The sequence below is a fragment of the Bombina bombina genome, chromosome 1 (assembly GCF_027579735.1).
Source record: "Bombina bombina isolate aBomBom1 chromosome 1, aBomBom1.pri, whole genome shotgun sequence".
Classification (NCBI taxonomy): Eukaryota; Metazoa; Chordata; class Amphibia; order Anura; family Bombinatoridae; genus Bombina; species Bombina bombina.
Genome location: NC_069499.1, coordinates 595,871,656 through 595,943,744, shown reverse-complemented (window position 1 = coordinate 595,943,744; position 72,089 = coordinate 595,871,656).

The following is a 72,089-nucleotide window of genomic DNA, read 5'->3' as shown; positions in this document are numbered from 1 at the left end:
AAGTCGGCATCCAAATATCAGCAAAAGGTATAGGCAAAAGACAGGGTCAGGCAAGCAGAAGTCGGCATCCAAGTATCAGCAAAAGGGTAATAGCTACAGGCAAGGTCAGGCAGGCAGAAGTCAATGTCCAAATATCAGCAAGTAGGTATTAGGCAAGAGGCTTGGTCAGGCAGGCAGAAGTCGGTACACAGAAGAACAAAACTGATATGGTACTCACAATCCAGGGAAACAAACAAACGGGCCCAGATTCAGATCTCCCGCCGAGATTTAAAGGGCAGGAGCGTAACCGTCATCAGAGGGTGTGAGAGGAAGCGTCATGTTGCTAAGCAACATGACGTCAGAGACACAGAGAAGTTCCGGGAGCCGCGGCGACACGGCGATGAACGGAAGCGTTCATGACAGAGGGAAAACAGTACACCTCTCTGAACAGTGTCTGGGAGGCTGTGGTTGCTGCTGCACGCAATGTTGATGGTGAACAGATCAAAACACTGACAGAATCCATGGATGGCAGGCTTTTGAGTGTCGTTGCAAAGAAAGGTGGCTATATTGGTCACTGATTTGTTTTTGTTTTGTTTTTGAATGTCAGAAATGTATATTTTTGAATGTTGAGATGTTATATTGGTTTCACTGGTAAAAATAAATAATTGAAATGGGTATATATTTGTTTTTTGTTAAGTTGCCTAATAATTATGCACAGTAATAGTCACCTGCACACACAGATATCCCCCTAAAATAGCTATAACTAAAAACAAACTAAAAACTACTTCCAAAACTATTCAGCTTTGATATTAATGAGTTTTTTGGGTTCATTGAGAACATGGTTGTTGTTCAATAATAAAATTAATCCTCAAAAATACAACTTGCCTAATAATTCTGTACTCCCTGTATATACGTAGATGAGAGGTTGGAAGATCTTCATTATTATTGTGATTTCAATGGGACACGGAAAATATTGAAATCTCGCAAATCACTTATATATATAATATTACAGATGTCAGCCGTTACTTTATCGTTTTGCAACAATATTGCAGCAACATTGATCAAACAGATTCTATGCCATGTCTATGCACACATTGTACACAAATATGCACTTTCAATCAAGTTTGCGTGGACTTGTGTTTTATAATATAAGATCGCGTTTACTAAGTATTTGTTACGCATATGAACAAACATTATGAAGATGCACTATATATGTTAGATTTTACACTTTAACACTTTCACATTATTTTTTATTGGGGGAAAATAAAGTTTCATCAAACAAAAAAAAAACACCCACTTTGAAAGCATTTGCGCCACTCAGATACAATTAAGTGTATACAATCAGCAATCATTACGAACACGCTACCATTGGACATTTTGCACTATAAATAACCCAAACACCATAGCCAAAGCGTCCCTTGTCGGCATTGTATTAAATCGCTTTTGTGTGCTTGCATACCTTGTTACTCCTTGTGTGTTTGCTCTGCTGTTTGGCTTTGTGCTGCTTGGCTTTGAAATATGGATAACCCCCAGTTAGCTTGTTTAGGTGCTGTTGGACAAGATTTTTACAACAGACGGGCTCTGTGTTTTCAAGAGAGGCGTGGGGAACGTCTGATTAGGGGTGAAGCATGAGCGAATTCGAGGTTTTCGACAAGTATAGGCTCAATCAACAGCAGCTCATGAGCCTTTACAATGTACTTAAACCTTACCTGGAGCCACGGAAATGTATGCGGACTGCAATCCCTGGCATGTCCAAGATGCTTTGCTGCATACATGTTCTGGCGTCTGGAAGCTTTCAATCCAGAGAGGGTACATTTCTGGGTTGTCCCAGGGTACCTTCTCTGTGGTTTTTGACAAGTTTCTGAATGCCATTATATGAATTAGTAGGCTTTCCTCAAAATGAGGACGATTGGAGGTGACTCAAGAGGGAATTCTATACAATAGCTGAAATGCCTAATGTTTTCGGAGCAATAGATTGCACCCATATTGCTCTGCGGGCTCCAGCAGAAGAGGGCCCTTACCGAAATCGCAAACAGTTTCATAGTTTGAACTTGCAGTTCATTTGTGATGCACGGATGAGGATTATGCAGGTGTGTGTGAATTTTGGGGGGCCAGTCATGATGCCCATATCCTAAGGCAGTCGTCATTCTGGCGGCAGTTTGAGGACAGACAGTTTTCCCATGGGTGGCTCGTTGGTGAGTGCTTGTGCACAGCATGGTTAGGAAGTTAGACAATTGCCACTGTAATGTTCACTAACAGTTGTTTGTGTAATGTGCAGATATAGGATGCACTTTAACCATTTATTTGTCTTTCAGCAAATGTCTAGTTTTAGCTTCAAACAGATATCTAGCAGGTCATAGCTTAAATGTGCAGATATAGGATACGATTTAACTATTTTTTGTCTCTTTCAGCAAATGTCTAGTTTTAGCGAAAAATAGATATGTAGCAGGTTATAGCTTAAATGTGCAGATATAGGATGTGCTTTAACCATTTATTTGTCTCTTTCAGCAAATGTTTAGTTTTAGCTCCAAACAGATATGTAGCAGGTCATAGCTTAAATGTGCAGATATAGGATGCGATTTAACCATTTATTTGTCTCTTTAGGCAAATGTCTAGTTTTAGCTCCAAACAGATACTGTATGTAGCAGGTCATAGCAGAAATGTGCAGGTATAGTATGCGCTTTAACAAATTTTTGTCTCTTTCAGCAAATGCCTAGTTTTAGCGAAAAACAGATATGTAGCAGGTCATAGCTTAAATGTGCAGATATTGTATGCACTTTAACAATTTTTTGTCTCTTTCAGCAAATGTCTAGTTTTAGCGAAAAACAGATTGTAGCAGGTCATACCTTTAATGTGCAGATACAGGATGCAATTTAACCATTTATTTGTCTTTTTCAGCAAATGTCTAGTTTTAGTGAAAAATAGATATGTAGCAGGTCATAGCTTAAATGTGCAGATATAGGCCTCTAGTTATCAAGCCGTCAACCGCAAATACGCTGGAATTCCGTAGCGTATTCGTGGCAAGGCTGATTCGCTGTAGTTATCAAGCCCTACAGCCCGGCAAAAGTACAATCTAGTGACGTAGCCTACGATCCGCTGGACTCAGTCCAACACAGATCGATGGTTACATCACTCCAGATGTTCCGAACGCAAGTTCGGCACAATCTGACTACTTTGCTAGCTATCAAAGAACTAGCAGGTACGCTTGCCACTATTCCGGGTCAGCGTACCTGGTTTTCAATCCGCTGCCCTGGAGGCGGCGGATCCCATAGGAATTAATGGGAGTCTGACAGCAGCGAGAGCTCATGTTTCCTGCTGCCCGATATCCCATTGATTCCTATGGGAAGTGTCTGCACCTAACACCCTAACATGTACCCCGAGTCTAAACACCCCTAATCTGCCCCCCCTACACCGCTGTCGCCTACTTTATACTTATTAAACCCTAAACCGCCGCTCCTGGACCCCTCCACAACTATAATAAATATATGAACGCCTAAACTGCCGCTCCCGGACCCCGCCACCACCTACATTATACCTATTAACCCCTAATCTGCCGCCCCCTATACCGCCGCCACCTACATAAAGTTATTAACCCCTATCCTGCCGATCCCGGACCCCGCCGCAAATAAATTAATTGTTTAACCCCTAAACTGCCGCACCCGGAGCCCTCCGCCACCTACATTACATTTATTAACCCCTATCCTTCCCCCCCTACACCGCTGCCACTTACCTTGATTAACCCTTAATCCACCCCCCCTACATCGCCGCCAGTATATTAAATGAATTAACGCCTAAACCTAAGTCTAACCCTAACACCCCCCTAACTTAAATATTATTTAAATTAATCTAAATAAATATTCCTATAATTAAATAAATTAATCCTATTTAAAACTAAATAATTACCTATAAAATAAACCCTAAGATAGCTAGAATATAATTAATAATTACATTGTAGTTATTTTAGGGTTTAATTTTATTTTACAGGCAACTTTGTAATTATTTTAACTAGGTACAATAGTTATTAAATAGTTATTAAATATTTAATAGCTACCTAGCTAAAATAACTACAAAAGTACCTGTAAAATAAATCCTAACCTAAGTTACAATTACACCTAACACTACACTGTCATTAAATAAATTAAATGAATTAACTACAATTACCTAACATTAAATAAAATTAACTTAAAATAACTAAAGTACAAAAATAAACCTCTAAATTACAGAAAATAAAAAATAAACTACAAGAATTTTAAACTAATTACACCTAATCTAAGCCCCCTAATAAAATAAAAAAGCCCCCCAAAATAATAAAATTCCCTACCCTAAATAAATTACAAATAGCCCTTAAAAGGGCATTTTGCGGGGCATTGTCCCAAAGTAATCAGCTCTTTTACCAGCCCTTAAAAGAGCTTTTTGCGGGGCATTGCCCCAAAGTAATCAGCTCTTTTACCTGTAAAAAAAGAAATACAATACCCCTCCAACATTACAACCCACCACCCACACACCCCTACTCTAAAACCCACCCAATCCCCCCTTAAAAAAACCTAACACTACCCCCTTGAAGATCACCCTACCTTGAGACATCTTCACCCATCTGGGCACAAGCGGTCATCTGATCCGTCCAGAAGTCTTCATCGAATCTGGGCAGAAGAGGTACTCCAAGATGCAGAAGTCTTCATCCCAGCTGCATCTTCTATCTTCAATCACCCGGAGCGGAGCAATCTTGAATCCAGCCGACGCTGAGCCATCCTCTTCCATCGACGTCCTAACACCAAATGTAGGTTCCTTTAAAAGACATCATCCAAGATGGCGTCCCTTGAATTTCGATTGGCTGATAGGATTCTATCAGCCAATCGGAATTAAGGTAGGAAAAATTTGATTGGCTGATGCAATATCAGTCAATCAGAATTAAGATAGGAAAAATCCGATTGGCTGTTCCAATCAGCCAATAGAATGTGAGCTCAATCCGATTGGCTGATTGGATCAGCCAATCGTATTGAACTTCAATCCGATTGGCTGATTGCATCAGCCAATCGGATTTTTCCTAACTTAATTCCAATTGGCTGATAGAATCCTATCAGCCAATCGGTATTCAAGGGACGCCATCTTGGATTACGTCATTTAAAGGAACCTTCATTCGGTGTTAGGAAGTCGATGGAAGAGGATGGCTCCGCGTCGGCTGGATTCAAGATTGCTCCGATTGGCTGATCCAATCAGCCAATCAGATTGAGCTCACATTCTATTGGCTGTTCCGATCAGCCAATAGAATGCAAGCTCAATCTGATTGGCTGATTGGATCAGCCAATCGGATTGAACTTGAATCTGATTGGCTGATTCCATCAGCCAATCAGAATTTTCCTACCTTAATTCCGATTGGCTGATAGAATCCAATCAGCCAATCGGAATTCGAGGGCCGCCATCTTGGATGACGTCCCTTAAAGGAACCGTCATTCGTCGGGAAGACGTCGGTGAAGATGGATGTTCCGTGTCAGCGGGATGAACATGGATCCGGAAGAAAGAAGATTGAAGATGCTGCTTGATAGAAGACTTCAGCCGGATCATGGACCTCTTCAGCTCCCGCTTGGATGAAGACTTCAGTCGGATCATGGACCTCTTCAGCCACCCGCTTGGGCTTGGATGAAGACTTCGGAGGCTCCTCAGGACCGATCGATGAACCCGGTGTGGTGAAGACAAGGTAGAGAGATCTTCAGGGGCTTAGTGTTAGGTTTATTTAAGGGGGGTTTGGGTTAGATTAGGGGTATGTGGGTGGTGGGTTGTAATGTTGGGGGGGGGGTATTGTATGGTTTTTTTTTTACAGGTAAAAGAGCTGAATTCTTTGGGGCATGCCCCGCAAAAGGCCCTTTTCAGGGCTGGTAAGGTAAAAGAGCTTTTCTATTTTAATTTTAGAATAGGGTAGGTCATTTTTTTATTTTGGGGGTCTTTGTTATTTTATTAGGGGGCTTAGAGTAGGTGTAATTAGTTTAAAATTGTTGTAATATTTTTCTAATGTTTGTAAATATTTTTTTATTTTTTGTAACTTAGTTCTTTTTTATTTTTTGTACTTTAGTTAGTGTATTTATTTGTATTTATTTGTAGGTATTGTATTTAATTAATTTATTGATAGTGTAGTGTTAGGTTTAATTGTAGATACTTGTAGGTATTTTATTTAATTTATTTATTGATAGTGTAGTGTTAGGTTTAATTGTAACTTAGGTTAGGATTTATTTTACAGGTAATTTTGTAATTATTTTAACTAGGTAACTATTAAATAGTTATTAACTATTTAATAGCTATTGTACCTGGTTAAAATAAATACAAAGTTGCCTGTAAAATAAATATTAATCCTAAAATAGCTACAATATAATTATAATTTATATTGTAGAAATATTAGGGTTTATTTTAAAGGTAAGTATTTAGCTTTAAATAGGATTAATTTATTTAATAAGAGTTAATTTATTTTGTTAGATTTAAATTACATTTAACTTAGGGGGGTGTTAGTGTTAGGGTTAGACTTAGCTTTAGGGGTTAATACATTTATTAGAGTAGCGGTGAGGTCCGGTCGGCAGATTAGGGGTTAATAATTGTAGGTAGCTGGCGGCGACGTTGTGGGGGGTAGATTAGGGGTTAATAAATATAATATAGGGGTCGGTGGTGTTAGGGGCAGCAGATTAGGGGTACATAGGTATAATGTAGGTTGCGGCGGTGTACGGAGCGGCAGATTAGAGGTTAAAAAAAATATGCAGGTGTCAGCGATAGCGGGGGCGGCAGATTAGGGGTTAATAAGTGTAAGGTTAGGGGTGTTTAGACTCGGGGTACATGTTAGGGTGTTAGGTGCAGACATAGGAAGTGTTTCCTCATAGGAAACAATGGGGCTGCGTTAGGAGCTGAACGCTGCTTTTTTGCAGGTGTTTGTTTTTTTTTCAGTGCCAAAATGCCCCATTGTTTTTTATGGGGGAATTGTGCACAAGCACGTTTTTGAAGCTGGCCGCGTCCGTAAGCACCGCTGGTATTGAGAGTTGCAGTGGCGGTAAATTATGCTCTTCGCTCCTTTTTTGGAGCCTAGCGCAGCCATTCTGTGAACTCTAAATACCAGCGGTATTTAAAAGGTGCGGGAGAAAAAAAGACAGCGTTAGCTACGCGGGTCGTTACCGACAAAACTCTAAATCTAGGCGTTAGGGTTTATTTTATAGGTAAGGATTTAGTTTTAAATAGGAATTATTTATTTAATTATAGGAATATTTATTTAGATTAATTGACATAATATTTAAGTTAGGGGGGTGTTAGGGTTAGGGTTAGACTTAGGTTTAGGGGTTAATTCATTTAATATAGTGGCGGCGGTGTAGGGGGGGTAGATTAGGGGTTAATCAATGTAATGTAGGTGGCGGCGGTGTAGGGGGGGCAGGATAGGGGTTAATAAATGTAATGTAGGTGGCGGCGGGCTCCAGGTGTGGCAGTTTAGGGGTTAAACAATTAATTTATTTGCGGCGGGGTGTGGGATCGGCAGGATAGGGGTTAATAACTTTATGAAGGTGGCGGTGGTATAGGGGGCAGCAGATTAGGGGTTAATAGGTATAATGTAGGCGGCGGCAGGGTCCAGGAGCGGCGGTTTATGGGTTCATATATTTATTATAGTGGCGCCGGGTCCGGGAGCGGCGGTTTAGGGGTTAATATATTTATTATAGTTGCGAAGGGGTCCAGGAGCGGCGGTTTAGGGGTTAATAACTTTATTCAGTTGCTGGGGGCTCCGTGAGCTGTGGTTTAGGGGGTAAAACAGTATATTAAAGTGTGGGTGCTTAGTGACAGGCTAGCAAGAAATCTGTGAAGAAGCCGATGAGCAGCGAGATCAATGACTGTCAGTTAACAACAATCCTCTACTCATCGCTCCGTACTTGGTGCACAGCTTCTTGACAGCTTTCTTGATAACTTTGGCAAACGTATTCAGGTCTGCGGCGGCGATGTTAGGCGAGCTTAGGCGAGCATATTGGGCCGGCGAATACCGGTAAATACGGAGCTTATCATAACTAGAGGCCATAGGATGCAATTTAACCATTTATTTGTCTCTTTCAGCAAATGTCTAGTTTTAGAAACAAGCAGATATGTAGCAGGCCATAGCTTAAATTTGCATATATAGGATGTGATTTAACAATTTATTTGTCTCTTTCTGCAAATGTCTAGTTTTAGCTCCAAACAGATATGCAGCATGTCATAGCTTAAATTTAAATGCAGATATAGGCCTCTATTTATCATGGTCTGTCGGACCTCGCTGAATATGGCGAGCAATACACTCGCAGTATTCACAAGAGCTGCTGGTGCAACGCCTCCCCCTGCAGACCCGCGGCCAATGGGCTGCCAGCAGGGGGTGTCAATCAACCCGATCGTACTCGATTGGGTTGATTTCCGGCGATGTCTGTCCGCCTGTTCAGAGCAGGCAGACAGGTTATGGAGCAGCGGTCTTTGTGACCACTGCTTCATAACTGCTGTTTCTGGTGAGCCTGCAGGCTCGCCAGAAACACGGGGCATCAAGCTGCATTCGGAGCTTGATAAATATGCCCCATAGGATGCAATTTAACCATTTATTTGTCTCTTTCAGCGGATGTTTGTGCTCCTCAAAATGTGGTTAAGATGGCTAGACAGTTCTGGAGGAGCTCTCCAATACAGCCCTAGTAAGTTTGCGAAGATCGTTATAGCCTGCAGCGTCCTTCATAACATAGCTCAGCAGGCTGGGATGCTACAGGCTGTCCAGGCCCCCCCGAGACCTCCTCCAAGATGAGGAGGACGACCCAGTTCTAGAGGGGCCATTCCGAGAGGAGGGGGTCAATGGCAGAGCCAACATCATCAACCGCCACTTCAGACAGTAAATAATATACGTTATATAGGAGCATTGCGAATATGTGAGACTTTTAGTAAAATGAAAGTATAATTGTGCGAACATGTTAGGATTGTTCAAGAAATAATTATAGCAAAATCTAAAATAAATGTTTTTATCATAGGTAATATATACATCATATGATTCTGGCATTGGCCCCTGTAATGACTTTGTCACCTGATTTTTAAATACAACATCAGATGGTAAGTATACACAATGTATGGACCGAGACTGGGGGGGGGGGGATTTTGCCCAAAGATCAATCATATGGCATACAATTAGTTTACATGTAGTATTCAGTTTAGACATTATTAGATTTTAGATATTCTGAAAGGGATAAATGCCACATATAGCAGATAAAGAGATACGCTGAAGCTCATTAGAATTGACTAAGTCATACATCAGAGTTTAAGTATGGACAATGTATGTGACTCTGCTTCACAATTTATTGTTATAACATAACACAAAAGAGGCTACATACACTTAGTTAGCTATGGATATAAATATTTTAGGAAATAGTGTGAGTGGGAGGGATGTAGAACTATGTACCATTTTATTAGAGATTTGATCTACACTTTATTTTCCATTAGGGAGATTGACTTCATCTATAGACTGAAAGTGAAGAATACCAGACTGAAAGTGAAGAATACCTATGTGATCATGTCTGTGGCCTTGTCTTTCAACTGTGCTAACTTTGAAAACCATACAAAGACATGTTCACATGGTAAGTGTACACAATTGTCTGGAACAAAACTGGGGGGAAGCAGGATACATCCTTTGGGAAACACTTATGTTTCCTCATTTCTTTTAGATGGTATTTCACAATCCTCTATTTGGAAAGTGATGAATGTGACACATAATGAAGTAAAACTGATATTTTGAATAGAATCAACTTTTAAAGATCATACATCCAGGTTAGTTTGCACAATGCATGCTATTGGTAAGAATTATAGGAGGAATAATGTGAAAATAGTTCATAATATATTAAGTGTGTCTAACAATTTTCACGGTGCTAACGAGCCTTTTTTTTTTACCGCTCCCTTTAAACAACGCTGGTATTACGAGTTTTCTTTAACCCGGTGTTAGCCTCAGAAAAGTGAGCGTTGAGCAAAATTTAGCTCCACATCTCACCTCGATACCAGCGTTGCTTACGGTAGCGGTAAGCAGTCAAAACAATGGGGCTGAGATGTGTGAAAAAAAACCTAACACCTGCAAAAAAGCAGCGTTCAGCTCTTAACGCAGCCCCATTGTTTCCTATGGAAAAATAAAAGTTATGTCTGCACCTAACACCCTAACATGAACCCCGAGTCTAAACATCCCTAATCTTACACTTATTAACCCCTAATCTGCCGCCCCCGACATCGCCGACACCTGCATTATGCTATTAACCCCTAATCTGCCGCTCCGGACTCCGCCGCCACCTAATTATATGTATAAACCCCTAATCTGCTGCCCCCAACATCGCAAACACCTACATTATATTTATGAACCCCTAATCTGCTGCCCCTAACATCGCCGAACCCTACATTATATTTATTAACAAGATGAGGAAAAAGGAAGGCTGAGTCCAAGTGTCAGTAAAAAGGTTTATTGCAGAGTAGGCTTTCTGGATGCATGGTAAGCTCCAATCTTACGCGTTTCATCAGAGATATTTATTAACCCCTAATCTCCCCCCCCCAACATTGCCGCAACTATATTAAATTTATTAACCCCTAATCTGCCGCCACTATAATAACGTTATTAACCCCTAAACCTAAGTCTAACCCTAACCCCCCCTAACTTAAATATCATTTAAATTAAACTAAATTATATTAACATAATTAAATAAATTCATCCTATTTAAAACTAAATACAGGTAGCCCTCAGTTTACGCCGGGGTTAGGTTCCAGAAGGAATGGTTGTAAATCGAAACCGTTGTAAATTGAAACCCAGTTTATAATGTAAGTTAATGGGAAGTGAGGGAGATAGGTTCCAGGTTCCTCTCAAAATTGTCATAAGTAGCACCTAATACATTATTTTTAAAGCTTTGAAATGAAGACTTTAAATGCTAAACAGCATTATAAACCTAATAAAATAATCACACAACACAGAATATATAATTAAACTAAGTTAAATGAACAAAAATTTTTGCTAAACAGCATTATAAACCTAATAAAATAATCACAGAACACAGACTTCACTTGCATTTTTCTGCAAACAGTTCTTTCTATGCATTCCAATCTGGACTGATTTATAGACAGGAAGATCTTGTTCCTTTGAAATCTGCTTGATAGCTCAGGTCTGGTTAAACTGATTAATTTCAGCTTGCTTGGCTTTGCTGCAACACAAGCGGACAGCTACTGTCCACCTACTGGCTATTTTAATAAATGCACTGCTTCTCAATGCTTTTCAATAGCAGTCACATGACTGGAAAAAAAGGTTGTTATTCTGAAACGGTGTAAATTGAACCGTTGTAAAACGAGGGCCACCTGTACTTACCTATAAGATAAACCTTATGATAGCTACAATATAACTAATAGTTACATTGTAGCTAGCTTAGGATTTATATTTATTTTACAGGCAACTTTGTATTTATTTTAACTAGGTACAATAGTTATTAAATAGTTATTAACTATTTAATAACTACCTAGCTAAAATAAGTACAAAATTACCTGTAAAATAAATCCTAACCTAAGTTACAATTACACCTAACACTACACTATCATTAAATTAATTCACTAAACTACCTACAATTAATTACAATTAAATTCAATAAACTAAATTACAAAAAAAACAAACACTAAATTACAGGGAAAAAAAAAGAATTACAAGAATTTTAAACTAATTACACCTAATCTTATCCCCTAATAAAATAAAAAGCCCCCCGAAATAATAAAATTTCCCTACCCTATACTAAATTACAAATAGCCCTTAAAAGGGCCTTTTGCGGGGCATTGCCCCAAAGTAATCAGCTCTTTTACCTGTAAAAAAAAGAATACAATAACCCCCCCAGCATTACAACTCACCACCCACACACCCCTACTCTAAAACCCACCCAATCCCCCCTTAAAAAAACCCTAACACTAACCCCCTGAAAATCACCATACCTTGAGCCGTCTTCACCCAGCCGGGCACAAGTGGTCCTCCAGAGGGTCCGAAGTCTTCATCCGATCGGGGCAGAAGAGGTCCTCCAGACGGCAGAAGGATTCATCCAGGCGGCATCTTGTATCTTCATCCTTCCGGAGTGGAGCGGGTCCATCTTCAATCCAGCCGACACAGAGCCATCCTCTTCAAACCAAGTCCTAAAGAAGAATGAAGGTTACTTTAAATAACGTCATCCAAGATGGCATCCCTTGAAATCTGATTGGCTGATAGAATCCTATCAGCCAATCGGAATTAAGGTAGGAAAAATTCTATTGGTTGGTGTAATCAGCCAATAGGATTGACCTCACATTCTATTGGCTGATTGGAACAACCAATAGAATGCGAGGTCAATCCGATTGGCTGATTACATCAGCCAAAAGGATTTTTCCTACCTTAATGACAATTGGCTGATAGGATCAGAATTCAAGGTACGCCATCTTGGATGACATCATTTAAAGGAACCTTCATTCTTCGTTAGGACTTCATTTGAAGAGGATGGCTCCGTGTCGGCTGGATTGAAGATGGACCCGCTCCGCTCCGGAAGGATGAAGATACAAGATACCACCTGGATGAAGCCTTCTGCCGTCTGGAGGACCTCTTCTGCCCCAATCGGATGAAGACTTCGGACCCTCTGGAGGACCACTTGTGCCCAGCTGGGTGAAGAAGGGTCAAGGTAGGGTGATCTTTAGGGAGTTAGTGTTAGGTTTTTTTAAGGGGGATTGGGTGGGTTTTAAAGTAGGGGTGTGTGGGTGGTGGGCTGTAATGTTGGGGGGTTATTGTATTCTTTTTTTTTACAGGTAAAAGAGCTAATTACTTTGGGGCGATGCCCCACAAAAGGCCCTTTTAAGGGCTATTTGTAATTTAGTATAGGGTAGGGAAATGTTATTATTTTGGGGGGCTTTTTTTATTTTATTAGGGGGATTAGATTAGGTGTAATCAGTTTAAAATTCTTGTAATTCTTTTTTTTCCTGTAATTTAGTGTTTTTTTTTCATAATTTAGTTTATTTCATTTAATTGTAATTAAGTGTAGATAGTTTAGTGAATTAGTTTAATGATAGTGTAGTGTTAGGTGTAATTGTAACTTAGGTTAGGATTTATTTTACAGGTAATTTTGTACTTATTTTAGCTAGGTAGTTATTAAATAGTTAATAACTATTTAATAACTATTGTACCTAGTTAAAATAAATACAAAGTTGCCTGTAAAATAGAAATAAATACTAAGCTAGCTGCTATGTAACTATTAGTTATATTGTAGCTAGCTTAGGGTTTATTTTATCGGTAAGTATTTAGTTTTAAATAGGATTAATGTATTTAATTATGTTAACCCCTTAATGACCACAGCACTTTTCCATTTTCTGTCCGTTTGGGACCAAGGCTATTTTTACATTTCTGTGGTGTTTGTGTTTAGCTGTAATTTTCCCCTTACTCATTTACTGTACCCACACATATTATATACCGTTTTTCTCGCCATTAAATGGACTTTCAAAATATACCATTATTTTCATCATATCTTATAATTTACTATAAAAAAAATTATAAAATATGAGGAAAAAATGGAAAAAAACACACTTTTTCTAACTTTGACCCCCAAAATCTGTTACACATCTACAACCACCCAAAAAAACATATGCTAAATAGTTTCTAAATTTTGTCATGAGTTTAGAAATACCCAATGTTTACATGTTCTTTGCTTTTTTTGCAAGTTATAGGGCCATAAATACAAGTAGCACTTTGCTATTTCCAAACCACTTTTTTTCAAAATTAGCGATAGTTACATTGGGACACTAATATCTTTCAGGAATCCCTGAATATCTATTGACATGTATATATTTTTTTTTAGAAGACATCCCAAAGTATTGATCTAGGCCCATTTTGGTATATTTCATGCCACCATTTCACCGCCAAATGCGATCAAATAAAAAAAATTGTTCCCTTTTTCACAATTTTTTTCACAAACTTTAGGTTTCTCACTGAAATTATTTACAAACAACTTATGCAATTATAGCATAAATGGTTGTAAATGCTTCTCTGGGATCCCCTTTGTTCATAAATAGCAGACATATATGGCTTTGGTTTTGCTTTTTACTAATTAGAAGGCTGCTAAATGCGACTGCGCACCACACGTGTATTATGCCCAGCAGTGAAGGGGTTAATAAGGGAGCATGTAGGGAGCTTCTAGGGTTAATTTTAGCTTCAGTGTAGTGTAGTAGACAACCCCAAGTATTGATCTAGGCCCATTTTGGTATATTTCATGCCACCATTTCACCGCCAAATGCAATCAAATAAAAAAAAACGCTAAATTTTTCACAATTTTAGGTTTCTCACTGAAATTATTTACAAACAGCTTGTGCAATTATGGCACAAATGGTTGTAAATGCTTCTCTGGGATCCCCTTTGTTCAGAAATAGCAGACATATATGACTTTGGCGTTGTTTTTTGGTAATTAGAAGGCCGCTAAGTGCTGCTGCGCATCACACGTGTATTATGGCTAGCAGTGAAGGGGTTAATTAGGTAGTTTGTAGGGAGCTTGCAGGGTTAATTTTAGCTTTAGTGTAGAGATCAGCCTCCCACCTGACACATCAGACCCCCTGATCCCTCCCAAACAGCTCCCTTCACTCCCCCACACCACAATTGTCCCCGCCATCTTAAGTACTGGCAGAAAGTCTGCCAGTACTAAAATAAAAGTTTTTTTTAAAAAAAATAATAATAAATTTTTAGCATATTTACATATGCTACTTTGTAGGATCCCCCCTTAGCCCCCAACCTCCCTGATCCCCCCCAAAACAGCTCTCTAGCCCCCCCTCTGACTTATTGGGGGCCATCTTGGGTACTGGCAGCTGTCTGCCAGTACCCAGTTTGCAAGATAAATAGTTTATTTTTTATTTTTATGTTGTTTTTCTGTAGTGTAGCTTCCCCCCCCCCACAGACCAATCCCCCACCCCCTAACTAATGAATTTTAATTTCAATAGTTAGTACTTTTAAAACTTTTGAGTACATAATTTTTCTGTAGTGTAGCGGCTCCCACCCGCTCCCTCCCCGTGCACGCGCCCGCCCCCGCCCTCCCGTGCACGCGCGCGCGTCCGTGCGCGCCCCCGATCACCCCCGCCCCCGATCCCGCCCCCCTCCACCTCATCAGGGCCATTGATGGCCGCCACCCGCCTCCCGAACCGGCTCCCACCCACCAACGGATCTTGCCGGTGATGTCCGGTGCAGAGAGGGCCACAGAGTGGCTCTCTCTGCACCGGATTGCTAAAAAATGTTATTGCAGGATGCCTCGATATCGAGGCATCACTGCAATAACCGGAAAGCAACTGGAAGCGAGCAGGATCGCTTCCAGCTGCTTTCCAGACCAAGGACGTACGCCACACGTCCTCGGTCATTAACTGTATTTTTTTTGAGGACGTGTGGCGTACGTCCTTGGTCCTTAAGGGGTTAAACTAATTTAGTTTAATTTAAATTATATTTAAGTTAAGGGGTGTTAGGGTTAGGGTTAGACTTAGGTTTAGGGGTTAATAACTTTATTATAGTAGCGGCGACGTTGGGGTCGGAAGATTAGGGGTTAATAATTGTAGGTAGGTGTCGGCAACATTGGGGGGGCAGATTAGGGATTAATAAAATTTAACAAGTGTTTGCGAGGCGGGAGTGTGGTGGTTTAGGGGTTAATACATTTATTAAAGTGGCGGCGATGTCCAGTCGGCAGATTAGGGGTTAATAATTGTAGGTAGGTGTCGGTGACGTTGGGGGCGGCAGATTAGGGGTTAATAAATATAATGTAGGTGACGGCAATGTTAGGGGCAGCAGATTAGGGGTTCATAGGTATAATGTAGGTGGCGGCGATGTCCGGTCGGCAGATTAGGGGTTAAAAAATGTATTATAGTGTTTGCGATGTGGGGGGCCTCGGTTTAGGGGTTAATAGGTAGTTTATGGGTGTTAGTGTACTTTGTAGCACTTTAGTTAAGAACTTTATGTTCTGGCGTTAGCCCATAAAACTCTTAAATACAGACTTTTAAATGCGGTAGGAGTGTGGACAGGAGAGGGTCTAACGCTCACTTCTTCCAAGACTCGTAATACCGGCATTAAGCAAATTCCATTAAAAAGATAGGATACGCAATTGATGTAAGGGGATTTGCTGTAGCCTTGAGTCGCGGAAGAAAAGTGAGCGTTACACTTGTACCTGTCAGACTCGTAATACCAGTGGGCATTAAAAAGCAGCGTTGGGACCTCTCAACTTTTTAAGGCTAACGCTAAACTCGTGATCTAGCCGTATGACATTTATTAAATATATATTCCCCATACTTTGTGCTAGAGAGGACTCATATTGGGATCAATCATACAGATAAAGGGATATATTTTATAGGTGACTTTTACGTATATTAGTTTTTGAAGTGACAGGAAATATTACATTCAATTATGTCCCTGATACAATATGAATAATTATGCATTTTAGCACAAAATAGGATATTAAGCATTATTTTGTCTAATTTTAAATGTTAATATGTAAGTCAACTCTTGATTAGACAATTTAATGTGAATAATACATATAGATATCCAGTCTGAACCTGGCTTTAATATCATAACAAACAATACATTTTAGAGCATAGACAGAAGATGACTTTTCAATTTGTCAGGGTATCTGAATGTTATTAAATAATGTATATATACATACATATATTATTTAATATATATGGCTGTCTACACCAAATTATTAATTTATTTTTAAGACATTAGATGCCTGGCTGACCACAATTCATTCCTCCCCCACTCAATATGCAAAATTACAATGCATCAAGGTGAGAACAAAGGGAAGACATTTGATCTAGTTAAGTTCAGGCAGTCATTTCAAATAAAGACAAATTATTTCAAAAAGATGGTCATCTATATGGTTGTGTATTGCAAATCTTAGATCAGACAGTTACCTCAAAGTAAATATTAGCATGATGGAGCCTCAGAAGTGTCTGCCCATATATGGGCTTCCTGCCCAAGATGGATAATGAAGTCACAGGCCCCTATGGGGAATAGACGGTCTGTCTGTGGGAATGATTGAATATACAAACATGCTCAAAGAATTGTAGTTTTTATCATCTACATGATAAATTATCCCTGCTGAGATCTAAATACACATAGGACATCTGAACTCATTTTTGAATCACAATTTGTTTAAATCTCAAACATTAAATATATGCCTTAGACTGTATTAAATGTCTATAATGCAATTCAGATTGTAGAGAATTGAATGGCAATTGTAATAGTCCCACTTTAAAATATGTAACATATTTATATTGTTTTTCTGCCTTCCAGACATCTAAAGGACAAATTGGGATACATATACTGACATATTATTTGGAGGCACACTGCTTAAGATATTAGTAATATTTATCACATTGATATGATATATTGGTAGTAAATAGAAATTATTAAAAAGAAAAAAAAATATTTATTATTATTAATTTTTTTGTTGTTGTGATTAAATATTTCAAAATTAAAATCAATATCTTGAAATATTATTAAAAAAGATTTTTTTTAAAAATTGATAAATTGATTTTTCATATTTCAAAATTAATATTAATATTTTTGAAAATATTTTTTCTTCTTCTTCTTATTGGCCAAAATTGTATTAGCATTTTTTAATTTAACTATATACTAAGCCAATATAATAATGTCTGTTACTAGAAGTGAATAATTTGAATCTGTACATAGTGTTGAAATTTGTTCCCCAAAATTACCCCTATCTCAGGGCGATGTTTTTAAGATGGACATTATAGGCCAAATTAAATTTTTAAGTCATGCAGTTCCTAAGTTCTCCAACAAGGGAACCAATTCTATAATTGACCACTTAGCGACTTATGAAAATGCTTTATCCATAATGAATATCACAAGTGGGCAGTCAAAAATTGAGTTTCTGCCCTGGGTATTTGAAGGTAAATATCACAAATTCTTTGCTTCGCCAAAGGATATGAATATTCATTCCTGGAATGAGACAAAACAGTGCAGAAAAGAATTCGGGCAATATCGCACTAAAACTGCAACGAAAATAGCTGTATACGGGTTAAAATGTAGTGCAAATCAAAGCCCTATATGATTCCTTTCAGTACTAAAATGTGCGTACAGTATGGCTGAAGATTATCCCATATTTGAAAGCTCAGAATTTGTGAATTTATTTTTCGAAGCATTGCCCGCGCCCATCAAACTTAATTTAGCTAGATATTTTGATGAGCACTGCTCATTGGACTGACTGATCAAAGAGAGTACAAAGTTATACTCTATTCAGCTGTCCAGTGAACAGGGGGTTAAAAGGGAACCAAAACCCAGTCCCCAAATTTTGGCAGAAACTAGGGTGTCACCTAGCCCCCTCAATTTGGAGTCTAAAAAGAAAACCTATGCGGAGGTGGCCCAAGAAAACAGGCCATCCCCACAAAGTTTTAACTCTGCCCCTTCCCCAACACGGACTGAGGTGCAGAGAGATTATGCTCAAGATGGGGGGCATACCCAGGTAAATAATTATTCCCAAAGAGATGAACGTCCACAAAATAATCGGTATCCCCATAAAAATAAATACCAAAAGTGGCGAAAATACTCTCAGGGTAACCAGACACCCCAAGTAAATAGTGCTCCCCAAAATATTAATGCTGAACAAGTTGAACCCCAAAGACAACCACATCAAAATAGGAACCATAGCTATGATTCTGAAGGATCTCAAGGATCCAGGAATCAATACCCTGGGACATCAAAAAATCGGTCCATGGGTAAAGATAGCTTGTCCATTCAAGTTTGCCAACCCAGTACACAAGTTAGTCAATTATGTACACCGTTTACTAATATGAGCCAAGCTTTTATGTCTCAACAACCTAACAATCCTTTCTTAGGGTTACAGCCAGTGGACAGCAGTGGGTCACAGGCACAGTCATAAATACTGCAGTATTACCTGTATGAGAGGGGAGAGATATACCAAATTAAATGATAAATGTCAATAATGGTACTAATCATATTCTCTCCCTACAGACCGGAAACAGACAATTTATCTGTGATGATGAGCAACCTCAGCCTGGAAGCTCTAACAAATCTCTACCTTTGTAGCATTCTCTTAACCTTATTTCAACAGATGCAGTACACAGGAACCCAATCAGCCCTATTATAGAGGACATGAATGGTGAGCATGAAAATTCTCCTGCATCAGGTAACGTGGCAGATTCAGGTAACACGTGGCGAAGCCCACAGATGTATGATAATGCCAATTTTATGTGTGAAATGGTAGAAACTGCAGGGATATATTATGTATTAGCTGAATTCCAGGATTCAGTTTCCAACCATATCATGGGATTAATTGATACTGGATCTCAGGCAACTATTTTATCCCACAGGTACTACACACAGCTAAATGAGCTAACACCCCACAAGCTTAAAATAAAAGAATTTGATGGTTCACTGGGGTGACTCTCTAAAAGTCTACGGTACTGCATGGTTAAAATTGAGGCTGGGGAACAGGGTCATAAGACACCCTGTCATTATAGTGGATCTGCCAACTGATCGTTTAATTATTGGTAGTGATCTCCTGAAGCGATTAAGCACCATAATTGATTGCATAAATAATGTCATTTGGTCACAAGTACAAAAGGCCTATTAATTATGAGCAATCCGGTATATCTCGCAATCGACATAACTGTCACGTGGTGGAAGAGAAGCCAGATGCTGTGAAGATTCATTTCAGGAATAATTCTGTACCTGAAATCACTATCTTACAAATAGATGATCAGACTCCTTTAATTGGCTTTGGTGGTAATACTTTTAAAATTTCCCCTGGGAAGATAGCGAATATTTCCTTAGACAGCGATGTATTAACCACATCTCTCCACAAGGGGGACCCTAAATCCCCTAAAGGGGGAGACCACACTCAATACCTCGCAAGAATTGAGAGAATTAAGGATGATCTATTTATTCCTATGCAAGTGCATGACCTTGGAAAAACCAAGTATGCTAAATTAAACTTAAAACAGGAAGCTAGCTATATAAGCGAAGGCTTATTAGTACAAATAGCTGAACCTAAAGTGATTAAATATCTTTTTCCCCAAGACCACTGTGTCCACGGCCTGGATGGCAGGTCTGAAAGCTATAATGTCACAGCTACATTTTTATTATCTATCTCTATAGGTAATAAATCAGCAAAGCACCTGTTTTTAGTTTTAAATACTCCCATAATCAAATATACATTGGCAATAATCTTTTACATAGATATGCCATACAGATAGATTTGATTAACACTTGCCTCTGGAGCAGGTTAAAGGGGGTCCCTAAAGCATTTCAGGATAAAAATGCAGCCCTGAAATCAAACCAGCAAATGCCATACACTGTGAATATGCAGGTGTCTAACTATGTTATAATTCCTGCTGGGGCTGATAAATTCCTCTTATCCTTACAGGTAAAAAAAAGGTCAGAAATTAAAAACTTCTGAAACACTAATTTGCCTCTCCCATAGAATGCAAAATCTGGATATAGCAATGACCCATACTCCTTTGGTAAATATTGGAACTATTCCAATACATGTTATTGTGCATAACATGACCCCACAGGATATAACCTAATCCAAGGGAACTACGATAGGATATGCGCTGGAATCAAGTTATTACACTTTTGGATTCCAGAATAATATAATTGGGCTAATACCTGAAGGATACTTAACTGAAGAACAATTAATAGAACCATTCTTTGAATCTATGCCATAGGGACTATTTACAATTCAGTCTATTTATCCCTTCAGTTCAGAGGAAGGCATCTGTAAAATTGAAGAAGCCTCCCTAGTATTTATATTATAAATTATAATCAAGGGGACCTCTAGGTTGGAAGAAACCTATGAAAAAGGAGATCTTTCCAGGATTTCAGCAAATAGTTGAAGAGCAAATATCTTTAGCTAATGGCTGTTCCAGTGATGATGAACGCAGACAGCTAAGAACTCCTGATGGAGTACAAGGCTATTTTTGCTAAGGATTCTTATGACTGTGGGACTACAGACTTGCACATTGCAAGAATACAAACAGATCCCAATGCACCACCTGTTATTGTTAATCAATACAGACTCCTTTAGCCTCATATGATTCTCTTGCAGAAATCATATGGAACTTGGAAGAAAGAGGTATTATCCAACAGGGGCACAGCTCTAATAATACTCCTATTCTAGGTGTTCTTAAGCCCAATGGACATGGTGTTTGTGTGCTCATTTAAAACAGCTAAACAAACGAGTGTACATGTCTGGCTGGCCTGTGCCATATATTGACCGGTGCCTAGCACAGATGCAGGGATCTAAAATATTCTCTGCCATTGATTGTGCACAGGGATATTGGACCATAAAGGTACACGAAGAGGACCAGTATAAGCTGGCATTCTCGTTCCAAAAGGTCCATTATGCATTCCAGAGACTCCCATTTGAATACATAAATTCAGGACATTAAAGGGACAGTACACTGTAAAATTGTTTTTCCATAAATGTATTTTAAATGACTTGTTATACCAACTGCAGGGTATAAAATATTTGAGAAATTGCATTTTTGGGTTTATTTGTGTATCTAAAGTAGCTGGTTTTGTGCTTTGAAACCACAGCCTATTACAATGGGTTGAGCTTCAGGTAATATCAGATCTCATTATGTTATCACTTTTATGTACACAGACTTGCTTCCTTATCTTATATTTGTCTGGAACACCAAAGCTCAATACATAGAGAGAACAATGGAAAATTATCATTTTATTACTTAACTATCATGCCCCCCACTGAGGGTGTAATCTCTTCTGCTGACTGTGTTTACTTAGGCTTGTCAATAGCGTATACGCCAGTATCAAAACTTTCAGTATAGGTTGGGAAACCACAAGCTAAATCAGCTATTTCAAATGCTGAAATATGAGTAAAGGAGCTACTTGCAACCAATTTAATACACTCTAGCAGGTAAAAAGGATAACTGGGAATAATTTAAAGGGGAGAAAGTTTTTGGGTGAACTGCCCCTTTAATTTTCTGTATTACTGCATAAGGCTATGTCTGATGCACTGGAAAGGGGGACATTATCTTATGTTGATGATGTTTTAATCAAAAGCACAGACTTTGAAAAACACATCACAGAACTTAAACACGTCATCAGCCAACTTAAAAGGGCAGGTGTCAAATTATTCCTACAAAAAGCTCAATGGTGCCGCTCTCGTGTAAACTTCTTAGGACATGAAGTTACTTCTGAAGGGCTAAATCCTCAGAAGAAAAAGGTGGAAGCTATAATAAATTCTTAAAACCCAACTAACTTAAAGGAATTGAGATCATTCCTGGGTATGATGAATTATTCTCTCATATGTATTGATAATTATGCAGAATTAGCTAAACCACTGCTACTTCTTCTAAATAAGGATGTAAAATGGCACTGGAGTGAGACTCAGGAGACAGCCATCAGAGAACTGAAGAGAAAACTCACTCAAGAACCTTGCTTAGCGTACCCTGAAGGTGGTAAACCTTTCTACTTAGAAACAGGTTACACAGATATAATCATGAGTGCTGTTTTATACCAAAAGCATGATAATTTAAGCAAAGTCATTGCTTATGTGAGCAAAAATCTATCCCCAGTAGAAATAAAATTTAGCGATTGTGAAAAATCATATGCCTGATGAAACGGCCAGGAGGGCCGAGAAACGCGTAGCAATATTTTACATGTACCAATTTTATTATGTGCTTGTCAACCCTGTGCAATAAAAGTTTTTAAATTTGTTTTAACCTAACTTGAGCCTGGAGTTTGAATACAAGCATACCACTACCAGACAGTCCATCATACAGGAAAGCCGCCATTTCTAGGAAAGAGCCGGAGAGAGCCAGCTGGTCAGCTCTGAGTACCAGCCCGCTTCCACAAGCACACTGGTGTGCTGTGCTAAATTGTGAGTACCCTGTGCACACAATACTTGGAGTGTATGCCGAGTTATACCGATTGATACACACATTTGTGCGCCTCTCTTCTTTTATCTCATCTTTCCAGCTAACACGTTTTCCTTCCTGGGATCGTTGTGGAGAGTGCAGCCGTGGGAAAGTTTCCCTAGCCTTGGACCGATTCGGATCTAAAGGACCCCTAGGAATCTACATTCAACATCACCAACCACATATGGACATTGAATCCAACGCTATTTAATGAGGTTCCCCTTTCCATTATTATTTAATGTTATTGCATAATTGTTTGGTTTTATAGCAGCATTTACACGAACACTATTGTCACAAGTTCATGTTGTTAATTGTTCATTCTATTTCATATGTTGTGCATGGTGAGCGCCCTCTGGTGACCTAGGTCATTTATCTCTGTACAGTTTGCCTATGTATTACATCTCCATGATGTAATGAGGCTGCATCTACCTCTAATAATGACAACGGTGTTTGGTGATTCGCATTGTGAAAGGAAAGGTAACACACACTGAGTGAGTAATCTCCTAGTAACCAATATTGAAGTGCGGGGACCCGCATGGTGAAAGGGGCATCATCCGTTGAGTAAATCTCTCCCTGTAACCGACACAGTTTGCTGTTTATTGATTAAAGGGTATCTTCAATTATTACCAAAAAGAAAAAAAATGGGGCTACTAGCACTCATCCTACCTAAATGAAACATTATAAAAATACAATTTTATTGTATTTACATTAAAAAACTGTCAGAGCCACCTCTGTACAAACCCCAAACTAACAAACCCTTCTCCCCTAAAAAACGTGTACTACTCCCCTGTTTCCTGGCCGATAACAGGAAGCGTCGGCTTCAGGTAACAGGAGTGGTAACACGATACAAACAACAGCTGTAGTAAAACAAACACGTTTCAGCTGCAATTCAGCCTTTTTCAATGTTAACTGTTGGATTGTCACTGTAAAAATGAACAAGCAGAAGCCAATCAACGACTGGCTTAAATACATAGCCTTTTCCTAATCAGCCTATCAAACATAGTATGCCTGCCCCACCTCCGATTTCGTCAAATCATTTTACTGTGTAAGGACGAAAATTACTTATTCTGATTTGCTGGTACATTTTGTAGGCGTAAACAGTCCCCAATGAGCTCCTCCGTCTGTCACTAGCTAATACGCTTCCACGATACACACCCACTCCTACATCATTTCATGAGGGGCGTATTTACTTCGGGCTGCGTTTATGATTGGCTGAATGTCGGCAGCATCTATTGTAGGCTAAAAAACGGTATCGGGCATATAGCATAGTAATGCACAGCCTTGCTAATATTATAAAAATAGACTAGTCATCAGCTTATAACTGGAAAAATTGTTATCATCAACCTGTATGAGGGTCAGATCAAAGCAAGCCCCCTTCAGAGACCCTATAATGGATACCTTTTACTCATTGTTAAAGGGGACTGACCAAAGTTACTGGAACTAATACCAATCCACAACCAAATCCTACCATTCGTTACATTAAACATTTATAGATCCAAACATAACATACTAACTTCTTCTCATTGCGGATACGATCCGTGCATTAAGATTTATGTAGATTTTAATGAAAATATCTAAACCTTGTACCTTTACCAAAGATTAGGAGACTGGCATTATAATAATGTTCATCATAATCAAATCAATCATCAGATTACGTGTGAACTACTCCAGTTCTGCTACATTATGTAAAGTATAGGGTATCAGGACAGGTCTGCAGAAGGTTGGCTTTCACATAATATTAACCATTTACCTAAATTAGTCTGTCACATAACAATACCCTACAAATATACACTGTGTGATCACATCATGTTTGAAATATACACTGTGTAGGCACATTGTGTGTGTCAGAATCACCTTTCTTCATTCTCTGTATACTAGGTCATTTAGATTACAATTCACCAAAAATCTACTGATTCTCATTATGTGTTATGCTGGTCTAAATTGTGAGAATGGGGATTACAAACTTGGTGTAATACTCCTGACCAATATAAAATTGGTTTTGTTGCTCTTGTGTTTTAAGTCTCAGCAAAATGGTTATATTTACTAAGATCATAAACTGTGAGCTAATTAGTAACAAATACAGTAATGAATGACACTGGAAAAGAAACAACGTGTGTTTATTATAACACAGGTTTCCTATGAGCAGTGTTAGAATAGCTGTCTCAAGTTTCGGCTTAATGACTTGGTTAGAGGTATAATGTTCAGCAGGAATAATCACTTCAACAAGTTGTAACAGGTGTTTCAATAGTATCGCAAACAAACTTCACACACTCTCACTGGAATAAAATATTTACAAGTCCCACACATTCATTCACATCCTTTTGGAAGCATATATGAATAACTGGTTGTTCAGTCACAGGTTTGTACGAATAGTGCTTACGAGTTCTTAAAGGATTTATCGGCATATTATCTTACCACTTCAGTCTCTAAGTAAGCGATCACAGTACCTTTGTCTTGGGAGGAATATACCTGATGAGAAAAGATCCGGAGGTTTGTTTGTCCCACAGCGTGTGGAGAAGTGAGAAGCCGGTGAGAGTGTGACTTACTTCCGGTTGCGGTAACGATGATCCGATACACAGCTGATGCTGGAGTCTTACACAGAGCTAAATATTGCGGCTGCAAAGAATACTGAATAGCTGAATGTGATAAAGGTTTGAATTGAATAAACCTCTAGGAGTATAACCTAGTAAAGGTTATAACAAGCTGAATAATTCAAAGGTTAAATAAACAGAGACCTGGTCTTTAGAACTATGAATATAAAGCTAAACTCTTAACAGAGCAGGCTTAAACAAAGTACATCAATTAACAGGCAGTTTGAATATGGCAATGTGAGGTTTAAATAGGGTTTGGCTGTTGGTAGGAGGGATCAGTCCTTAAAGGTATATTACATCTCCCCCCCGTTAAGGAATCACCCCCGGTGATTCAGGGTGAGGTTTAGATGGGTAACGGAGATGAAAACGCCTAAGGAGTCTTGGAGCGTTAATCTCCGAGTGATGTTGCCAAGAATTCTCTTCTGGTCCATAACCCTTCCATTGGATCAGATATTCCAATCTCCTTCTCCTAATGCGAGAATCTAGGATTCTTTCTACCTCAAACTCTTCTTGATTGTTTAGGAGTATGGGAGGAGGAACTGTCAAATCTAATCTGTTTCGGTCTGAAGTATATGGTTTTAATAATGAGACATGAAATGTGTTATGTATTTTGTAATGTTGTGGTAGCTTTAATCTCACTGCATTAAGATTGATGATTTTGTCAATTGAAAAAGGTCCTATATACTGATTAGCTAATTTTTTACTTGGTATCTGTAACCTTAGATATTTAGTAGAAAGAAGTACCTGATCACCTAACTTATAGTCTGGTGAGGGTCTGTGTCTTTGGTCATAATAATGTTTTTGTCTGTCTTTAGCTTGAACGAGGTGTGCCTTTATTTGTTCTAATCGATCTTGTAAGGTATTGAGATAAGTGGTAGCACCTGGAGAATTGACTGGAGTATTTGAAAGAGTGATTGATGTGGGGTGATAACCATATGTGGCAAAAAATGGGGACATCTTTGTTGAAGAGGAAATAGAGTTATTGTATGAAAATTCTGCCAAAGGGAGGTATGTTACCCAATCATCTTGTAAATGCGTAATATAACACCTGAGGTACTGTTCTAATGTTTGATTTAATCGTTCGGTTAACCCATTGGTTTGTGGGTGGAATGCTGTGGAGTATCGTGTGTCAATCTTGAGTGACTTACAGAGTGATCTCCAGAAAGCGGAGGTGAATTGAGTACCCCTGTCAGTTATAATGGTGGATGGTAAACCATGTAGGCGAACAATAGCTCTAATGAATGCTTTTGCTGTTATAAAGGCACTAGGAAGAGCCTTTAAAGGTGTGAAGTGAGCTAATTTGGTTAATTGATCCACTACAACAAATATTGTATTATAATGTTGTGAATCTGGTAAATCAACAATGAAGTCCATGGATATGGTACTCCATGGTCTATCAGGAATCGGCAGTGACGTCAGGTAACCTATAGGTTTTCTATGCTCAGCCTTGTTTCTGGCACAGACATCACAGCCTATGACGTAGTCAGAAATAGTCTTTTCCATATGAGGCCACCAAAAGTTCCTTTTAGTTAACTCAATGGTCTTTTGGATTCCTGTATGTCCAGATAATACATTGTCATGGGTATTGTTCAATATGAGTTGTCGTTGAGACTCAGGAATGAATAATCTTCCATTATGGTAAAATAATCCTGTAGTTGAATCCTTAACGCACTCTGGTGGTATTGAAGTCTCATCTTTCAGAGCTGATAATATTTCAGTCTCTAAACCAGTGAGTGCTCCCAAAAATTTTTCTTCTGGTATAATTGGTGTTGAGATGTGTTGTGGCAAACTGGAATCAAACTGTCTTGATAAAGCGTCAGCTTTCGCATTTGCACTTCCTGGTCGGTATGTTATTAAAAAATTGAACCGATCCATAAAAAGTGCCCATCTTACTTGACGGGAAGAAAGTGTCTTGTTAGTCCTTAAGTATTCTAGGTTCTTATGATCGGTATAAATCAGAAAGGGTTCTTTAGTTCCTTCTAAAAGGTGTCGCCAATATTCTAGTGAACGTTTTATAGCTAGTAACTCTTTGTCACCAATAGAATAATTACTTTCTGCTGGTAAGAAAGTCTTTGAATAGAAAGCAATGGGATGAATCAGTTTGGTGTCCCTGTTCTGTTGTGATAATACTGCTCCAATTCCAGAATTGGAAGCATCTACTTCCAATATGAATGCTTGATTGTAGTCTGGTAAAGTTAAAACTGGTGCTGAGGTGAAAAGCTCTTTTAGCTTAGTAAAAGCTTCTTGGGACTCTTTTGTCCAACAGAATTTATGATTGCTACTAGTTAGTTGAGATAGTGGTTTTACAACTGAGGAAAACCCTTTGATAAATTTCCTGTAAAAATTTGCAAACCCCAGAAACCTCTGGAGTGAGCGTGTGGTAGTGGGTTTTGGCCATTCTATAATAGCCTGAATCTTTTGTTGATCCATCTCAATCTTGTTGGGTTTTAGAATATAACCCAGGAATTTTATTTCTGATGTATGAAAGATACATTTTTCTAACTTAGCGTATAACTTATTTTGTCTAAGTCTAGTTAAAACCCAACGAACGTGTTTCTCATGTTCAGCCATATTTTTTGAATATATTAAGATATCATCCAAATAGATTATGACGCAAACATCTGTGAGATCGTGGAATATCTCATTTATGAAATGCTGGAAGGTTGCCGGAGCATTGCATAATCCGAAGGGCATAACGTTATATTGGAACAATCCGTATCTGGTGCGGAAAGCAGTCTTCCACTCATCACCCTTCTTGATACGGATTAGATTATAAGCTCCTTTTAAATCCAGTTTTGAAAATACAGTGGCCCCAGTAAGTCTTTCTAGTAACTCAGGGATTAAAGGGAGTGGATATCGGTTCTTTACTGTGATTTTATTTAGAGCTCTGTAGTCGATAATTGGACGTAAAGTTCCATCTTTGTTTTTTACAAAGAATATCCCAGCCGCTGCTGGAGAGGTTGAATGAGTAATGAAACCCTTTCTCAGATTATCATCCAAGTAGGTACGTAAATGTTGGAGCTCATTTTGGTTCATTGGATAAATTTTGCCATGAGGTATTTGTGATCCTGGAATAATGTCAATGGGGCAGTCAAATGCTCTATGTGGAGGCAAATTTTCAGCTTCTTTCAAATCGAATACGTCTGCCAGATCCTGATATACACATGGAATACCCTGCTCCATAGTAGCTATAGAACAGTGAGGATAACAAGTCTTAGTACAATAGATTGAGTTTAGGTTTACTGTGTTTTGTGTCCAATCTATTTCAGGATTATGAATAACTAACCATGTATAACCTAGGATGACTGAGTGCTGTGCTATAGGTATAATATCAAAAGTTACATATTCAGTGTGTGCCTTGGATGTGGTTATTAAAAGTGGTATGGTGTGATGAGTGATTGGTCCATTCTGAATGAATGTACCATCAATTAACTTCACAAAAACTGGGTTTGTTTTGCACACAGTGGGTATTTTATTCTTTTTTACGTAATCAGTGTCAATATAATTTCCAGTCGCCCCAGAATCTATTAGTCCTTCAGTCTGTAGGTTGTCTTGATCCCACTGTAAGGAAAGGGGAATAGTTAGATGTTGTGTCTTAGAGGTGTTATATATTTGTTTTATAGATTCTGTCTTACCCTTTCTTTGTTTTGATAGTAATGGACATTCACTAACAGAGTGCTCCTTATGTGCACAATATAAACAGAGATTTGCCAATCTTCGTCTTATCTTTTCTTCTGAGGTAAGTGGACCCCTTATAGTTCCTATTTCCATAGGTATAGGGTTAGATAAAGTCTTTTCTTGTGATGTAAGTGAGGGATAAGTGCGTCTAGAAAGTGTCTCATAAACTGATTTTTCTACCTTGCGCTCTCTTAGACGTCTGTCCAGAGTAATGCAGACTTTTATGAGAGCTGATAATGTCTCAGGCATTTCTATTCGTGAGAGCTCATCTTTTAAACTCTCAGATAATCCCAGCCTGAACTGATTTCTGAGGCTGACCTCATTCCATTTGGAGTCTGAAGCCCACATCTGAAAGTCAGTGATAAACTCTTCTACGGTTCTTTTGCCCTGTTTAAGAGCTCGCAGTTTGGTCTCTGCGTTAATCTGTGTGTTAGTGTCCTCATATAGGATAGACATAGCAGAGAAAAAATCCTGCAATGAATCCATTACAGGATCGTTTGTTTCATACAGCCTATTGGCCCATGTTCTAGGTTCCCCTAGTAAGTAAGATATAGTAGTGCAAACTTTTATTCTCTCACTATGGTAAGTCCTAGGTCTCAAAGTAAATAACAAATTGCATGCATTTTTGAAATCTCTGAAAACTGATCGTTTACCAGAAAAAGGAGTAGGAGGCTGAATTTGAGGTTCAGGAGTAGCCTGCTCCTTAGGGGTTAAACATTCCTTTAGTAAGGCTTTTAAAGCTGTATTCTCTGCTTGCACCTCTGTTAAGCCACGTGCAAGGTAATCCAACTTTTGATGTATGTTAGAGAATTCATTCTGAATCTCTTGTGGTTCCATGGCTTAAAGAGTAAACAAACAGATATTTTGGCCTGTTAATACTGTAATACTCCTGACCAATATAAAATTGGTTTTGTTGCTCTTGTGTTTTAAGTCTCAGCAAAATGGTTATATTTACTAAGATCATAAACTGTGAGCTAATTAGTAACAAATACAGTAATGAATGACACTGGAAAAGAAACAACGTGTGTTTATTATAACACAGGTTTCCTATGAGCAGTGTTAGAATAGCTGTCTCAAGTTTCGGCTTAATGACTTGGTTAGAGGTATAATGTTCAGCAGGAATAATCACTTCAACAAGTTGTAACAGGTGTTTCAATAGTATCGCAAACAAACTTCACACACTCTCACTGGAATAAAATATTTACAAGTCCCACACATTCATTCACATCCTTTTGGAAGCATATATGAATAACTGGTTGTTCAGTCACAGGTTTGTACGAATAGTGCTTACGAGTTCTTAAAGGATTTATCGGCATATTATCTTACCACTTCAGTCTCTAAGTAAGCGATCACAGTACCTTTGTCTTGGGAGGAATATACCTGATGAGAAAAGATCCGGAGGTTTGTTTGTCCCACAGCGTGTGGAGAAGTGAGAAGCCGGTGAGAGTGTGACTTACTTCCGGTTGCGGTAACGATGATCCGATACACAGCTGATGCTGGAGTCTTACACAGAGCTAAATATTGCGGCTGCAAAGAATACTGAATAGCTGAATGTGATAAAGGTTTGAATTGAATAAACCTCTAGGAGTATAACCTAGTAAAGGTTATAACAAGCTGAATAATTCAAAGGTTAAATAAACAGAGACCTGGTCTTTAGAACTATGAATATAAAGCTAAACTCTTAACAGAGCAGGCTTAAACAAAGTACATCAATTAACAGGCAGTTTGAATATGGCAATGTGAGGTTTAAATAGGGTTTGGCTGTTGGTAGGAGGGATCAGTCCTTAAAGGTATATTACACTTGGTCCCTCATTACAGCCCCCTTCACACTGTAATAATTTAAATAATATTATTAAATAAATTATGACTGAAATGCCCATTATTCGTTATAGGGATAATTAAAGGTACACCCAATAGTTATTATTCTCGTTCATCCCATTGGGCATAACAGAATACAAATTAAAAATCCATTTCATCTCCATTTTTAAAAGTCTCTGTTTGGTCTCATCCTCCCCTAATGCCTGGTCTTAACCTTTCTATCCCCCAACACCTAAAACTCTTAGAGCTGCCATTATGTGTATGTAGAAAGTGTTTAGTAACAGTAGTAATTTTTTTCCCATTTTCTACATCTTTCTGAGCATTCTTGATATTACTGAGGTGTTCGGTCATACGAGTACCCAAATTTCGAGTCGTCATCCCTACGTAATACAAATTACAATTACAAGTGATGCAGTAAATTACATTGGTACTTTTACAGTTGATAAAGTCTTTTATAGGCCACTTCCTCCCAAATCTATCTGTAATGATTTGTTTTTTAGTCATATATCATAGTTGAATGGCTTTTGCGTGTTCATTTTTACAGTGACAATCCAACAGTTAACATTGAAAAGGCCGAATTGCGGCTGAAACGTGTTTGTTTTACTACGGCTGTTGTTTGTATCGTGTTACCACTCCTGTCACCTGAAGCGGACGCTTCCTGTTATCGGCCAGGAAACAGGGGAGTGGTACACGGTTTTTAGGGGAGAAGGGTTTGTTAGTTTGCTGTTTGTACAGAGGTGGCTCTGATAGTTTTTAATGTAAATATAATAAAATTGTATTTTTATAACGTTTCATTTAGGTAGGATGAGTGCTAGTAGCCCCATTTTTCTTTCTTTTTGGTAATAATTGATTCTATTTTTTGTGGTAGCACCAGGACCTGTGAGTCCTTTACCTATCTTTCTACACAATACGTAGTGCCAGTAATTTAATCTTTCCCTGAGTAAAGGGTATCTTCATCACATAGTCCGTATAATATCCACATGCCTTTATGGGATCAAGGAATCTGAGACCTGAACTGTAAGAAAGGAATATAAGAAATGCAGTACAATTGTAAACCCATAAATGACTGTTTGGTCATGGGGAATACAGCTGTTTGGTCATGGGGAATACAGAAATTTGTCATTAAACAAAGAAATTGTCTCTCTAAGGAATTTCTTCTTTCTTCAATTTTACGGTCCTGGGGATCCCCAGTCACTCTTGGGACTATGTATTTAAAATGGACATTTTGTGTCAATATAATCTATTTGTGATGTGCTTTGAAAGTAGGGCAGATGTATAAATGACTTGATAAATTAAATTTCATTCTTTATTCTGCTGACTTGCAACATTAGTATTTATTTTCAGCAGTTTAAATTTGTCTTACCGGGTTGCTTAACCCCTTAAGGACCAGCGACGTACCCTGTATGTCGCTGGCCTTTTTTTGGGACTTGATTGTTTTATAGCATGGTCTTGCCACCAGTGTTGAGACTGCTCTATTTCACAAAGCCTGCTCTAGGGAGGGCATTAATAGCGTGTTCTTGCTAGACTTGTGCTATTATGTCCTGAAAAAACCCTTAACAACTAGTGACATACAGGGTACATTGTGGTCATTAAGGGGTTAAACCCTGAGGAATGTGATTCTTAATTGCTACAGTTTGTCCTAGTGCTTGGAAAGATTGACTTTTTTCTCTGGTTTCTGTCTTTTCTGTTACTATCTCTTGAAATATTTCTTACTTTTTTAAGTGACTATATATATATATATATATATATATATATATATATATATATATATATATAGAGGGAGACAACTTAACCCCACTTAGCATTTACCGCCATATCGTTCGCATGATCATCCAATTAGCTAGTCCCTACGTCACGCTGGCACGCTAGCCGTGCCTAGCGTGATGACGCATAGCACGGCGTTGTTATGACAACGTCCAAAGCGTTACATCGGTGGATAGGCCAGATATTAGGAGATCACCAGGAGGCAGTCTGCGCATGTTCAGAACCATAAAGTATTCATGAAGCGCAGCGGTTGCTCTAGGCAACCAGTGTAAACCTGTCAACTTAGCGGGCAAGAACCGCTCTAGGTGTCTCATATTATGTGGCTACGGCGGGGACCAAAGAAATGTGTGATCTTATCAGACTTACAAACCGCACAACACACATGATATTTAATATATCAAATAAAAGTACATATCAATGTAGAGTCATCTACTTAGGTCTGTTATGATGCTGAAATGCAAGTCTGAAAGATATGTCTAAGCAGCGATGTGAACTTATTCTATATGCAAAGGATTATATGCAAAAATATATGTAAAAAGGTATATGCAGAGCAAACGACATGGTAGTGTATGTATTCGATAGACCTTATCCCTGATGTTCATTGAACATAATATGGTATCTAACACTGCCTAAAGTTCATAAAACTTTAGTGAACCCCCCAGGCAGACCCATTGTGTCTGCCCGGGGTTCAGTATTAACCAACATTGCCATCTTTGTTGACTCTTTCCTACAGGATATTGTCAAAAACACAAAGGCTTATTTACAAGATTCACCTTGCCTGTTGAGGAGACTCACTGATTTTGTTGATCTTAGACAGGATGACATCCTGGTCACCATGGACGTTGATAGCCTCTACACGGTGATCCCCCATGTCGGGGGGGTGGAGGCGGTCAGGTCCATGGTGACTAACAACACTCACTACAGTGGTCCCCCTATTGAGTTCCTGTGTGAATTATTGACTATTTGCCTGGAGAAGAATTATTTTAAATTTGAGGACTGCTACTACCTTCAGATAGCTGGCACAGCCATGGGGTCTAATGTGGCACCCACTTACGCAAATATTTATATGTCATGGTATGAACAGGAGCTCATGAAGCCTTTTGAACATCCATTGGTGACTTTTTATACCCGCTACATCGATGATGTTCTCCTGATATGGAGAGGCGATGAAGTGTCTTTGCGTGAGTGGGTGTCACACTTGAACCTCATGGCTAGCCCTATTTGTTTTAAGCTGGAATTCAGTACAGACAATGTTAACTTTCTGGATCTCAATCTGTTCAAGGTGAATGATGCTGATGGCTGGCGATTTGGTACTAAATTGTACTCTAAGCCCACGGATCGCAACTCTTTGTTGCACGCCAGCAGCTTTCACCCTGGACACCAGAAAAAGGGCATTCTCACCTCCCAGCTCACTAGAGCACTGAGAAATAACAGTGAAAGACATTCACAAGTTACCCAAGTAAAAGAAATGGGCTTGAAATTGAATAAAAGGGGTTATCCCATGACAGACATCTGTGATATACAGGAGAAGTTGTTATGCACGGACACTTTACAAGATATCAGGGTTCCTAAAAGGGATCAGTCTGAACAACTGAACTTGATCACCACGTACACACCTGGTTGTGAACGCTTATCTAATGCAGCACGTCGCCATTGGCCAGTGGTGGGGACAGATCCCATGTTACCTTTTCAGAAGATGAACGCTCCAAGGGTGGTCTATCGCAGAGCAAGGAACCTGAGGGACATCTTGGTTAAAGCAGATCCAGTAAACCACTACAAAAAGGAAACATGGCTCAAGACATCTAAAAAAGGTTGCTTCCCTTGTGGGAGCTGTACAACATGTAACAGCATGTGCAAAGGGGAGACTTTCCAACACCCCCACAAAAACCAAAGGTTTAAAATAAACCATCGCCTCAGCTTTACCAGTACCTATGTGATCTACATGTTGTCTTGTCCATGTTCACTTATTTACATTGGAAAAACAATAACTTCCTTCCGCGACAGGATGGCAAATCATCGCCACGCCATACGGGAAGCCCTGAAAGATGGTGACTCGGACCAACCGGTGGCACGCCACTGTGCAAACTTCAAACACCCAGTGTCAAGTATTAGATCAATGTTGATTGATCATGTCCCACCAAATCCAAGGGGTGGTGATAGGGGTAAAAAATTACTCCAATGTGAGAGCAGGTGGATTCATAAATTGGGAACTATGACCCCAAAGGGACTCAATACTACTTTGGATTTCAGCCCTTTTTATTAACACCGATGCCTATGTCCACTTAGCTTAGGTCTGTGGAAGTTTCACTGTTATGGTTACTACCATACTCCATGGGTTTGATGTATATTTAGATCAATTAGTGATACCGGTTTAGTGCTAGATACCATATTATGTTCAATGAACATCAGGGATAAGGTCTATCGAATACATACACTACCATGTCGTTTGCTCTGCATATACCTTTTTACATATATTTTTGCATATAATCCTTTGCATATAGAATAAGTTCACATCGCTGCTTAGACATATCTTTCAGACTTGCATTTCAGCATCATAACAGACCTAAGTAGATGACTCTACATTGATATGTACTTTTATTTGATATATTAAATATCATGTGTGTTGTGCGGTTTGTAAGTCTGATAAGATCACACATTTCTTTGGTCCCCGCCGTAGCCACATAATATGAGACACCTAGAGCGGTTCTTGCCCGCTAAGTTGACAGGTTTACACTGGTTGCCTAGAGCAACCGCTGCGCTTCATGAATACTTTATGGTTCTGAACATGCGCAGACTGCCTCCTGGTGATCTCCTAATATCTGGCCTATCCACCGATGTAACGCTTTGGACGTTGTCATAACAACGCCGTGCTATGCGTCATCACGCTAGGCACGGCTAGCGTGCCAGCGTGACGTAGGGACTAGCTAATTGGATGATCATGCGAACGATATGGCGGTAAATGCTAAGTGGGGTTAAGTTGTCTCCCTCTATTTAAGGGGGTTTGTTTTAAATGTTTGTTCACTGATCCGGGGTACTTGGGTGCACTCTGTCCTTGTACTTTTTTGTTTAACATTGACAAAGGCACAATGCAGTGTCGAAACGTTTGTTTTTTAAACTGAAACAATAAATTCTAAGTTTTATTGCAAAGACCAGTGAGTTGCCTGCTTCTTGGAGAGAATTGTTTGGATATTAGCAGAGCACCGTGGCATTACCTTAGTAAGATTGTGCTATCCTATCTATGACTTTGTATATATATATATAAATATATTCAAAAGTATTAAATCATTTTTTTATATATAATTTATTAAAAGTAGCTTTTTCGTATTTTTAAACATCACAAACCAAATATTGAAAATCATTATTTTACATAAAGCATTACATTATAAATCATTACATTATGAATTCACGTTTTAAAATTTGATAACCTAGAATAACTATCAATTTTCAGAAAATTTATTGATTTGCATTATAAAAGAATAATGCATTTTTAAGGTGTTAATTTAGAAGTACAATTGAAAACATATATCTTCATTTATATATTGATAATCTGAGACACTCTTGGACATTATTGAACTTTTTGATTTACATGTTTATATAAAGCTCTTTGATGCTTTAAAGATAACACTATCTATTGCTCAAAGATTTACAATTGGGAGTTTTAATTAGTTTTTTATTTAGTTCCTTTTTTTTTTTTTTTTCTCTTTCTTCCTCTCCCCCCCTGCACCACCCTCTCTCTGTTTAACAACCCATTCAACTTCTCTTCCTCTATCTTTTTTTTTTTTTTTTCTTTTTTCTTTTCTCTTTTTTCTTTGCTTTTTTTTCTTCCTTTCTTCTTTTTCTTCTTGGCAAGACTTTTGTGATATTAAGTTAGGTCATGTGTTCATTGATAACTGGAGGGCAAATCATTACATAAAATGTTAGTTAAATTTGGAAAACATAACCAGAGACGTCCCAGCACATACTGAGGGTATAAAAGATGTTGTATAGGTACAGAAATGTTTTATACTGTACAAAATTAGTTTTTGCAATGATGATACATAAAATAGGTGCTGGGAACTTTGTATACTGGTGTGTTCTGCAATTTCTGATGTAATAATCAATCAATTTTCTGTTGGTGTCAGAACACTCTGTAATAATTTGTAACAGACTGATAATGTTTCCCTTTTGAATACCCCTCAATAAAAAATTATTAAACATACAATTGGGAGTTTTAGTAACAAATTAACAGACAATAGAAAAGTATCTAATTTAACTTTGGGACTTGCAACATCTTTCATTTTTCTCAATTTCTCAATTATATTAAAAAGAATAAGTATATTTATTTAAATAGGTACATAAAGAAAAGGAAGATAAAACAGAGCTCACAATCCGATTCAAGTGTAATTTATTATATATGATAAAATGCAAACACTAAATTGCACTTACTAAAAGTAAGCCAGTTAAAACGTCCAAAAGCAGTGCTACGGTACAAGGCAGACTCAAAGGAACGATGACCCTTGTCTCAGGGTCGCCGGTGTTTTGGTAAGAGGGCGAACTTTGGAAAACAGCGAACCATGTCACTTCCTGTGACATTACATCAGCTGTTTCACAAATTTTATACCTGGCCGCATACGTCATTGCTACAATATTTAGTGCTGTGAAATTCTGGGACCCTTTCTAGAACGCATGCGTGGGATTTTGTATCAGAAATGGTGCGCTCATGGAAAGCTGTTTCTTCATCTCCTCAGCAATATTCGGAACTCCGCCCCCCACTGCAACTACTCCCATTACTACTAATACTCTAAAGCTGAGTCCCTTTACTCGTGCATGAGAAACAGTCCCCCTGCCCCACGGCTATCGCCACTTGAAACACAATGACATTGAAGGGAGCCTGTGAAAAACTGCATTGGATTAGCAGAAGAAGCAGTGGCGATAACCGGGAGGCTGTTTCTCATGCATGAGCACGGAGACTCAGCTTTATTGTATTAGTAGTAATGGGAGTAGTTGCAGTTGGTGGGCGGAGTTCTGAATATTGGCGAGGAGCCGAAGAAACAACTTTCCTTGAGCGCACCATTTGCGATACAAAATCCCATGCATGCGCTCTAGAAAGGGTCCCGGGATTTCACAGCACTAAATATTGTAGCAGTCACGTATGCGGCCAGGTATGTGATGACGCTGGCATGCATGCGCATAATGGCCAAAATTTGCTGATGTAACGTCACAGGAAGTGACAAGGTTCGCTGTTTTCCAAAGTTCACCCTTTTACCAGAACACCTGTTTCTCAGCATTTCCGGAAACCTCCAAAGCAGTGGTCACGTGATCTGACAGGTACAGAGAACAGTCTGGACCAAATGTGAGTATTGCCAAAAACCTCTAGGTGATTCTCCCAGTCTAGAACCAGGAATTTTCAAAAGGACAAAGGTTAGAAAAGTGTGATTACATCCCTTCTTTATATACAAAGACCTTCCAAAACACACCTCTTATTGGGGGGGTGTTCATACCATCCATTTGATTGGGTCTTCATAATGGGTAACTTACGCCAACAATATGGTGTGTACATGTGAGTACAATATGATTGGTTATTGGCATAAGGCATACCGAGCGATTATCCTAGTTATAACAAATTATGGAGTACACCTACCCTATGTGATAGTCTTATTGTTTTATCACGATTAGTGTAAATTTAAAATGATATAGAGAAGGACAGGCGGCACTCCAGGATAAAAGTTAAAAAGTCATTCTTTATTCAAAGATGCATTAAAATGACAACACTCATGTTGCAAACAAACAAACATGTTTCGTGCCCTGCGGCACTTAATCATAGGTATAATCTCCCTCATATGTGTGGACAATTTAAACCCTGATCAACCAATCAGGAGCTGACAGTGTGGTTACTATGTTAACCATTCAAAATACACACAAGTCCTCACAGTGGAGTATGAGTACACATACACAAAAAAACAAACAACAATATATATATATATATATATATATATATATATATATATATATGCTATTAAAAAATGCCAGGGGTTGAAAAAAATAACACTCACCCTAGACTGATAAATTTGTACTCATTATAGCACTCAAAAAGTATGATATTTGATATAGTACAGTAGAAAAGTAGTTGTCTATTAAACTTGACATGTAATATATGTTCTAATCATGTTCTTATAAATATCTATAAATATCTATAAATATTTAATAATCACAAATATCCAAAAACATTCAAACATTCAAATATTTAAATATTTAAATATTTAAGTAAGTCCAAGGTACAATTACACTAAAGACTCTATTGAACTAATAAGAAACATCTATATCATGTTCAATACCTGCTCCATATGCTCTATACAAAACTATACCCTAAAGTGGTATAGATATGAATATTCAGTTTATAAATACATGTTGAATTAGACTGAATTGCACAGAACATATAAAACAGGAAAAAGTTGCAACAGAAAGGGATAATATTGGTTAATTCACCACTAAGTGTGATTTCTTAATATCCACTATAAAAACACACACCTAACAAACTGATTGGCGTAAACAAATAAATACAAAATATAAACCCTAATATGCATCAAAATATAGATGTGTCTATATAAACATGGATACTAAAATACCAAAAGCCTATTTCTGATGTCATAAATGTTACCCTACAAAGTAACTAATATCCCACTCCTTATTTAGGCCTCTTGGTGATCTAGTACCCAATTTCCAAATCCAGTATAGCTCTTTTCTGGTTAGAATATTGTACCTATTACCACCCCGTAATGGCCTTCTGGCTACATCTAAGACTTTTACCAAAATTCTGGGCTCATTGATAAAATGAACTCCATTAAAATGTTGAGCCACACTAGAGTCCTTATTGTAATTTTTTAGGTCCCTCTTATGTTCACCTACTCTTGAACGTAGGGAACGGGAGGTCTGGCCTACATACTGTTGATGACAGAGTTCACACTCAAGAAGGTAGACAACAAAATTTGTGCCACAATTGGCATAGTGTTCTATCTCAAAACTCTCACCAGTAACACTACTTTGAAACAAATTTTCTGATTGTATAACTTCGCAAGTGACACAGTTTCTAGATAGACATCTAAAAGTACCTTTTCTAGATAGCCAATTAATAGCTCCCATAGTACCTTTGCTGGTGACTAAGCTAGGCGAAAGAATAGTATAAGGTTCACTGGAGATGTATATAAGGATAAAGTTAATTTCTTGGACCTCACACTTGTGGGATCAGCTGAAGAGAATAGGGTGATTACTGACACTTATAGGAAGGCCACATCAGGAAATTCCATACTACATGCTAAATCATGCCATCCTCAACACCTGATAAAATCCATACCTAAGAGCCAATTTTTACGATTGAGACGAAATACAAATTCTGATGATCTTTTTGATACTCAAGTCAAGGATCTAATTGAGGGACTGGCAACCAGGGGTTACGATGTAGAGATGCTAAAGCATACAGCAAAGGAAGTTAATGATACTTATTTAAATACCTTAGCCTGTCCTAGGGATACCACCAAACGAACTAAGTTCAATGATGACATGGTGGTTTTTTCAACAGAATTCTCTCAGCAGTACCAGCAATTGTGTAATATTATCAAAAAGAATTTGCCTATTTTGAAAGGAGATGATCTCCTGGTTAAAGTTGTTGATAATATTAAGTTTGTCCCGAAAAAAGCACCCACTCTATCCACTATTCTTTCTCCTAGCTTAGTCACCAGCAAAGGTACTATGGGAGCCAGTAATTGGCTATCTAGAAAAGGTACTTTTAGATGTCTATCTAGAAACTGTGTCACTTGCGAAGTTATACAATCAGAAAATTTGTTTCAAAGTAGTGTTACTGGTGAGAGTTTTAAGATAGAACACTATGCCAATTGTGACATGAATTTTGGTGTCTACCTTCTTGAGTGTGAACTCTGTCATCAACAGTATGTAGGCCAGACCTCCCGTTCCCTATGTTCAAGAGTAGGTGAACATAAGAGGGACATAAAAAATTACAATAAGGACTCTAGTGTGGCTCAACATTTTAATGGAGTTCATTTTATCAATGAGCCCAGAATTTTGGTAAAAGTCATAGATGTAGCCAGAAGGCCATTACGGGGTGGTAATAGGTACAATATTCTAACCAGAAAAGAGCTAAGGAGTGGGATATTAGTTACTTTGTAGAGTAACATTTATGACATCAGAAATAGGCTTTTGGTATTTTAGTATCCATGTTTATATAGACACATCTATATTTTGATGCATATTAGGGTTTATATTTTGTATTTATTTGTTTATGCCTATCAGTTTGTTAGGTGTGTGTTTTTATAGTGGATATTAAGCAATCACACTTAGTGGCAAATTAACCAATATTATCCCTTTCTGTTGCAACTTTTTCCTGCTTTATATGTTCTGTGCAATTCAGTCTAATTCAACATGTATTTATAAACTGAATATTCATATCTATACCACTTTAGGGTATAGTTTTGTATAGAGCATATGGAGCATGATATAGATGTTTCTTATTAGTTCAATAGAGTCTTTAGTGTAATTGTACCTTGGACTTAAATATTTAAATATTTAAATATTTGAATGTTTGAATGTTTTTGGATATTTGTGATTATTAAATATTTATAGATATTTATAGATATTTATAAGAACATGATTTGAACATATATTACATGTCAAGTTTAATAGACAACTACTTTTCTACTGTACTATATCAAATATCATACTTTTTGAGTGCTATAATGAGTACAAATTTATCAGTCTAGGGTGAGTGTTGTTTTTTTCAACCCCTGGCATTTTTATTGTTGTTGTTTTTTTTTTTGTGTATGTGTACTCATACTCCACTGTGAGGACTTGTGTGTATTTTGAATAGTTAACATAGTAACCACACTGTCAGCTCCTGACTGGTTGATCAGGGTTTAAATTGTCCACACATGTGAGGGAGATTATACCTATGATTAAGTGCCGCAGGGCACGAAACATGTAAGGTTTCCTCCTCCTCCACCTTTTGTTTGTTTGCAACATGAGTGTTGTCATTTTAATGCATCTTTGAATAAAGAATGACTTTTTAACTTTTATCCTGGAGTGTCGCCTGTCCTTCTCTATATTACTTTTTGGTCTGCTCAAACCTATTTTTTGTGTTGGCACCGCTCCAACACAGACCTATTACCCACCTTCAGGATTTTGGAAAGGATCATTCTGTTCAGCTGTGTGATGTGGACTGAGCGACGCTGCACCTCTCTCACTACTAAATTTAAAATGACACTACAAACCTTATTTCTGATGCTCTCGCCTAAGTAATCATAACGGTATAACTCACAGCGTATGTATATCAAAACCAAAAACCCTATTACCCTGTCATTTTTTAACATTATAGTGCTGCATTATGCCCTAGATAAAAACAATTATCTTCATAATCTATCCTAAAATACAAACATCATAACTCTAAAAATTCATAAAAATAAGCATAAAAAACTCATCAAAATGCATACAGAACTCAGATAATTATCACATGTGCACTTCAATATCAATATTCATACCTCTACAAGCACTTTAATGTATATATCCAATATGTTTCTAACTTCCTTAATTTTAATAACCGATCTTGATTGGTCGGAGGAACCCAATCTATAACCTGTATTCTTAAAGAAACAGGATTACTGTTATGATATTCCAGAAAGTGCGCAGAAACACTATTTTTAAATATTTAAATATTGATCAGATATTATCAAATGAATTTTAATCCTATTTTAGCTAATATTTTTTTTATATACTGTAAATGCTTTATGTCTAAATGCTTGTGCATACTCAATATTTTGTGTATCAATTTTTATTCTATGAAATTCATGCAATTTTAATTACAATTTTTCCAACTATCTGTCCGCCTGTCTCTGACTGTTTATCAATATCAATATTAGATCATGTCTATACAAATATTGCTGATGCCTATAAAGCTACACTTCTTCCTCACTTGGGTAAATCTGATCACTCTGCATTGTTTTTGTACCCCAGGTACTCTCCCCTCATTAAGCGTGAAAAACCATATGTGAGAACAGTCAAAGTGTGGCCTGAAGATGCGACTTCTAAACTTCAACATCAGTTTCAACACACTGACTGGAGCTTGTTTGCCACAAGAGGTAAGGGGATTCCTACATTGATATTGAATTATATGCTTCTTTTGTTCTGGGCTATATTAGTTCCTGAGTTAATAATGTAACCACCTTTAAGAAGATAAGAACCTTCCCTAATCAAAAACCTTGGATGAACAGAGAGGTTCACCACTTATTGGAGGCACGAGACATTGCTTTCAGATCTGGTGATGCTGAGGCTTATAGTTTAACTAGATCTAACTTAAAAAAATGAATAAAAAGGGCGGAGCTAACTCTGGAGTTGAAAGGACGCACATTATAACAGCTCCAGCTATACACATATAAAAAGTAACCTTGGCGTCCGTTCAAGCCCAAATATTAAACCATTACTGGAAAATTTGTAAGCCCAGGAGACCTGAACAACTAAATTTAAAGAGGGGAGCAATAGATAGACGGCACTTCACTCTTTCGGTGCCTATCTTACTGACAGGAACTTTAGAGAGCGGCCATTTTCTGACCCACATGGAAACTAAGGTTCACAATGGGACCGGCAAACAGCTAATTTGCTGCCTTTAACAGAGGTACTTGCTGTATAAATTCAATATGGATGTGGCTGCATATATTATAGGGTAATTAGCAACCTTTTTGAGGACTGCCGTGCTAAGGTTGAGCACACGCTCACAATGACATCTGAGATGGAGAGTCTGATTACCCCATGTGCTACCTATGGAGCAACAGCCGGAATACTCCACGCCACTCAAACTAACGAATTGACACCTGAGATATCTGCAGCACGGAAGCGTCTTCAGTCAGTGTTAGCAGAGCCTCTCAAAAGACGCTATTTGCCGATATCTCACAGATGGCTGTGAGACCGATTCGGCGCAATTCCTCACACTGAACAAACTAGGGAACCGAATGACATGGTCCTTACAACACTGATTGGGACACATTGTCCAGTGAGGATGCAAGAGAGCTCAGAGGTCCTTTGTGTCCCTGCTTGGAGTCGGTATATCAAGTAACAGGTGACATCTGAAATTGGCAATGCCAATTCCTTCATAACCGCTAAGATGCAGTGTACTAAACATGGGCTCATATCCTATATATATTGTACTTTGATTCCCCATTTGTTGTTGCCTGGTTCCCAAGAGTTTAATGTTACCCCATCCTACCTCGTAAGTTCCCAATACTAGAATAATAGATAGCCAAACCTGGTCAGTTATAGGTGATATCTGTTACACTAGTTTGTTTGTTCTCTCTCCCTTAGAGCCTGATATTTTTTATTACTCAGGTCTTCTCAGAAATGAAAAAAGCAGGAATCCAAATGCCAGATTAAAAGTTCAAATGCTTTATTATCCAAAAAGTTAAAAAATCAAAACGCCATCAGTTAATAATGCACAAAAACATGGTAGATAGATAGAGCTTGAGACACTGAGTCCTTGCTGCACTGGCTTACGCGTTTCGGCCGTAGCCATACTCTTAGTCTGATTGAAACTCTTCACACAGCTGGGCTTATAACAAGAAACTGGTGTGTTTTGATAGGTTAAAATCAAAAGAGGCAGGACTCTGTGTATATATATATATATATATATACAAAAAAATTATATAGACATTTCTAGCTACATTGGCTAATAGTCTAACTTAGCCTATCTAAATCACTAGACTGGTTAATTTCCCCAGAGAAACAAGTATAGTTTTCAAAAATCAATGTATTAAATTTGCTCAAAAAATTGTAGAATATAGTACATATATGAGTATGTTGACTTATTCAACTGCAACTATTTAGTGCACAAACTGTTTCTGGACTAATGTGCTTATATGGCTAATCCTATATAGGGGTATAAGTTTGAACTTAACACCCAAAAAGGCTTACTACCACATTGCAAATATGTACTTAAGCACATAGGTAAAGCTTGTCATGGGAGCAAATAGTTTATCTTCCAAATATAGATAAATGAAAATGTTTACTTATGATAATTATTTAGAAAAATCATCATCTCCATCTAAATATATATGTATTTCCCAAGGGAGCCTCAAATTAAGACATGCTAATAAAAGGTGCCTAGTTCTACTATTAAAGAAATCACCTTAAAAACAATACAATTATGTACTTAAGCACATAGGTAGAGCTTGTAGTTATTCTTCCAAGTATAGATAAAGATAAATACTAAAGATGTTCAATGGTTTAACACTATAGATGGATCAATTGAATATATTAGCAAATATGATATTTACAAACAATGGCCTAGCTGAAAAAGTAGTTCCTCAGCATAAAATTGGATATGTTATGGTACTATGGTGGATTTGGAACAATGTAGACTTTTATTCCCAGTAGTTAATTAAATCATATTGGGAATTCAATCCACCTGGAAACCTCGTTTCCAAATGAAAAATCCAATACATTTCTCTTTTGTATAGCAGATTCTCTCTGTCTCCCCCTCTCTTAGGGGTGAGTACCTGTTCTATAGCTTTCCAGTTAAAGGTAGACAAATCTTTTTGATGCTTGACTGCAAAATGTGTAACAATAGGTGTGGTGGCTTTGCCTACAGAGATGGTACTAAAGTGCTCCCTGATGCGTGACCTAATATCTCTGGTGGTAAGCCCTATATACTACATCCCACACTGGATACATTCGATCATATAGACCACGTATGTAGAGGAGCAATTAAGGCAGCGTTCAATTTCAAAGGTCTTTCCATTAGTTTTAGAGGTAAAGGTAGATGTGACCTCGACATGGTCACAGGGTTTGCATTTCCTGTGGCCACATTTATACATACCTCTGTGTGTTAGCCACAAATTTGTGATGCTTGTTTGGTCACTTTTAAGCTGAGAGGGGGACACCATGTTCCCTATAGTACTAGCTCTTCTGTAAGAGCATCTCAGGCCATTGTCCACTGTTTTTACCAATTTATCATCAGCTCTCAGCAACCCAAAATGCTTGCGGACAATTCCACAGATTTCTTTATACTGCAAGCTGTAATTGGTAACAAAGGTAACACCCTTGTAAGGCACAGTATTCGCCCTCTTTTGTTCTTTCTTATTTCCCAGGTTGAGTAGAGTCTTCCTGTCCATACGTTCTACTTCTTTAAGGGCTTTGTCTATATCAGTCCTTTTGTAACCACGTTGTTTGAATCGGTCAATCAATGCTACTGACTTATACCTAAAGGTATCCTCATCCGAACAATTTCTCTTGAGTCGGATGAGCTGTCCCTTAGCAATCGCATAAGGGACATGCGGTGGGTGACAACTCTTACCATGGAGCAAGGTGTTACCTGAGATTGGCTTCCTATAGCTGGTGGTTTCAATTTTGCCATCAGCGTTACCCTTAATAGTGACATCCAGATAGTTAATCTCTTGTTCATTGATGTCAAAAGTAAAGGTCAGATTAAGTGCATTCACATTGATCCAATCAATAAAACTTTGGACCTGGTCTGTATCTCCCTTCCACACCAAAAACAGATCGTCTATGAAACAACGGTATACAATGATGTTTTCAAGAAAGGGATTACTCCGTGCATAGACATGGGACAGCTCCCACCACCAGAGATATAAATTGGCGTAGGATGGGGCAAACTTGGCCCCCATAGCTGTCCCACGTCTCTGCAAGAAGTACTCCCCCTAAAACTCAAAGTAATTGTGGGTCAACAAAAATAGAGTAACTTAGATGATAAATTCTTGAAACGGTACTGTGAATGTGGTGTGATCATTCAAAAAGTAGCGTATTGCTTTAATTCCTTCATTGTGGTGTATAGTAGAATAAAGAGACACCACATCCACAGTAACCCACATATACTCCGGTTTCCACGACAATTTCTCAAGGGTACTCAGCACATGTGTGGTGTCTTTGAGATAACTGGGCAGTTTCTGTACCAGTGGTTGGAGAACCGCGTCCAGCCACTGGGACAGATTCTCAGATAGTGAGCCAATACCGCTCACGATTGGGCGGCCCTTTACCTCCTCCAAAGATTTATGCACCTTTGGTAGGTGGTGGAAGATTGGGGTGACAGGGTGTTTAACTAATAAATAGTCAAACGTTTCTTGATCCAGAAAACCCAATTCCAGTCCTTCATCCAAAAGGCTTTTCAATTGCTTCTGAAATAGCCACATTGGATTGTAATCCAATTTAGTATAGCTTTCTTGGTCATAAACATTTTTGAACATCTTTAGTATTTATCTTTATCTTTATCTATACTTGGAAGAATAACTACTTGCTCCCATGACAAGCTCTACCTATGTGCTTAAGTACATAATTGTATTGTTTTTAAGGTGTTTTCTTTAATAGTAGAACTAGGCACCTTTTATTAGCATGTCTTAATTTGAGGCTCCCTTGGGAAATACATATATATTTAGATGGAGATCATGATTTTTCTAAATAATTATCATAAGTAAACATTTTCATTTATCTATATTTGGAAGATAAACTATTTGCTCCTATGACAAGCTTTACCTATGTGCTTAAGTACATATTTGCAATGTGGTAGTAAGCCTTTTTGGGTGTTAAGTTCAAACTTATACCCCCTATATAGGATTAGCCATATAAGCACATTAGTCCAGAAACAATTCGTGCACTAAACAGTTGCAGTTGAATAAGTCAACATACTCATATATGTACTATATTCTACAATTTTTTGAGCAAATTTAATACATTGATTTTTGAAAACTATACTTGTTTCTCTGGGAAAATTAACCAGTCTAGTGATTTAGATAGGCTAAGTTAGACTATTAGCCAATGTAGCTAAAATGTCTATATCGGTTTTTTGTATATATATACACAGAGTACTGCCTCTTTTGATTTTAACCTATCAAAACACACCAGTTTCTTGCTATAAGCCCAGGCTTTATCTTATAGAAATTTTGATACAATACAAGGGAAATACTACACTGCACCCTCAGAACTCCAACCCTATGTTACCCACCCAATTAAACCAACTAGCTATCAGCAGGGGGTCAATTACCAAACAGGTGCCTCATATGACACAAATCCCTTTCCACCTATACAGAGTACATCACAAATGCTAGGACCAGGTACTAAAACCATTAGGACAGCACAACAAACACAAGCAATTGAGCAGGTTTTTTCACTCCCCCAGAAAGGCCCGGGGAGGGGGAGAGGAGCAAACAGAGGGTCCGAGAACAGGTACCCTCAGAGATCCAACAGATCACAACAGAGATACCAACATTCGAAGTAATTAATTTATCTGATAGCACACTCTCAGCTATGGAGGTCAAAGTTTTGAGTTATGGGCTTGGTTTTTCTCCTACAAGCAATTTCAATTTGTTTAGAACAATTTTGGATGTGAACAAGCTCATTAGGAATTTAACGTTACGTAAACATTTTTTTGGCCCTGAGGAAGCAGAGAGCATACATACTTCTGAAGCTACAGATGAAATAGAATTTACTGATTTTTCAGATCAGTGTGATCTAATCAATCTAAATGGCTTATTAAGAGAGGGCACAGTATCACCAGAGATCAGGGAGGACAAAATGATTAGATTCAAGCAACCTTCCACTTTCTATCCAATACAGTCCAGAGGTAACACCCTTGAAACCTTCTATAGTCGCATAGAGGCTGACCTTATCAAATTGAGTAAAACTGAATTTAAAGGTAAGAGTAATCTCTCCAACAAAGAAAGGGCAGCCCTTAACAAACTTAGTAAGGATAGGAGTATAGTTATAAAGGCCGCGGATAAGGGAGGATCTGTAGTGGTGCAGAATAGGATTGATTACATCAGGGAAGCACACAGGCAGCTTTATGACCAAGAAAGCTATACTAAATTGGATTACAATCCGATGTGGCTATTTCAGAAGCAATTGAAAAGCCTTTTGGATGAAGGACTGGAATTGAGTTTTCTGGATAAAGAAACGTTTGACTATTTATTAGTCAAACACCCTGTCACCCCAATCTTCCACCCCCTACCAAAGGTGCATAAATCTTTGGAGGAGGTAAAGGGCCACCCGAACATGATTGGCTCACTATCTGAGAATCTGTCCCAGTGACTGGACGCGGTTCTCCAACCACTGGTACAGAAACTGCCCAGTTATCTCAAAGACACCACACATGTGCTGAGTACCCTTGAGAAATTGTCGTGGAAACCGGAGTATATGTGGGTTACTGTGGATGTGGTGTCTCTTTATTCTACTATACCCCACAATGAAGGGATTAAAGCAATACGCTACTTTTTGAATGATCACACCACATTCACTGTACCGTTTCAAGAATTTATCATCCAAGTTACTCTATTTTTGAGGACCCACAATTACTTTGAGTTTGAGGGGGAGTACTTCTTGCAGAGACGTGGGACAGCTATGGGGGCCAAGTTTGCCCCATCCTACGCCAATTTATATCTCTGGTGGTGGGAGCTGTCCCACGTCTATGCACGGAGTAATCCCTTTCTTGAAAACATCATTGTATACCGTCGTTTCATAGACGATCTGTTTTTGGTGTGGAAGGGAGATACAGACCAGGTCCAAAGTTTTATTGATTGGATCAATGTGAATGAACTTAATCTGACCTTTACTTTTGACATCAATGAACAAGAGATTAACTATCTGGATGTCACTATTAAGGGTAACGCTGATGGCAAAATCGAAACCACCAGCTATAGGAAGCCAATCTCAGGTAACACCTTGCTCCATGGCAAGAGTTGTCACCCACCGCACGTCCCTTATGCGATTGCTAAGGGACAGCTCATCCGACTCAAGAGAAATTGTTCGGATGAGGATACCTTTAGGGATCAATCAGTAGCATTGATTGACCGATTCAAACAACGCGGTTACAAAAGGACTGATATAGACAAATATAGAGGAAAAGAGCAAAAAAGGTGTTTGATACAAAATAGGGGATTAATGGTGCATTGGTATCAAGTATTGTAGACAGATACGTTATTTATCTAGCAGAGTGGTTGATATGTATACCATCACCGACATACTTTGCAATAAATCCCCAGGAATTATATATTATAGCGCAGCTTCAAAGCACATAGCCCCACAGGATTCCTCTACCCCTGGAGACTATCGAAAGATGCAGGAAAAACGAATCTTAAAGTCACAAGCCAAATGGTTTACTATTAACATCAATATGGCAAAGTAACAGGACTCCCCTCATATGACAGTAGGCAAATACCTTATGAATTGTAGTTGCTCCAGCGGTATTCCACGTATCTCACCGGACCGCAACAATGGATTCCACACTGTAGAGAGGAGGCTATTTGTCGATCCCTGGTCCTGCAAAACTGCTGGCTGCTTTCCAAGTCCGCCAGATCCACAGCTCACAGCCGTATGTTCAGTGCTCACTTTGGCCCAAACATGTAAAACAGCACAAACACAAGAAATAGGAGCACCTGACACCAGCCGTTAGTAGTGAATTCAAATTTAAATTTAATGAACAGGGTATTCCACCGCAACATACGGTATACACGAAACAAAGTATACACAGGGACAGTGTCCCTTGTTAAAAGTCAGTTGATACAGAGGAGCTTAAAGTGTTGAGTGTAAACAAAGCTGGTTACCAGAAAAAGGGCTAACGCGTTTCGGCGTGAGCCTTACTCATAGCCTCATAAAACACACATTCACCGTGAAAGTTTAAAACACCTAGCACCCAGCCTGATTGGTTGGTGTGAAACACACCCTACATACATATGGACCAATCCGTAACTAAAGTACAACAATATATGTACACACACACACCCCCCCTATTACCCACCCCCTTAACACTTGCACTAGAGAACACAGGATAATGAAACTTCTCATGATATTCACGATATTCACTGTAAACATAATGAATAGAGCCCTATTCCCTTGATCACTGAGTACTCCAAAGCCACGGATCCTGTCAGGAAGCGATCCCGTAGCGAACAGTGCACAAACCATGTCAACCTGTCACGGAGATTCTCCGTTCAGCAGATTATCAGAATCTGAGTTGAGAGCTCAAAGTGGGAGGGAACAAGTCCAGTACACCTCCCTGATAGGATAACACAAGACCCCGGCCAATAACTGAGCCGGGGCACGCCTCCCGAACATACGTCAGTGTTGTTGATCAACAACAGCAACGGACTAAGCGCTAAAGCGCATATATATACACCACAAAGTCCCACTCCAAGGGACCGGATGGGGGTCAAATCCTATAAACTTCGGGTAAGGTGACTGCACAGATCGAGATCTCAAAGGGACACATAAAAAGGTCAATATAAGCACAAAGGTGCAGCCAAAAACCGATCCTAGACAGTGACCTACGTCCCTCTCAAAAGCTCCTACTAATGGAAAAAATTATATAAGTTTAACCACCAATCTCTCATCAAAATGCATACAGAAAAGGTTAATAGATGTGAAATATATATGAAATATATAATATAATATAATATAAAGACTGATCAGATAATGAACATAATAAGGCCAAATAAATAAGAATATAAAATATAAATAACAATTCTTTGTTGTGTGTGTGATCACCTCATCACCACCAATAGTGGTATGGATGGGGAGTGCATGCAAGGCACAAAGGTAAATTGCTCACACACTAGAGCCCATGCTAAAAAGTGAGATGAGTCCAGTCCAATGTCCCGGCCCTCAAATCTGCCTAAGAGCACCACAGATTCCAAGAACAGCCTATAATCATCTAAATACAATTGCAAAGATAGATGCATTTAAGAGGAATTGTACATTCTACATTGTTTGATTATTTTAATTCTTCAAAATTGTAGTTGCATATATATAGCACTACCGGATAAAGAAGGTAACAGACCTAATGGGACCAAAAATTGATTAAATCAAACTCCGAGTTTAGGCCCCCTGGAATCCTAGTCTTTAGCTTAAAGATCCAGAAGGCCTCCTTCTCTCCAAGTTTGTTGACTCTATTTCCCTGTCCCCTTTTCAAGGGAACCTTGTCAATAATAGTCCAAACAAAAGACCTTAGTGACTTGTTATGAATCTCCACAAAATGTTTCACTAGGGGGGTCGTTTTGGAACCAGTTCTAATGTCTGACATGTGTTCCTTTATGCGTGTTCTTGCCTCCCGCGTCGAAAGTCCCACATATTGCAGTGAACACAGGCTGCAGGTGATGAGATACACAATATAGGTTTGTCTACAGTTTAGACAATACTTAATATTAAATCTCTCTCCACTCATTGTGGAGACAAAAGTGTCTCCCACAATAAGTTTTTCACAAGCCACACAAGTGTGATGGTGGCACTTAAAGGCCCCCAATGATGTCAGCCATGAGGAGGTCCGATTCGGAACATCACTCCAAATTTTCGTGGGAGCAACCATATTCCCTATCGTCTTGTTTCTCCTATAGGCAAATCTTATTCCTCTTTCCACTGTGTCTGTCAACCCATCGTCCGCCAATAGGAGGTTGAAATGTTTATCCACTATTCGGCAGATCTCATCATATTGTCTAGAGTACTCAGTGATCACTGAACATTTTGTGGAGATTCATAACAAGTCACTAAGGTCTTTTGTTTGGACTATTATTGACAAGGTTCCCTTGAAAAGGGGACAGGGAAATAGAGTCAACAAACTTGGAGAGAAGGAGGCCTTCTGGATCTTTAAGCTAAAGACTAGGATTCCAGGGGGCCTAAACTCGGAGTTTGATTTAATCAATTTTTGGTCCCATTAGGTCTGTTACCTTCTTTATCCGGTAGTGCTATATATATGCAACTACAATTTTGAAGAATTAAAATAATCAAACAATGTAGAATGTACAATTCCTCTTAAATGCATCTATCTTTGCAATTGTATTTAGATGATTATAGGCTGTTCTTGGAATCTGTGGTGCTCTTAGGCAGATTTGAGGGCCGGGACATTGGACTGGACTCATCTCACTTTTTAGCATGGGCTCTAGTGTGTGAGCAATTTACCTTTGTGCCTTGCATGCACTCCCCATCCATACCACTATTGGTGGTGATGAGGTGATCACACACACAACAAAGAATTGTTATTTATATTTTATATTCTTATTTATTTGGCCTTATTATGTTCATTATCTGATCAGTCTTTATATTATATTATATTATATATTTCATATATATTTCACATCTATTAACCTTTTCTGTATGCATTTTGATGAGAGATTGGTGGTTAAACTTATATAATTTTTTCCATTAGTAGGAGCTTTTGAGAGGGACGTAGGTCACTGTCTAGGATCGGTTTTTGGCTGCACCTTTGTGCTTATATTGACCTTTTTATGTGTCCCTTTGAGATCTCGATCTGTGCAGTCACCTTACCCGAAGTTTATAGGATTTGACCCCCATCCGGTCCCTTGGAGTGGGACTTTGTGGTGTATATATATGCGCTTTAGCGCTTAGTCCGTTGCTGTTGTTGATCAACAACACTGACGTATGTTCGGGAGGCGTGCCCCGGCTCAGTTATTGGCCGGGGTCTTGTGTTATCCTATCAGGGAGGTGTACTGGACTTGTTCCCTCCCACTTTGAGCTCTCAACTCAGATTCTGATAATCTGCTGAACGGAGAATCTCCGTGACAGGTTGACATGGTTTGTGCACTGTTCGCTACGGGATCGCTTCCTGACAGGATCCGTGGCTTTGGAGTACTCAGTGATCAAGGGAATAGGGCTCTATTCATTATGTTTACAGTGAATATCGTGAATATCATGAGAAGTTTCATTATCCTGTGTTCTCTAGTGCAAGTGTTAAGGGGGTGGGTAATAGGGGGGTGTGTGTGTGTACATATATTGTTGTACTTTAGTTACGGATTGGTCCATATGTATGTAGGGTGTGTTTCACACCAACCAATCAGGCTGGGTGCTAGGTGTTTTAAACTTTCACGGTGAATGTGTGTTTTATGAGGCTATGAGTAAGGCTCACGCCGAAACGCGTTAGCCCTTTTTCTGGTAACCAGCTTTGTTTACACTCAACACTTTAAGCTCCTCTGTATCAACTGACTTTTAACAAGGGACACTGTCCCTGTGTATACTTTGTTTCGTGTATACCGTATGTTGCGGTGGAATACCCTGTTCATTAAATTTAAATTTGAATTCACTACTAACGGCTGGTGTCAGGTGCTCCTATTTCTTGTGTTTGTGATATAGACAAAGCCCTTAAAGAAGTAGAACTTATGGACAGGAAGACTCTACTCAACCTGGGAAATAAGAAAGAACAAAAGAGGTCGAATACTGTGCCTTACAAGGGTGTTACCTTTGTTACCAATTACAGCTCGCAGTATAAACAAATCTGTGGAATTGTCTGCAAGAGTTTTGGGTTGCTGAGAGCTGATGATAAATTGGTAAAAACAGTGGACAATGGCCTGAGATGCTCTTACAGAAGAGCTAGTACTATAGGGAACATGGTGTCCCCCTCTCAGCTTAAAAGTGACCAAACAAGCATCACAAATTCGTGGCTAACACACAGAGGTATGTATAAATGTGGCCACAGGAAATGCAAACCCTGTGACCACGTCGAGGTCACATCTACCTTTACCTCTAAAACTAATGGAAAGACCTTTGAAATTGAACGCTGCCTTAATTGCTCCTCTACATACGTGGTCTATATGATCGAATGTATCCAGTGTGGGATGCAGTATATAGGGCTTACCACCAGAGATATTAGGTCACGCATCAGGGAGCACTTTAGTACCATCTCTGTAGGCAAAGCCACCACACCTATTGTTACACATTTTGCAGTCAAGCATCAAAAAGATTTGTCTACCTTTAGCTGGAAAGCTATAGAACAGGTACTCACCCCTAAGAGAGGGGGAGACAGAGAGAATCTGCTATACAAAAGAGAAATGTATTGGATTTTTCATTTGGAAACAAGGTTTCCAGGTGGATTGAATTCCCAATATGATTTAATTAACTACTGGGAATAAAAGTCTACATTGTCCCAAATCCACCATAGTACCATGACATATCCAATTTTATGCTGGGGAACTACTTTTCCAGCTAGGCCATTGTTTGTAAATATCATATTTGCTAATATATTCAATTGATCCATCTATAGTGTTAAACCATTAAACATCTTTAGTATTTATCTTTATCTTTATCTATACTTGGAAGAATAACTACTTGCTCCCATGACAAGCTCTACCTATGTGCTTAAGTACATAATTGTATTGTTTTTAAGGTGTTTTCTTTAATAGTAGAATTAGGCACCTTTTATTAGCATGTCTTAATTTGAGGCTCCCTTGGGAAATACATATATATTTAGATGGAGATCATGATTTTTCTAAATAATTATCATAAGTAAACATTTTCATTTATCTATATTTGGAAGATAAACTATTTGCTCCCATGACTAGCTTTACCTATGTGCTTAAGTACATATTTGCAATGTGGTATTTAAGCCTTTTTGGGTGTTAAGTTCAAACTTATACCCCCTATATAGGATTAGCCATATAAGCACATTAGTCCAGAAACAGTTCGTGCACTAAATAGTTGCAGTTGAACATACTCATATATGTACTATATTCTACAATTTTTTGAGCAAATTTAATACATTGATTTTTGAAAACTATACTTGTTTCTCTGGGGAAATTAACCAGTCTAGTGATTTAGATAGGCTAAGTTAGACTATTAGCCAATGTAGCTAGAAATGTCTATATCGTTTTTTTGTATATATATACACAGAGTCCTGCCTCTTTTGATTTTAACCTATCAAAACACACCAGTTTCTTGTTATAATCCCAGCTGTGTGAAGCGTTTCAATCAGGCTAAGAGTAAGGCTACGGCCGAAACACGTAAGCCAGTGCAGCAAGGACTCAGTGTCTCAAGCTCTATCTATCTACCATGTTTTTGTGCATTATTAACTGATGGCGTTTTGATTTTTTAACTTTTTGGATAATAAAGCATTTGTATTTTTAAGCTGTCATTTGGAATCCTGCTTTTTTCACTTCATGTTACTTTGCCAGTGTATCATTTTGGAATCCATTCAGTGCCTGAGCATTCAACCTTGGGGACCGGACAGCCAATAGGAGGTGGAGAGGGGAATGCAGGTGTGCATGTCATGTGACCAGGAAGTCGGAGAACAGCGACCAGCAAGCAGAGGGGACTATTTGTATACGGGCGAACAGGCATCACAGATACCCGATCAGTACCTGACAAGAGAGGTGTGAAAAAAGAGAGGTTGGTTGCCCAGGACCGCCGTATACGCTACCCCTTATGAAACGGATCAACCTTCCATCCAGCCTAACAAGGATCCTAATACGTGAGTAACGCTTCATTGTAAGCATAACCGGAGGAAGTGGGAACTTTGTCCTATAACTGTGTTTTTTGCTGTCTTCAGGATCTATGCTGTGATTTAATGAGGAACACAGTTATTTATAGTGTTATGTACATTGCCTTGCTTTGTTTGCCATATCTACTCCGGTCACACTTGCATATACGTTTTTCACTGCACCTGACCAGGGCAGTACAGTGGGTGGCACTTTGATTGCACCATTTGCATAAATCTTTTATAAGAGAAGGATTTGGCTGTTTTTGCTGGTCAGTATTGTATAGTGAATTTGAGCACACCTGCATCCGCTCCACCAGTGTTGGTACCCCCCTTGTCATTTTTTGTATTTTAGGGGTACGGTAGGCCAATAAAGCACATCTAAGGGAGTTCCTTCATTTCCACATTTCTCCTTTCAGGTCTTCTCAGCCCACCTAATCATCTCCACTTATAATACGCATATTACTCTATGGGGCAAGTGAAATGTAGAAATTGTGTCTTTTTTTATATATTATTCCCCTAAATATTACCTGACCCTATTTTTAAAAGGTATGTTGTTTTGGGGGTGAGTGAATCAGGTCCTGCCCTTTAACATTCCTATAGCTTCATAAATACAGGATCACGAAAACTTATTACAACTCAGTGGAGAGTGTGTAGATGTTTGCTAGCCAGTCATTTTTGATTTGTTGTTTTTGCGAGCAGTTACTGGATCTGAGCTATGATGTAATTTATACTTACTATACTACTGAACTAATGTCAATATATCTTATGTATAGGGGTTTTCAAATAATGTTGATCAAGTACGACTCCCTGGGTATTTCTTATGATATTCAAACTGGAAGTGGCTTTGCCGTGTTGTCAGCGACCGAGATGACATGGCTCATATTATTAAAGTCAAAACCCAATATATATACTATATTTCAGGGAAATAGAATACTAAATCCTTATAGTCCCATATATGTATATGGAAACTACCCTCTGAGACCCAGCTACTAGTTCACATTTAAACAGACATACCCCATAGCCACTGCATTTCGATAAAAATATACAGTATGTATACATCTATTACAACTGCGAACCTAAAAAGCAAATTGACTAGTCCTCACCTAGATATCACCCTATTACACATAGTCTGAGGGGCATCTGCCTCCCTATTACTCGGGTAAGATAATGGTGAGACAGAGTGGGTCATATCCAATACCCTTTTCCGTCTTCGTCCAGTGGTGACAGCAATCCCTGAAGGAAGATACAACACATACAACACATATCCCTTTACCATATGGGTTAAATATATGTCCCTTTGCCATATGGGTCCAGTGGTGATATACTTCCTATACCAACCTGGCCTTAAATTTAAATTTATATTTATTTATATTTCTTTATTTTCACCCCCTAGCCTCACCATTTTGAGTTTATGTTGGCTCCACCCCCCCCACTACCCCTTCCCCCCCCCTTATACCATTGGGCTTACTTCATACGCAAAGGAAAATAAATTCTATAGAAACATTTATTTTCTCTTTACATAGCAACAACCTAATTCATTCATCAGCAATATTTCTTTTCAGTGAACTTAAAAATTTCCAGTTATAGACAGATTTTGAAGGGTGAACAACACATTTTCTGTATTGCAACGGAATAGACAGATTGATAAAAGATCTATTGTACCACTGCTACTATTCCGGTATTAATTGTACGCATATGTCTGATCACCTGTATTTCTCTAGATGGTGATGATTTGTTGATGAGTGTAATACATATGTTTACAGAAGAACAAAATGTTGCCCAGTATGGTTGAAACTTATTACATAGTTTGTTGTTGATATATACATTTAATGTTTTATACTTTACCAAGCCCAAAAGTGGCTATAGACTCAACTTGCTTGCCTCCATTGAGTATTTATATTTTACCACAGTCCAAGAGTGACCTACTAAATTCAGAAGAGGTCTATATAATTATAAAAATGAGGTTACAGCTATCTCTGCCCATTTCATTTTGAATCTGTATTTACCTGACTGTACACTGTTTTATTACTATGAATTGTATCCCAATGTTTGTACTGCTTAAAGTTTTGGCAATTCTATATACACTGGATATGTTTATAACAACCTCAATAAAAATAATTTGGAAAAAAAGGAATAAAAAGAGCTAAATATGACCTGAAATTACGTATTGAAGACCATTTTTATAACAACTTTGACCCCAGATGCATGTGGTGGGGCATTCAGGCAATTACAGATTACAAATCCGTAAATGTAACCCCTTTAATTCATGATGTCTCTTTTCCGGATGAATTAAACCATTTCTATGCCTGCTTCGACTGGGACAACAAATAATTAATCACCAAAGCCTTGTCCCTTCCAGATGAACCGCCTTTAAGTTCCTCTGTTACTGAGGTGCACCATGCACTTTCTAGGCTGGATGCACGTAAAGCTGCTGGTCCAGATGACATCCCTGGGCATGTGCTGAGGACATATGCTGGAGCACTGGCTGCAGTACTTATTGATATTTTCAATCTGTCTCTGGCCCAAGCAGTCGTCCCTGTATGTTTTAAGGTAACCACTATCATCCCTGTGCCAAAACAGTCTGCTAAGTCTAAAGGATTTCTGCATTATTGCACTTACCTCGACCATCATGAAATGTTTTGAGAGGCTGGTCTTGGCCCATCTTGCAGCTTGCTTACCACCTACATTAGATCCTTATCAATATGCCTATCATTAGAATAGGTCAAAGGAAGATGCCATCTCTACAGCATTACATTTTACCTTGACCCATCTGGATCATAGTAACATCTATGTAAGAATGCTGTTCATTGATTTTACCTCAGCATTCAATACTGTTATTCCTGCAAAATTGGTTGCTAAACTTCATAAACTGGGCATTAAAACTATGCTCTGTAATTGGATTTTGGATTTTCTGACAATCAGACCTCAGTCAGTGAGGATAGTCAATCATATCTCTGCTAAAAACAAACACAAGGTGTGGGTCCAGCGCAATATGATAGTACTGTGCTCCCTTTGAAAAATGATCCAGAGAATCAGATCATAGAATACTATTTTAACACCACCAAAGGAAGCACTGGTGCATATATAGGAACTACCCTTAGTATGAACCTGCAGACCAGTACTAATTTATTACTAACAGTGCAGCATCACAAAAAAGCATATATGTGATAGGTATATATATATATATATATATATATATATATATATATATATATATATATATATATATATATATATATATATATATATATATAGTGATAAATGTATTACTCTTAAACACTTTTGTTAAAATTCATACACAGATGGATAAAAATAATTCAAAGCTTTGATACACCGTATAACACAATAAAACAAAACAAAACAATCCTAGATTACATAAACAAACATATAGAAATATTAGCTAAGGTGCCTAAGAAATATATACCACATAGATATATATGCAATATGCAACAGTCTTTTTAGAGTTCGTATGCAATTTCCCAGGAGTTGGTACAATATTGTTTCAAAAGTCAGTGAGGTTTAGAAGCAAAGGGAGACGAAAAAGTCTTGTTTACAGGCGGTAAAATAATTGAAACAAGAGTAATTAGGTACTTACACCAGATATTTTCTTGCTTGCTTCTGTAAAGGTCCCAATATAATTTTTATTTCTAGTAATATTTACTTATGTTATTTTATGTCTTTATAGAAGTTTCTCCAATTTCATTCAGGCAAAACTACATCATTCAAATGTTGGGGCCTTGAACAGGTTAGATCAGGTATCAGAGGTGGCAGTTGTGAGAAAATCCTATTACAGATGGAAACCAATTGGATTTTCAAACTAAACACAGTCATGCCTAATTGCATGAATGAAGCTAACAACTATTGGGTCTTTCTATAAAAATTATAATTAAGTACAATGTCACTTTTAAACTTAAGTTATATTGCAGACAAGAGAATGGCTTTTAATGTATAGGTATCTGTTTGAGTGGTACATATTTTAATTTGGGTGGATGGCTGATAGTAATAACTTAAGATGTCACATAACAAGCTAACTTTTTAAATATTTACCCTCGCAAACTATAGATATCACAGTAATATGTAGCAGTGATAACTTGAACCGTATCCGAATAAGGAAGTTATAAGCTGCTATATTATTATTTATAAAATATTTTATCAGGAAGGATACATTGAGATTTCTCTCGTTTTCAAGTATGTCCTAGGATCACAAAACATTGCAATTGATACAATAGGGTACAATGAAATACAAAAACAATAATAATACACAATATATGCAAACATTTTACATAGAACAGGTAGGAAATATATAATCAACCATGACAGGTGCATTCTGTTTTGAGATATGTAGAGAGGGATCTCTTAAAGGATATTAGGCTTGGGGAAGGTTTGAAAGTGTGCGGGAGGTTGTTCCATAATTGTTCTGCTCTGTAGGAAAAGGAGGATCGAGCTTCTTTCTTTTTGTATTGAGGCAAGCTAAATAATGTGCTGGTACTGGATCGGAGGTTATAGGAGGTGGGAATAACTGGTGAGAGCATTCTACCCAGGTAGGGTGGGAGCTTCCCAGAAAGGCTCTCAAACACAAGGCAGGAAAGATGGAGGGTGCGTCTGGATTCCAGAGACAGCCAGTTTAGTTCTTTTAGCATGTCACAATGGTGGGTCTTGTAGTTACATTGTAGCACAAAGCGGCAGAACAAGTTATACAATGTATTAAGTTTATTAAGGTGAGTTTGCGGCGCAGGTGCGTATACTACGTCCCCATAATCCATGATAGGCATCAGCATTTGCTGTACAATCTTTTCCTTTACTGTAGGGCTGAGGCAAGATTTCTTTCTGTACAGGGCACATAGTTTTGAATAAAGTTTAGATGCAAGTGTTTCTATGTGGAGGCCAAAAGATAGATTAGGGTCTAACAACATACCGAAGTATTTGAAAGAGTGGACTGCGGTCAGTGTGCAATTGGATTTTATTTTGATGCGTAGATGGGAATTTTGTAATTTGTGTAATTTAGGTCTCGTTCCAAAGATCATTGTGACTGTTTTGTCAGTGTTTAGGAAGAGTTTGTTTTTTTTGAGATCCACTTTTCTACCTCTGTGAACTGGTCTTGGAGCACTGCTTCAAGCTGCTGCAAATCGGAATTGTTTGCATAGATTACCGTGTCATCTGCATACATGTGTACAGTTGAGGATTTGCAGACATTAGGCAGATCATTTATAAATAATGTGAAATAGTAGGGGGCCGAGAATGGAACCTTGGGGAACACCACACATGACTGGGAGAGGGAGGGAGTCACTGTTAGAAATGGAGACATATTGTGATCGATCTGATACATATGATCGAAACCAGGTTAACGGACGATCAGCAATACCAGAGTTTTTTAGTTTGAGCAGTAGTATGTCATGGTCTACTGTGTCAAAGGCCTTTGTAAAATCAAGGAAAATAGCTCCAGTTAGTTCTCCTTGTTCCATGCCAGTTTGGATGTCATTGCAAACTTTTAGGAGGGCAGTTGTAGTGGAGTGATTCAGGTGAAAACCTGATTGATCAGGGGTCAGATAGTTAGAAAATTGCATTTTTCTAAAATTTTTGACAATACTGGGAGCAAAGATATAGGGCGATAGTTAGAAACCAAGGTTAACTCCCCACTTTTATGACTAGGCACTACTCTTGCAGTTTTCCAGAGTTTGGGTATATATCCAGACATCAAGGATTCGTTAATTAGGGTTGTGACAGGCTTAGCAATTGCCGGCGCACTGAGCTTCAACAGCATTGCTGGGATTTGATCAGGTCGAGACTGGTTTTTCATTTTTAGATTATTAAGGTGTTTCTTAATGACATTGATGGGTACAGGTCTAAAATTGAACTTCTCTATATTGAGTCTTTGCTGTTTTAGTGGGGCCTGATCCACATTTCTAGTTTCAAGATGCGTGACATTTATTAGTTTGTCAATCAGGGTGGTGGAGCAGCCGACAAAATAATTGTTAAAGGCATTTGCTACTTCTAAGGGGAGTTGCAGGGTTTGGTTATCCACATTGACAGTGGAGGGTTGGGAGTGGATTAGTGGATTTTGTAAGTTATTTATGAGTTTCCAAAACTTTCTAGGGTTAGATATGTTATTGTTTAGATTTTCAAAGAAATATTGGGCCTTGGCTAATTTTGTTTGTTTAGGGCATATATTTTGCCATTGTCTATATACACAGTGATCGTTCATAGAGCCAGTATTCTGTGAATGTACAGTACATATACATCTGTGTGTAACAGAGCCAGGAATAGTTCTGTGAATGAACAGTACATATGCATCTGTGTGTAACAGAGCCAGGAATAGTTATGTGAATGAACAGTACATATGCATCTGTGTGTAACAGAGCCAGGAATAGTTCTGTGAATGAACAGTACATATGCATCTGTGTGTAACAGAGCCAGGAGTAGTTCTGTGATATATGACAAAATGCACTGAATGTTATTTCACCATTATCTAGTGCTGCCCATAAGCAACCTATATTAATTTTCAATTATTTGTTCCTTACAATATGTGTCGTACAATTGGTACTATATCAGAGTATGCTGGTATCACTGCTCCCCAAGGATAAGGAAAGAGGTTTTTCTGCCCAGTCTCTGATAATTATCAGGGTGTTATCATGACGATTTACTATAACCAATTACCATGGTTACAAGGTATAACTAAGGAGTATATGTATAGATCGCCATGATGGATATTAATCCTCTCATAAATTTCCTCTTATATGGTCTAGTAGACAGATAAAGAACACGTATGTTGCCTAATCCATATGTTAATACAATGATAATGGCATAAACTAGACTAACTAAATACATAGTGAACTTTTAACAAGTCTATCTATTTTATCATAATACTAATGAAATGGTACATACACATAATCAGACATAGAAGACACCATTGCTGGGATTTGATCAGGTCGAGACTGGTTTTTCATTTTTAGATTATTAAGGTGTTTCTTAATGACATTGATGGGTACAGGTCTAAAATTGAACTTCTCTATATTGAGTCTTTGCTGTTTTAGTGGGGCCTGATCCACATTTCTAGTTTCAAGATGCGTGACATTTATTAGTTTGTCAATCAGGGTGGTGGAGCAGCCGACAAAATAATTGTTAAAGGCATTTGCTACTTCTAAGGGGAGTTGCAGGGTTTGGTTATCCACATTGACAGTGGAGGTTGGGAGTGGATTAGTGGATTTTGTAAGTTATTTATGAGTTTTCAAAACTTTCTAGGGTTAGATATGTTATTGTTTAGATTTTCAAAGAAATATTGGGCCTTGGCTAATTTTGTTTGTTTAGGGCATATATTTTGCCATTGTCTATATACACAGTGATCGTTCATAGAGCCAGTATTCTGTGAATGTACAGTACATATACATCTGTGTGTAACAGAGCCAGGAATAGTTCTGTGAATGAACAGTACATATGCATCTGTGTGTAACAGAGCCAGGAATAGTTCTGTGAATGATCAGTACATATGCATCTGTGTGTAACAGAGCCAGGAATAGTTCTGTGAATGAACAGTACATATGCATCTGTGTGTAACAGAGCCAGGAGTAGTTCTGTGATATATGATAAAATGCACTGAATGTTATTTCACCATTATCTAGTGCTGCCCATAAACAACCTATATTAATTTTCAATTATTTGTTCCTTACAATATGTATCGTACAATTGGTACTATATCAGAGTATGCTGGTATCACTGCTCCCCAAGGATAAGGAAAGAGGTTTTTCTGCCCAGTCTCTGATAATTATCAGGGTGTTATCATGACGATTTACTATAACCAATTACCATGGTTACAAGGTATAACTAAGGAGTATATGTATAGATCGCCATGATGGATATTAATCCTCTCATAAATTTCCTCTAATATGGTCTAGTAGACAGATAAAGAACACGTATGTTGCCTAATCCATATGTTAATACAATGATAATGGCATAAACTAGACTAACTAAATACATAGTGAACTTTTAACAAGTCTATCTATTTTATCATAATACTAATGAAATGGTACATACACATAATCAGACATAGAAGACACAAATGAATGTTTCAGGAAATTTTCATATATTTGGCTCTAAACAGCATTCACCCAGCAAATGGCCATCCAACATGTCCTTTGAATAATACACTACGTAAAAGCATACCGAACAAGTGTCATCTCAGTACCGATCAAAAGATATGTGTATTAACGTCCATTAATATATATAAGGTAGCATATCTTATTCAACATAATTAAGAATGCAGCAATACTATTATGTATACTTAGTATGGGTTTCCACCTGATCGGACTCAACGTATTGTGTGAGACGTGTATTGTAAGATTTTCAAGCATCACAATGTTATTACAAACTTGATGCCAAGGATATCGATAATGATTAAATCCGATAACCAATTGGAACACATCTGAACCACACGCCCTCCTTATGACACGTACATGTTCATGATTGGTAAACTAGGGGGCGTTGATTTTTAATAATGATACGATTGGACAATTAAGATATGGGTTGAGGTATTTTAAGAGGCAGCACCCGGGCCTCGGTTTGTCATTTTACATTGAAAAATGCTGATTAAACAGCCGAAACGCGTTTGTGCTCAATAGTGCTTATTTGTTAGCACTATTTTTATCTTTATTTAGATGTTAGTCATCCCTGTCACCTGAAGCTGAGGTATCCTGTTATCGGCCAGGAAACAGGGGGATGACGATATTTTTAAAAAGGTTACTTTCATTCTCTTTTTTTAACCTAATTTCTATTAAAGTTTAGACTTTTAACATATATTCTATAGGAAGGAGTGCTAATTTAAACCCCTACTTAGGTTCTTTGCTACTAACACAGATTTATATATTATATGGGGGGTAGCACCGGAATGTATTAATGATATTCCATTAATTCCTATATATCACCTTAACTAGTGCCAGTAATTTTAATCCATTTTTATTATTATAGAAACCTTCACATATATGAAGGGACTTGAAGTGGAAGCGGAAATAATTTTCCACAAAAAAAAATACCAAAACTATCTTGTTGGAGGGTAGCAGATTTGGGAAAATGTGAGGAAGCATTTTTTTTTTTTTTACAGAAAGGGTGGTGGATTCATTGAATAAACTTCCAATAGAGGTTGTAACCACATGAACTGTAAAATAACTAAAAAATGCCTGAGACATGCATAAGGCTATAAAAAGTAACATTTTATATTAAAAAAATAATAATAAAAAATTAAATTAATTTATTTGAAATTTTTGTATAATAAATATTTTGATTCATAAAAAAATTGTAACAACTCTTTTAATCTTTTTTTAAATTGTAATAATTTTATTTTAAATATAAGAATTGAAATTAGATAACATATTGTGCCTTTACTGTCTGGGTACACGGCTATCTTGGTCCAAAGAACCACAAACCAGTTCCCTCGTGTTTAAATTGGCACTCTTTACGTTATTTTCTTAATACTTTAGGGACTATTTAAATGTCATGTAAATTCACAAAGTGTTTAAATTAGTAATATTTGTTCACAAATAAAGATTTACAGTCAATCATTTTATTTTATGATTTTTAAAATATTTAATGTTTAATAAAAACTATTTATTTTTTCAACTGATGTATTTTTGTATTAATCATATTGTCTTTGTATAATTAAAATGTTATATTAAATAGTAAACACAAACTAACTGATATTATTATATACTATATTGAAATTTTATTATACTTATACATGTATACTTTTTTTGAAAAACATTCAAAATCTACATATTTGCATAACCAACACTATTATATAGATAAACAGTATAAAATATACACCTGGATTTTTTTAAGGCACCTGATGGTCTCCTATTATTTCATTTCTTTAAACATTTCATTTTATAATTTTCAAGTCTTGTTTGTGATATTACATATGTGTCATACAGATTTGCTATGCTTATTGTGTTATCTAAATAGAAAAACAGACAAAGGAATATAACATTTTATTTGAAGTATTTAGTAACGTATGTACAGTATATCATTTTCCCAAAATAATAATTATCACAAAATAACATAAAAAACCTTGAAGTTCTCATTAAAATGAAAAATTATTTTTTTAATTTCTAAAGGAATTTTTTGTCATGTTTTGATTTACGCTTTTCTAGTAGTTCTTTTTTGGTAGGTCTTGTGGCAGAAGCTATGTTTACTGGCAAAGAGATGCTTCTTGGTTCCCATGTGTGTGTTCTAGTAACCTCTATTAGATTCATTACGATTGTTGTATAGGTGGGACATGTCCATCTCTTCATATAAAGGTCTCAGCTGCCATTCTTGAAGTAAATTCAATTTCCCAAAGCATCTACTCAAGTCCTTAGGACACTTGACTTTGGCCTTTACCCTTTGTACATATTTGTTGTGAGCAATTGGGACAAGTTTTGTTCTTGCCTGCATTGGATTCATTTTAAAATGGATTCTTTTCAGACAATTTTTGAGAACAAAATTATGAAAAATTTAAGACTGCCAGTATGACAAAACAGTCAAAGATGTGAAAGATCTTTCTCCATCTGGTTGCTACAGACAATGTTTTTTAATTTGTGAAAAGCATTTGGCTTCTGTGTCAACCATTTCTTTTTACGCTCATTATCTTTTTTTAACACATCAAGTTTTCATGAATGTTGTTCTCCACCCTTATCCCAAGAGTAGATATTAAGAATATGATAAAGAACAGATTTCCTATTTTAATTGAATCTCACTTACACAACATACTCGATGTTCACAAATGGTTGACTATTGCTGGGAGCCATAGTGAAATTTCAGAGTATGTTTTTTTTCTGACTTTTTAGCTTGTAATTGTTTTCTAAGCCATTTAGAGTAATGCCAGATATTGTATTTATGTTTTTTTTCGAAATATTCTTCTCTCAATCATTTTTTATACCTACGTGCCGGTCTGTAGCAACCATCATTTATGAGACTATTCATTGCTCTTCTAAAAGCCTCGGCCTCCATAGCCACATATGATTTGGTTTCTGAATCTAAAATCCTGGGCTATCGGATTGCCATCACCTGTGACTGTGATTATTATTTAGTTCATATTATTTAATACATTTTGGTTTCTCTCATTCTTCCAATATATGCCAATTGTTGGGAACAGATTTTGGTGCTTATATTTATGTTTGTTTACTAACAAAACATAAGCCCATGTAATCAAAGAGTTCTTTCATCTTGTCAAATTTGTTTTTGTGAAAAGGATGGAAGAGCATGCAAGCATGTTCCCAATGGGCTTTTTACCAATTGTTAGTTGACTCTTCCACAGAGCACTGTTATAACCATCCTCACACTTGTGTGAAACTATTAACATTGTTCCTACATTCCATTTTTTAAAAAATATTTATTTTATTGAGGTTTTAGAAACAATCACAAAGCAGATGAAATTTGTCGTGAGCCAGAAAATACAAACACCTAGATTACGAGTCTTGCGTTAGGGTTAAAAAGCAGCGTTGAGAGGTCCCAACGCTGCTTTTTAATGCCCGCTGGTATTACGAGTCTGGCAGGTACAGGTGTAACGCTCACTTTTTTTTGCGACTCGAGCATACCGCAAATCCACTTACGTAAATTGCGTATCCTATCTTTTCAATGGGACTTGCATAACGCTGGTATTACGAGTCTTGGAGAAAGTGAGTGGTACAGCCTCTCCTGTCAAGACTCCTACCGCATTTAAAAGTCAGTAGTTAAGAGTTTTATGGGCTAATGCCGTAACATAAAACTCTTAACTAAAGTGCTAAAAAGTACACTAACACCCATAAACTACCTATTAACCCCTAAACCGAGCCCCCCCCCCCACATAACAAACACTTAATTACATTTTTTAACCCTTAATCTGCCGACCGGACATCGCCGCCACTTCAATAAATATATTAACCCCTAAACCGCCGCACTCCCACCTTGCAAAGATTAATTACATTTTATTAACCCCTAATCTGCCGTCCCTAACATCGCCGAAACCTTGCCGGGTTTCTAAAGACCCGTAATACCAGTGTTAGGCAAATATAATTTAAGGGACAGTCTACACCAGAATTTTTATTTGAAAAAAAAGATAATCCCTTTATTACCCATTCCCTAGTTTTGCATAACCAACACAAATATATAAATACACTTTTTACCTCTGTGATTAACTTGTATCTAAGACTCTGCAAACTGCCCCCTTATTTTAGTTCTTTTGACAGACATCTATTTTAGCCTATCAGAAATGGCTCCCTGGAACTCCACGTGCATGAGCACGGTGTTATTTATATGACACATATGAACTAACACCCTCTAGTGGTGAAAAACTGTCAAAATGCCCTGAGAGACGAGGCAGCCTTCAAGGGCTTAGAAATTAGCATATGAACCTCCTAGGTTTAGCTGTCAGCTAAGAATACCAAAAGAACAAAGCAAAATTGGTGATAAAAGTAAATTGGAAAATTGTTTAAAATTACATTCTCTATCTGAATCATGAAAGTTTATTTTGGACTAGACTGTTCATTTAAAACCTCTCTTTTTATAGTTATAAAGACCTCCTAGAATATTAATAGGTCACTCTTGGACCTGCATGCCACAGTAAAACATTTATGGAGGCATTTTAAAATAAAAAACAAGTAAGTAAATAAAGTAAATAAAATAAAATCCCCTAAACATAAGAGGGGTCCCTTTTGGGCCCCTATAATCTTATATACCTTTAGGGGGGGTTATAGTGTAATAAAACGGTCACTCTTGGACCTTGGTAAATATATTGCAGAACATATTAAATTATAGCTTTGGATCAGATAATAATTTAAAAGAAACGCTCATCATGACTGAAATATAAAGTGGGTTATTTACTAATTATAAAACTGTGTAGCCTACTCAGCGATGCTAGGTACTTTGACAAAACATGCTTCTCAGAGCTAGGATAGGGCCTCACAACATAATGTAGACAAACAAAATAATGCCCGGTGGGTTAACAAACTCTCTTGTACCAGGTATATACATGCTATATTATGAGACAGATCCGGGATATACAATTTAAGTCAAATAGTAAGCAGGTGTAGCCCACTAAACTATATAAACAGTGCCCATGAAATTATTTATTTAAATCAAATTGGGACATAGGCTGGCCAGTAGCCAAGTGCTTAAACATGATCAGTATATAAATATTAGGCTTAAGCATAAATGTTAGGGGGCAGTCAATTTAGTGAAAACTTTTGTAATAAGGCACCGTAAGACTCAAGACTAAGGGCTAGATTTATCAAAGCCATTCTCCTTTAATTCCGTCCAAAATACAGCATACGAACTGATCGTCATATTCATCAAAGCACTCTGCGCCTATAATTGTGCAAATCTGAAAGAAACTTCTTCGCACTCAGCTTGCTTTCGCCTAGGCGCACAGGCGCGCTCCCGAGTGCTACAATTTACATTAGTAATAGGCGTAATTTAACAGCCTGACCTACAAATACGCCCAGTTTCTTATTTATCATTACTTTGCGCCGATAGGGAACTGCAATTTTGGCTTCAATTGCATGTTGTATATTTCGCCATACAGACTGAGGCGAACACCATTATAACACATGCTTTTACATCTTGTGATGCAGTACTTTCTTCTTTTAACTAATTTTTCAAAGCCTCAGCGCCAAGAAGAGATTGTTATTGCCAGAAATTCTTCTACTGGCCCATATGGGTACCAACAGTTTATATATATATATATATATATATATATATATATATATATATATATATATATATATATATATATATATATATATATATATATATATATATATATATATATATATATATATATATATATATATATATATATATATACATACAGGGAGTGCAGAATTATTAGGCAAGTTGTATTTTTGAGGATTAATTTTATTATTGAACAACAACCATGTTCTCAATGAACCCAAAAAACTCATTAATATCAAAGCTGAATAGTTTTGGAAGTAGTTTTTAGTTTGTTTTTAGTTATAGCTATTTTAGGGGGATATCTGTATGTGCAGGTGACTATTACTGTGCATAATTATTAGGCAACTTAACAAAAAACAAATATATACCCATTTCAATTATTTATTTTTACCAGTGAAACCAATATAACATCTCAACATTCACAAATATACATTTCTGACATTCAAAAACAAAACAAAAACAAATCAGTGACCAATATAGCCACCTTTCTTTGCAAGGACACTCAAAAGCCTGCCATCCATGGATTCTGTCAGTGTTTTGATCTTTTCACCATCAACATTGCGTGCAGCAGCAACCACAGCCTCCCAGACACTGTTCAGAGAGGTGTACTGTTTTCCCTCCTTGTAAATCTCACATTTGATGATGGACCACAGGTTCTCAATGGGGTTCAGATCAGGTGAACAAGGAGGCCATGTCATTAGATTTTCTTCTTTTATACCCTTTCTTGCCAGCCACGCTGTGGAGTATTTGGATGCGTGTGATGGAGCATTGTCCTGCATGAAAATCATGTGTTTCTTGAAGGATGCAGACTTCTTCCTGTACCACTGCTTGAAGAAGGTGTCTTCCAGAAACTGGCAGTAGGACTGGGAGTTGAGCTTGACTCCATCCTCAACCCAAAAAGGCCCCACAAGCTCATCTTTGATGATACAAGCCCAAACCAGTACTCCACCTCCACCTTGCTGGCGTCTGAGTCGGACTGGAGCTCTCTGCCCTTTACCAATCCAGCCACGGGCCCATCCATCTGGCACTCTCATTTCATCAATCCATAAAACCTTAGAAATATCAGTCTTGAGATATTTCTTGGCCCAGTCTTGACGTTTCAGCTTGTGTGTCTTGTTCAGTGGTGGTCGTCTTTCAGCCTTTCTTACCTTGGCCATGTCTCTGAGTATTGCACACCTTGTGCTTTTGGGCACTCCAGTGATGTTGCAGCTCTGAAATATGGCCAAACTGGTGGCAAGTGCATCTTGGCAGCTGAACGCTTGACTTTTCTCAGTTCATGGGCAGTTATTTTGCGCCTTGGTTTTTCCACACGCTTCTTGCGACCCTGTTGACTATTTTGAATGAAACGCTTGATTGTTCGATGATCACGCTTCAGAAGCTTTGCAATTTTAAGAGTGCTGCATCCCTCTGCAAGATATCTCACTATTTTTTTCTTTTCTGAGCCTGTCAAGTCCTTCTTTTGACCCATTTTGCCAAAGGAAAGGAAGTTGCCTAATAATTATGCACACCTGATATAGGGTGTTGATGTCATTAGACCACACCCCTTCTCATTACAGAGATGCACATCACCTAATATGCTTAATTGGTAGTAGGCTTTCGAGCCTATACAGCTTGGAGTAAGACAACATGCATAAAGAGGATGATGTGGTCAAAATACTCATTTGCCTAATAATTCTGCACTCCCTGTATATATATATATATATATATATATATATATATATATATATATATCAATATTTTGATATATTTATTTTTGCGATCTTAAATTATCAACATATGCCAAAAACAGCACACATTATATAATATAAATATAAGCTAAATATTAACTTAAAAACACTTTTTTAATAATCAAAATATGGCTGGGTAAATATTTATAGGGATGTACTGTGATTAATAGGGAGTAAATAGGGAGTAATTGCTGTTTCCGACACACGAAAGTCTTCATTATTACGCCCTAGCTCACCTGCGCAATGTTACGTCTATTTATTTTATAAATTCAGGCGCACATGTGCACTTCTCCGGAGGCGAGCTGGGCGCAGTTAGAGGCGAAGCACATACAGAGTTTGCCTAGCCTTTGATAAATCTAGCCCTAAAACACAAGGACTTGCACCCTTGTCAATCCTATCTATGTATACACAACGTAAATCTGCTAGTTCTTAACATCGTAATTTGTATTTTATATTTGCTCATTATGCTAGGAATAATTTGTCATAAAACCTGGTGTGATAGATGTTCAGAGATAACATTTGACCCTATATTCTGCAAGTTATATAAAGATCGTAAATTCCTCCCATAGTTATTTACAGTTGCTGCTCTGCTGTCTGTGGCCGAGATAGCAAAGGCATGCTTAGATTATGGGGCCTATCTATCAAGCTCCGAACGGAGCTTGATGGCCCGTGTTTCTGGCGAGTCTTCAGAAACACAAGTTATGG